This window comes from Rhinolophus hipposideros (assembly GCF_964194185.1).
Source record: "Rhinolophus hipposideros genome assembly, contig: HAP1_SCAFFOLD_175, whole genome shotgun sequence".
NCBI classification, from domain to species: Eukaryota; Metazoa; Chordata; class Mammalia; order Chiroptera; family Rhinolophidae; genus Rhinolophus; species Rhinolophus hipposideros.
In genome coordinates, this window is record NW_027669414.1 from 80833 (window position 1) to 142088 (window position 61256).

General features: G+C 43.9%; 2 protein-coding genes across 2 annotated transcripts; one reads left to right on the forward strand and one right to left on the reverse strand.

Moving 5' to 3' along the window:
- Positions 1-43608: 43608 nt before the first annotated feature.
- On the reverse strand, positions 43609-47767 carry LOC308495601 (ras-related protein Rap-2a-like; the record flags this gene model as incomplete). The annotated part of the gene is made up of 1 exon (XM_081080569.1): positions 43609-47767. The coding sequence occupies one exon, from the start codon at positions 47765-47767 to the stop codon at positions 47216-47218; it is 552 nt and encodes a 183-aa protein (XP_080936695.1). The 3' UTR covers positions 43609-47215.
- A 2722-nt stretch (positions 47768-50489) lies between these two features.
- Positions 50490-57355, forward strand: LOC308495602 (ankyrin repeat domain-containing protein 26-like). Its single transcript, XM_081080570.1, has 3 exons — positions 50490-50884; positions 54307-54421; positions 54584-57355. Exons 1-3 carry the CDS (start codon positions 50634-50636, stop codon positions 54761-54763), a joined length of 546 nt encoding a protein of 181 aa, XP_080936696.1. The 5' UTR covers positions 50490-50633; the 3' UTR covers positions 54764-57355.
- The last annotated feature ends 3901 nt before the right edge of the window (positions 57356-61256 follow it).

Consider the following 61256-nt stretch of genomic DNA (forward strand, 5'->3'; position numbering starts at 1 on the left):
AAGATTGGATTGGACTGGATCTTGAAACAGAAAGACAACACTTTAGGGGAAACTGGTGAAATCCAAATAAAGTCTCGAGTTTAGAAAACAGTATTGTACCAATGTTTATTTCTTTTTTTTAATTGAAGTTTGTTTGGGTGACAATTGTTAGTAAAGTTACATGGATTTCAGGTGTACAATTCTGTATTACATCATCTATAAATTCCATTGTGTGTTCACCTTCCATCACCATATATTTGATCCCTTTTACCCTTATCTACCACTCCCCTCCCCCCTTACCCTCTGGTAAAATGTTTACTTCTTAATTTTGATCATGCTAACATTAGGAAATTCTAGCTAATGGAAATAAGGGCACTGTGTACTATTTTTGTAGCTCTTCTCTAAATCTAAAATATTAAAATATTAGAAGCTATTTACATGTATAAATGTATGTCAAAATGTATGAATTTGAGGACACTAAGGAATCCAGGAAATACTGAAATGAGTTAGTATAAGTACCAAGAAAACCAGTAGAAGATCAGATTTTTGGAAAATGTGGTCCAGAGATAAAAATCAGATTCAATGGAATATATAATTATTGAGAGCTTAGAAAAATATTCCAGATGTAATAAATTCATGAAAGACAGATAATTCATTTAAATTTCATGACAGAACTTCCTTTTTGTGGGGCAGAGGAGTCACAGCAATGGACCTACAGAGTAGGGAATGGAATTCTAGCACCCTTCTTGGGTAGGGAGAGAACTCATGTACTTACCGACCGTCAGCCTCCTCCTGAGCCTTACAGGTGTCCTCATCTTAACGAAATGTGAAGTCAAGAGATTTTGGCTCTGGTTTGTGGGATAGGAAATGCAGGTGTACGTATCTTGTTTGAATTTGCATAGTTGACAAATCAGAATAGTGATTCAATAAATTACCCAAAAGAGTAGATAGGGGATGTAAGGGAGATCATCCTCATCTATCATATGGGGAAGGCAATAGTTAAAATATAACATCAATTGCAGAATAACGTTTAGATACAGAAGCAGTATTTGGAGAATAAACATTAATCACCCAAAGAACTCAAAAAGAAAAACTGATGGAGGGCATGTGTTGGACTTGTACAGGAAGGGCAAGATTGAGACAGACACGTATAGTTAGTTCTTTATTGTAAACCTATGATCTTTTACCACATATTTGGAGATATTTTGTTTGCAATATATAGCAAGTAATCTGTTAGAACCATAAAATGATGGGTAAGACAAATAAGTGTGAATATGTTTTTCTTTACATTCTTTTGTGTGTTTATGAGTATATACACATGCATGTGTGGGTATCTATTTAAATGTCAGATACACACACATAGATAGATACGTACGTACATAGATACGTAGATATAGATAGGAAAGAATCATATGCATTCCATATTATAGGTTACCAAATGTAATGCTAAATCACCAAGAAAGATTTTTAGCAATAGAGGCAGACAGTGAAATAGCTCATTTCATAAGCTCTTATATAAGAAAAGACTGCTTTTCTAAGTTGAAGACAAACATTGCGGGGCATATTCCTTTACACTGAAAAATCCTCAGCTCTCAAATCTAGAGCATATTTCAACCAAACTTTCCAAACCAATGTTATTACAACATGATTTATATAAAAGTCACTTGAGAATCACTTGTATTCTTTGATAGGTTGGCTGGAAATGGAATGCACACAGTCAGGCAACTTAAGAAAGCTTTATTGTAAGAGAGCAACAGTATATTGGCTGTGCAAAAGATGGCTACAATCCGGACTGCATGTCTAAAGGAGACTTCCAGTCCTGAAGAGGGGATGAGGAGGTTTTTATAGGGGCTGTGCAGACAGGATAGCATTGTTTGAACATGAAATGTTGAATGACAGCAAGCTAGTAGCTCTTTTGTGGTATTTTTTGTTGTTACAAGCATGGCTCTGTTTGTGTAGGTCAGCCAACATGGCTCTGTCTGTAAGTCAAGGTCTCTGAGACCTAACATTAAATGAAGGTCTCTAACATTCAGAGACCTACCCTTCCAGACTTGTTTGTTATTAAAATGTAGAAAGGCCACCGTGTCTCTATTCTGTAGTTTCTTCAGGCTGAATGAAGGTGGAGAGAGGAGGGAGACGTTGTGGAAGGGGCTGGTAATGTTGTTGTAGGTGAAGCATTTTATGGACAGCTCCATTTGTGCACACCTGGAGTAGGCTCTGCAGGAATTGGGTGAAAAGGTGGAAGAGGCAAAGACCAAAGGCTAGGACCATAAAAGATAATAGTTAAAGGCCCTATGAGGAGAACAAATCAAGAGCCACTCTTAGCTGTAAACTCGGATCGCCACTTGGTTCCTGAGGTGGTGTCTGTGATTCTGGGCCTGGCTGAGATCCTGTGGCAGGGTTTGAAATTCATGTAAGGAGACTCCTAGCCCTGCCGTTCCTTTCGTTACTCCCACAGAGATGTTCAGTGACACTAAAAGCGGATAAGGAGAACGACCATCTTTGGTGCATGAGAGTATATGTGGGGAGAGGTAGAAATTGACTATTGGGGGTGATCTCAATATCTGGAGAAAGGAAACCTAGGATGTAAGTCCCTGTACAATTGGTGAGCAGGCAAGCATATATGGAAGATGAAGAATTAGCTTGTGAGCTGGGTAGAGATAAGGGGTAATGGTAGGCAAAGTGTTATGAGAGGGAAGAGTCATATAATAAAGACAATAATGGGACTCAAGTCTTCTTGGGTTGAAAATCAGGTGATGGAATCAAAGAAAAGGAGCTCTAAAATGGACAAGTAGAGATAAGGAGAAAGGTAGAGATAACGGAGAGGATTTGGAGGGAGAGAGAAGGGGCTGGAGTGAGGTTGGAGTTGTGTGGTTCACGCAATGAGGAAAAGAGGAGAGGGTAGGGATCACAGTTCGTTAGTCTCTGAGTTTTTCCTGCAGGATGTTACAAAGTCAAAACGAGGTGGAGTGGAAATCAGGTGCCATATCACGGAGCCTGGGTGGAGTGGCAGGACAGGGGGTTCAGCTGTTTTTGCAGCTGAGACAAATGAAAGCAGGAGGGGTGATCCAGCAATTGCTGCTGTGGATGTGGTGAGAAGATGGTGGCAAGGCTCTTTCCCAGTTTGTCAACGTCTGACAGGTTCAGGTGTTTGAGATGGACCAAGTTTCCTGGAGCTTAGGGAATGTGAGAAAAACCGAGGAAGTGTCTTGGGGTCGGGGAAAAATGCAGTGTGCATGCTCCCCATGGATCTGCGGAATGAGGCTGATGGCTAGGAGGTAGTCGACCATTGGTGAGCTATTAGCTGTGAGGTTGTCTGGAAGGAAGGATCTGACATGAGGGAGCTTCTCCCCATCTTCCCTTCCTCTGAGGTCACAACTGACAAGAGCTTCCTGGCTGCTCAGAATGGAGTCTGGGGTGACACCTTCCCTATGGAGGGGTGCGTGAGCCTCAGACAGGTGCAGAGCTGGCTTCTGTCTCCTCCAAGCACTAGCTGTGTGACTTCAGACAAAGACATGGGAAGTCAGTGTCCTCACCTGTCAGGTGGGGATAACGGCTCCCTCTCAGGGTGGCTGTGATATCAGTGAGGTGATGCAGGTCAGCTCCTGCCCCACAGGAGATGGTCCCTCACTCCCCCTCCCTCTTCCCTTCTCAGTCCTTTCTCTACCTCCATGGGCTGGAAGGATCTATGAGCAAATAGAAGGACTATTAGCAGATAGTCTCCTGGTGGCAGAATGCGATCTCCTGTTGGTGTCCACACAGCCAGTCCCCTGAGTGCTGACTCTGGCATCTGTGCCAGCTTCGTCCACAGGGCAGCGCTCACCACAGCCCCTCCCTGGTCTTCAAACCCTGCTCATCTCCAAATTCAAGGCCCTTGTCTCAGCTCAGGCCAGAGCGCCTCTCACCGCTCTTCTCACGGGTCTCCCTGCTGCCGTCCTTCCCTCGTCCAGGGCAACCTGCACACTGGGACCAGCTCCATCTTTCTAACTAAGGTGGGGTCTAACCCCGTCACTTCCTGTGCCTACAACCACCAGCAGCTTCACTGGGGCTGGAGAGGAAAGTCTCTGTCATCAGCACAGTGTTGCGACTTTATCAGGCCTCATGTTCTTCTCCTGGTCTCATTTCCTATCATAACACCCCAGTTCACTCACCAGGTACCCCCAGCTGTCACCATTAACCTGTCTGGTGCGGGCTTTGACAGACAGAGGTGTCAGCACTGAGACTGGGCCTGAAAGCAGGAATCTGAATAAAATACAGACTTCAGTGAACAGTCATGCATCAACATGTGTACGTTGATTGTAACAATTCTGGAAAGAGAGGAGAAAGTAAAACTAAAGTTAAGATACACCTATTGCGTCGAAATGGGTGATTTCCATGAACAAAATGGACCCTAAAATAAGGAAAATACTAAGCAATGATCCATCCAGGACCTCATCTTCCCACTTATTCTCGTCACATTGCTCTGGAGTTCCCTCTCCTGGGACAGGGAAGGAAAGGGGACAAAGCAGTTTGGAAGTTCCCCTGAGATCGATCCCTACCCAGTGTCCTCATATCCTGCACCCAGGAAGTCTTGATTTTGATATGTCAGGTAGGACTGGAAGCCACTGAGTTCCCTGGAAGCTGAGGTGCTGGACTGGGGCCAGAGAACAGATGCTGGGTCAGGAAAGCAACAGATTGCACATCACTGAGCCCTAACCCTAACCCCAAACCAAACACCTAACCTGTAAAACCTAAACACTAAACCCTTAGCCCTAAGCCTAAATCTAAACCTTAACATAAACGTAAAACCTTACAACCATAAACCATAACCAACAGCATAAACCGTAACCTAAACCCTCAACGTAATACTAAACTATCTCCAGAAACCACAAACTATGAACCATATCCATAAACCGTGACTATAAACTATAACCAAAAACACATAGCCATAAACCATACATGTAATCCATAATCAATCTCATAAACCATATAACATACATGTAGCCATAAACACTACACATAAACCATAACCAAACTGTAACCCACAATCTTAACTTTAACCCCTGACTCAGCACCACACTGCCCCTCAGCCCCAACCCTAGCCCTGTGGGGACACTACTAGCCCCTAACCAGTCAAATCAGAAGTAGGTCCCAAAGACAGAAGACACAGATCTATGTCCCTTATAGAGTTGTAGTGATGTTCTCTATGTGAAAGGAAGAACTGAAACTGTCTATGCACAGATGACAAGTCGCATCTGAAATACATAACTTCCAAAAGAATCAACAAAAAAATTATTATTACTGTAAAGTAATTCAACGTTAAATGACAAAATATCAATACACAGGAATCTGTTATATTTGTATACGGTAGCAAGGAGTAATCTAAAAAAGAATTTAAGAACACAATTCCATTTTAAATAACATCAACGTTGATAAAATACTTAGGAATAGTGCAAGGCTTCTACACTGAAAATTACAAAACATAATGTCTTTGTTTGCTGAAAGAAATTAAAGGAAACTACCTACATAAACGTGAGGCCATCGCATGGTGATGGAAATTGTTAGGATGGCAACAGAACAGATGCGATGTAAGGATTCAGTGTCATTCCTGTGAAAAGGCCCCAAGGCCTTTGTGGAAAAACGTGCAAGCTGATCCTAATATTCACAGCAAATTTCCAGGGAAGAAAAGAGCCATAAGGATCTTCAAAAACAAAATCAGGTTGGAGGCTCACCCTTCCCAAACGTAATTCGTAATTAGTACAAAGCCACAGTAAGGAAAACATGGTGACACTGGCATAGAGATATACATAGAGAACAATGGAATTGTATTCAGGACCCAGAAATAAACCCGTCGGTCTAAATCAGTAGATTATTTACATACACATGAAATTTATCATTGTCATTTACAACTTTAATTTATAAAACACAGAAATACGCTTTTTTTCTATTTTTTCTGTTCCTTTTTTTTTTTGCTAAGGAGGGCGCAGCTCACAGTGGCCCATGTGGGGATTTAACCAGCAACCTCGGTGTTAGCAGCACCATGCTCTAACCAAGTGAGCTAACAGGCCACCCTCAGAAAGACATTTTTAAAAGTGCTCTATGACTGGAATTTAAACGCTACAAATATTAGTTTTGTGAGTGTAATTTGTATAAATTACAATCCGATAATTGGAGATTTCTTTTCAGTATGGTTACTATATAAATGAAATAAATGGCAAAAGGACTTAATAGCAATATTTTGTTATCTATGTATTATCAGATACTTTAGGACCTAAACCAAGATTCTGAGTATTCAGACTTCATTTACTGTGTTTCATCTTTAAATACTTCCCTACCTGTATTCTGAGTCAAGTCACTTGATGAAAGGGTGTGACTTGGGATAGCATTTTGTTTCATACCAAAACTTTTCCTATCTACAGTCACCACCTTCAAGGAATTAACATTACAAGGCCAAAGTAATCTGCTGGGTCCCTTTTTCGAACAGTTTGCAAAAAATTGTGGCAACACCCTCGAAAGCCAAACAGATACCCCCAAAATGGGACAATCACGCACGGTCCTGTAAAGTATGTTAAGTTTTCCCCCATCTAAAAGTTAAGCTATAAAATATATGAACTACAGTTGACTTGGTTTCAGGAGAAGCACATCTGAGGATTTACGTTAGTGTTCTCATCTTCAGGCATTACCAGGGAGTCTGTAGGCCACCATGCGATTTACTCTGGATAATGGCAGTGAGGCAGGAAGGTAGACGTGCTCACAATTGGTGATCAACTATAGTCCTGACTCTTCCCATTTTTCAGGCACAACCTAATATTTGTATAAATCAGTAGATCAAATGAACAAGAAACTTCCAATAGTGGCAGGAATGTCACTGTAGCTGTGATCTGTCTGAACACAGAACGAGTTTCATTTTGGAGACCTTTCTGAGCCTTTTCTCTGAGTGGACTGTCATTTTTGGCAGTCTTGTCACAATCAATATCAATTATCATCTTTTAAGGACCTCACCCCTTTCAATATTTGAGAGGACTGCCACCAGTTTCTGAACTAAAACTTTCTGTAATGAAATGTCCAGTTGTCCCACCACATGATTTAGGTATTTCATGCGTTCAGGATGAGTAGTTACAGGCGAGGTGAGGCCACGTTTCGGCGTTCGGCGTCGGAGTCAAGGTTTCAGGTGGATGTATGCACGCATGTTATATCCTACCATGCTGTTGGCGTCAAATAGAAACTCAGCCGCAGTTGTACTGCTCCCATGCAGGAAGGTGGTCGCAGGGCCATGTCCAGACCCACAAAGGCCAGACACCCTGACATTGGGGAAAGAAGGGTTTTCCAACAAATGGTACTGGGCAAATGACCATCCAAATGAAGAGAAATGAAATTGGACCCCAACCTCACACCACACACAAAACTTAAAATACATGAAGGGCTTAAATACAGGCAGTAAAAGTATAAACTCTCAAACAAAACGTGGAGATACATTTTCATGACCTTGGATTAGCGATGGTTTCTTAGATATGACAGCACATACAACAAAAAAAAGATAAATTAGACTTCCTCAAAATTAAAAACATACATGCATCAAAATAAGCAATCCAGAAAGCGAAAAGACACGCCATAAAATGGAACCAAATACGTACGCATTATATATCTGATAATAGTCTGCTATCCAGGAGACAAAGAACTTTTACAACTCAAGAACAAAAAAAGAAAATGACTAACATTTTAAAATAGAATTGAATAGAACCTTGTCCAGATGAGACCTGCAAAGTGTCAACAAGCACAGTAAGATGTTCCACATCCTCAGTCCTGATGCAAATGCAAATGAAAACCACATGTGATACCCCCTCACATAGTACCAGAAGGGCTATAATCCAGAAACTAAAACTAACAAACAGCAGCAACAATGTAGAAAAATTAGAACCCTTAAACATTGAACGTGAAAAATTACAATGGTGTGGCTTCTGCATACAACACTTGGAAATTTCCACCCCACAAAAAAATGCCCATGTGGCTCAACAGACCCACTTCTAGAAATATACCCCCCAAATTGAAAACAGTTGTTAAAGGTGGATACATGAATCCACAGAAGCGCTCTTCACAATAGCAGAGACTTAAACAATTCAAACGTCCATCTTAATCAGCAGTGGAAACTAAGTGACCAATCCTGCAGCTACACCAGGATTCTTTAGCTTGATGCAATTATGAACATATTTCATAACTTCTAGAAATATGTTTCCTCTTAGCACAAAAATTCTAACGTGGCAGAAGACATGTTTACTAATACACCCAAAAATATTTAGTTCATCTACAATAAATAGCAAAAAAGTTGATAAATCAATGTTCAGTACTTAGTGTGTCATTATTCTGCTACTTGGAAATGCTCTAGACATTCAATAATGATGCATCATGTAATTTATAGGACAAAACTTTATAATTTCCAATTACCAAAGACACCTGGAAAATCTTTTCCATGTATATATACAATGTAATTATCACTTAAAAGTTTACCTTTTATTTTAATTGTACCTATTTGATATAGTAGTTAAAACTTTGAGATTTCAAAGTCAGTAATGACCAAAGCTATTTTCTTGACATATTTTTAACAGATAACTAATTTTTATAAACCCAGTTAGAAAAAATTGTATTTTGTGCTGATAATTTTCAAACGCATGACTGTGTAATCAAACCAAACTAAAACCAGCTTTAACATCAACTATTTCACCAGATCATAAAGTATTTCTGTTTGTTTGTATTTTATTTCTTACTTTATATAATCATTTAACTTGTTCAAGCCAATCAAATATCACAAACTGGTAACACCGTACGGAGCTACAAAACGTCTTACCACACACAAACACAAACTGGTTTCACACAGAGATCACAAATTAACAGAGTTAGTAACAACTATAGAGAACACACACGATGTTTTACCAAGAAAACAGCTGGTTGTCACAAGAGTTCTATAACACAATGTAAATTTATAAGTGTTCCCCATTCCAAGGACCCATCGTCTTGATGTGGACAGTGAGGTCTAAATAGTGAGACACCAAGCAGCCTCTTTACTGCTCAGGCCAGGAAGCCAGAGGCCCCTCCACACCGAGTGCAGAGGAAGCAGCCCTCCCAGAGCCAAAGGGTCACCCCCAAAGACAGTCAGAGAAAGCACAGACCTTCATCACATAGGCAGTAGGGATGGTGGGGTGGACAGAGTGTCTCAGGTCTCCCACAAAATGTGAGGCACCTCCAGCCCCAAACCCACTAATCTGTGGCCCCGAGCAGGTGCTACTAGACCGGGATCTGACCAGCACTAAAGGGTAAGGAAGGCTGGGGGGGACAGATGCCCCTTATGGGCAGAGGCCCCTCAGAACACAGTCCCCTGGGAGCTGGCACAGCCAGGCAGAGGTGCACTGGGAACCCCAGCTTATCTCACTGGCCACCAGGTGCAATGGAGTAAGTGCACCTGGCCGAAGGTGGGGACCAAAGAGGATTAGCTTCCTTGGTCACAAAGCCAAGCTCCCAGGACTCAGAACAAGAAGGAAAGAAAAACCTAAAGAGACTTTTAGAGAGGGACCCACAGCAAAGTTTGTCTCTGCAGACACGGGTCTGGAGAGAAACACTTAACTCCCCAGCCAGTGGGGCCGGCTCCAATGACAGTCTTACTGGAGCCTGTGCCTGTGTTCTGTCCCCATGGTAGTTCCTTCTTAGGGCAAAGGATACGCAAGACACAGACACAAGAAACAAAGAACATCTCTGGGAGGAAAGAATAAAGAACATCTCAGGGAGGAAAGAATACAGAAAACCCTCGAGTCTCTAGGTGCAGGAAGTAGCTGCACAGATACTTTTTCTGCCTACCTAAATTCAGAAAGCAGACAAAGGCCTCGCACCCCTGCTATCTTCTGTCCAACTGCTGACAGAGACCAGGAATTGTAATCTATGAGCACCTAGAATTCACACACACACACAAAAATTCCAAAGACAGTGAGGAGAAATCAGGTAAATATGACATTTTAGACAAAGGTGGCAGTTGGCTCTTAGGCTTTAGACGTAAAAATGGGAGATTTACAGGTAATTCAGGAAAAGCTAAACACACATGGCAGGTAAAGTTTTGTGAGGCTCCTGCATGGAGTCTTCCTGTCTACTGCTAAGGGGATTGTGCTCAGGGTTTTATTTGTGCTTCATAGTCTTTAAGGAGGCTGGGAAAGGGGAGCCAGGCTGGAAAGGGGAGGCTTGTATTGTTAAAACTGCCCCTTTGAAATTTTTATTTTATTTACCTCAGCGGGCCTGGGACAGTTGTGGGCTCTGTTTCCGTTTCAGATCTACTCAGCAGAGGGTCCAGGGTGATGCTGAGACTTTCTCACGTCTATCGGACTGAAAAATCAGCTTCCATTTTTCTCAGGTTTCTGATTGGTTATTAAATCCTTTCAAGCCAGTTTCAACATACCAGTTCTCAAAATCTTAAATCTCCGTAAAGATTTTTAACACTTACACATCTCTTGATTTTCTCTTCTGCGTATTTTAAATCTAATGTTGACATTAGCATCTATTAAGACCCAAGAAGCTGAAGAACTAATTCAAAATCTTAAGAATAGTTAAATTTCCTTGTATCCGTTAGTATTAAACATGTGGTCTATCTCTAGGGTCCAAAAAAACAGCTTTGTTATGAGAGTTCTCTAACACATTTTCCAATTTAGAAGTTTTTCCAATTCAAAGGATCCATACTCTGGCCACTGATGGTAGGATTTTAATAGCTACTCAAACCAAAAAGCCTTTTGACAGCTTGACCAAGGAAGCCAAAGGCTTTCTGTCACTGTGGTATTTCCTTGTCAGGACCAACGACACAAGAGACACAGAGACACAAAAAATGACCATCTCTGGAAGGGAAGGCGGGAAGGGAGGGTCAGGGTTGGAGATTAGGGTCCAGGGTCCCTGGTAAGGTGTCCTACTCAGGCCCTGGTGTCTGGCTATGTGGGACAATGGTCCATTTAGAGGTCTGGATCTGGGGTCCATGGTCCAGCTCTGGTGTCTTCTCTTATCTGAACACACAGGTGAGTACACATGTGAGTACTTTCGCCAAACTGGTTTCCCACGCACATTTCCTCCAGGCCCTATTGAAGTGATCACTTCATTAAAGAAAACCTGTGGACATATCCCCTCATGAGAGGGAAGAAAAAAAATAAACATGTGGGATTACATCAAACTAAAGAGTGTTTTCACAGCAAAGGAAACCATCAATAAAACAAAAAGGGATCCCAATGAATGGGAAAAGGTATCTGCCAATGATATATCTGATAAGGGGTTAATGTCGCAAATTTATAAAAAACACACTCAACTCAACTCCAAAAAAACAAACTACCCAATTAAAAAATGGGCAGAGGACTTGAAGAGATATTTTTCTAAAAAGGGCATACAGATGGCAAACAGACATATGAAGAAATGCTCAACCTCACTAACCATCAGAGAAATGCAAATAAAAACCACAATGAGATACCACCTCACCCCAGTCAAAATGGCTTTCATCAATAAATCAACAAACAACAAGTGCTGGCGCGGATGTGGAGAAAAGGGAACGCTTGTGCACTGTTGGTGGGATTGCAGATTGGTGCAGCCACTATGGAAAACAGTATGGAGGTATCTCAAAAATCTGAAAATGGAACTACCCTATGATCCAGTAATTCCACTCTTAGGTATCTATCCGGAGAAATCCAAAACTCCAATTCAAAAATCTTTATGCACTCCTATGCTTATTGCAGCACTAAGCACAATAGCCAAGACATGGAAACATCTGAAATGCCCATCGGTAGATGACTGGATTAAGAAACTGTGGTACATTTATACAATGGAGTATTGCGCAGCCATAAAGAAGAAAGAAATCTTACCATTTGCAACAACAGGAATGGACCTAGAGAACATTATGTTAAGTGAAATAAGTCAGAAAGAGAAAGACAAATACCATATGATCTCACTTATATGCAGAATCTAAAGAAAAGAATGAGTGAATGAACTAATCAGAAACAGTTTTGGGGACAAAGAGGAAAAACTGAGGGTTGCTAGATGGGTGGGGGGGGATAAGGGGGAAGGTGAGGGGATTAGAAAACAGTCGGTAACCACAAGATGGCCACGGGGTTTTGAAAATTGATTTGGGGAACGTAATCAATAATGTTGTAAAGATTTTGTAGGGTATCCGATGGACACGTGTCCCATTTGGGAGACCACCTCAGGGATGATGTGGATGCCTGATCACTGCACTGTACACCTGAAGCTGAACAATAATGAATGCCAACTCTAATTTTATATATATAGATATGTGTATATATATGTATGTATATACTTACAAGTGGAGTACAGCATTAGGAATCGAGACAGTGGAAATGTAATGGCTGTGTGCGATGTCAGAGGGGTAGTGGATGGGGGGAGAAGGGTTCACACAGTGTGAGGGATATAAATGATAAATGTCTAAGTATTACTTTGTCTTGTGCACCTGAAACTAATAAAAATATATTTGATAACTAGGATACTTCACTAATTTTGGCAAACCTACATGACCTAGTTCTTCAAAATCAACAAGATTCTTCTCTCCTGAAAGAACTCTCCCTCACAGTCTCAAATAGATAGGCAGTCCTTAAGACAAATAACTAATTTATAACTGTTTCTAAAACCACATAGTGAGTCCATTTCCGTCACTATTCATTGCCATTGGTACAGCAAGAAGAGAGGGGCTCATATACACTATGTTTTCTTTGATAGTGAAAAGGGGAAAAAATTCCTGAGTCTTCAAGAGGGGAAAGATCAATTCTTAGCCTCCCAAATCCACAAAGATGATGGGAACTTTGGTGCCATTATAATTTTGATTGAGCAATGTTGAACGAGGTTTTAACTGTTTTTTGAAATAGGGAGATTTTCTAAACTAACCGAAAATGAACGTCTTGCACACTACATATTTTTATTTCTGAACTGTAAGCTGCAAGCCCGATGGAATCAATATACCCTAATTTCCTACATCCTCATACAAATTAATATTTTACTAATATTTATCAATAATAGAACCATATATTTTATTTTAGGTTTTAGTAAAAATAACTTGTATTTTCACAAGAGATATATTTTAATTTCATTTTAAAAAAAAAGAAAACCTGTGAGTCTCTACTCTCGAGAAGCTAGGTTCACAAATATATTTTCCTGCCAGTCTACTTGTAGAGGAGGGGAAAAGGACGTGCAGCACTTCTAAATTCTCTCAAACCCTGCATAAATACATACACCAGAAAGGCTCACAGCTTGAACAAAAACACCGCTTACCTCTGGCGGCAGACGTCCTTGCCAGCTGCGGTGGTTGCCAGGAGCCAGCAGTGCCATGGCCATTAATTCTCCTTGCAGGCTTCCCCAATACTGTGGGGGCTTCACAATTATTTGTTTTGCTCTGACCTAGTAAGTGTGTTATTGGAGAGCAGGTCACTCATCACAGGAAGGCATTCCAGGATGTAGGAACAACTCGTGAACAAAGGCAAGCAGGAGGAGGATTTGTTTTTAAAAAGAAAATATATCCCCAAAATGCAGGAGTGCACAGGCACAGGAGGAGAGCGACTGTGCTGAAACAAACAAAATTTAGGATTATATTTTAATGAGGGTGGGAAACAATCAGGAGTGGAGTCACAGGTGGAGCCTAGGGCGTTTCCAGGGCGTTCCCAGGGTGTGTCTCTGCTGATCACTCCCTCCCATCAGGAAGAGGGATTTCCTTGTGGGAACTGTCCTGAGGACACAGGGGTGGAGATTTTTCCCAGCCTGCAATGCTAATAGTGTTATAACCCTTTACAAGTAGCTGTAGCTGTAGCATTTCTGAGGAGTGATCTCATCTCCCTTTTCTTTGTTTCACAAATCATCTTCCTTCCTTTCCTTCTGTCTGTCCCTGAGGCACTGTTCTCTCTGTCCAGAAGAACAACTTCTTCTAGCTGAGCTAATCATCAAATTAAGAATCGGGTTAATAAGATAAAATTGAATTTTAACCTACGTGCATGGGGAATTCACATATGCCAGTCGTCTAAAAGTACAACAGCTGCAATTACGTACAGTTCATAATACTTGATAGTAATAAATGATCATGTCCATGGTTAGTGTATTGATTTCAACTTTATCCTTATTTTTATGCTAGTTGGGCCTTTATGCACCTTACTTTAGTAAACGTGTACTTGTTTGAAAGGTCTTATAAACTGAATGAACGCCCACTAATGTGAGATATAAGTCATTCCACTCAGCAAGGTAATTTTTTCAGGGGATATTGTTACGGAAATCTTTTTCATCGCACTGTAGTTACATGAATATCAGATGTAATGACACGTACAACCTAAATAAGACAGGATAACCGAGAATGTACACGTTGTAAAAATACACATATTTCTAAAGTTAGCCCTGTGGACAGATAGGTGTTGTGGCGTGGAATTTACAAAAGGTGAAAGCATTCACAGACTCTACAAAGGAAGCTTTTATGATAGTTAGGGCAGAGAGAGAATGCCCATGGCAGTGTCCAACAATGACGGCTGCCTCTGGTAAGAAAGAGAGAAACACGGGGGGTTAGGGGTGAGGGGGAGTCGCCGGCACAGAGTCCAGTGTCTGAGGGTGGACAGCTGCACCTAACTTTGGGTTAGCTTTTTCTTACGTAGGAAAGGAGGAGTCGGTCAGGCTGGTTTGAGGGCTGACATCCTTCCTGGGGTCTGGTCTGTTTGAAGACAAAGTTATGTCCGGACTCCAAACTAGGAGTTAGCCATAGCAGCCTGGGACTCGAATGCATCACCAGTAAAAAAGTGCAAGAAGTTGTAAATTGGATTCCAGTGTCCAGGTGCCTGGGGATTACGAAATTGCTCTTTCCCAGGTTAGGATGTTAGTTCACGAGGTATGGGTTTACTTGAGAAACGGAACAAACAGTTAATCATTGAGGGCAGAAACAAAGAGAAAATAACTGAATATCAGGGTGGATCAATAACTGGGTTTAATTACAGGTGGCTGGATAGCGAGCTCTGCGGTGAGTCACACTGCAAACTAGCTAAGTCTAAGTGTGTTATTCATTCCCCGAATCTCACCGATACAATAGAGGCATGCGGTGGGAGGAGTGGGCGATGCAATGTTTGCAGACCCAGGCCCCATATGCAGTAACACTGCCTCGTCCTCTCATTATAGTAAATAAGTTCCAGGCACTGCTGCCAGTGTCCCACACACAACTCAGTGCACAGGGGGCCGCTGCCACTTCCCTGGAGGTGGAATAAGACAGACAAACAAGGGTTGGGAGTTGGGGAGGAGGAAGGACGGACACACAGCATGGGACACCGACTGGTACAGACGCACTAGGTCTGAGTTGAAGTGGCAGCCTCCCCACCGGAGTGCGGTGGTGCCCGGTGCTGGCCTCCGTTATAAAGGCAGTGCCCCGGCGCTGGCAGTCACCCTGGGACCCTGGGGCAGGCCTACAGGGTCCGCGGATTGCTGCAGGGCTCCGAGCCCCGCCCGGGGTCCCGCATGTGGGAGGAGAGGGGCAGCCCCAGGCACCCTCCTAGTGTGGGTGGTGTGCATGCCCGCCTGCCTGCTTTTCCGCTGTGGTGGTCTTTCCTGAAGCCCGAGGGCACCTGCGCTCCATACTCCTGCCATTCGGTCCTGGCTCTTTTGGTGCTGGGGGTGGGGCCACCGAGGCGGACGGGAAAGGAGGGCGCCCTGCGCTCCTGGGAGATGAAAGGGGGGCGGGGAGGGGTCGCGGTGCCGGCCATCAGAGACGGAGCTATCCGGTGGGGTGGGGCGGGTGGCCTTCCCCTTGGTCCGGTGTCGCGCGACACCCCGAGTCTCTGTGTCGGGGCCCAGGTGCAGGCAGAGCGATGGTCGTCCCCAGGGCTCAGTCCCGACGTCCCAAGGACCAGCACGTCCTTGTCTGGAGAAAGCCGCCCAAGGCCTAGGCAGGCCTGCGCCTGCAGGCAGACCTGGGTTTGGGCGTTGGGGGCGGGGCGAACGGCTGCTGGCAGAAGGCTTGCGGGAGGGAAGGGGACTAAGAAGGGGGTTGCGTGAGGGGGAGCCCAGGCCGAAGGGCCTGGCGTTGGGCCGGGACAGCGAGATTGTAGTGCCCTGTGGCTCACGCAACCCTGTCCCCCTGCCCTCCAGCCCGCACAGCACCATCCCTGGCGTGGGTTTATTAGGCGGGCTGCGCCACTCCCGGAGGACGAGGGGCGGGGCGGCCGCAAAAGGAGTGGCGGGCCGAAGCCTAGGGCACCCGGTATTCCCGGGCGGTGCCCCATCCTAGTACTATCCAGGCCCGACCCTGCTTAACTTCCCAGATCAAAGGAGATAGGGCGAGTTCAAGCTGCTGTGGCCATACACGCTGGGAGCAGGCTCCCGGGGCCACAAGAGCAGCGGACCGCCCTGCATGGTGAGCGCGAACCACGCTGCCGGGCTGCTCCCATCCGGAGCATCACCCCGCTGGCCGGCTCCGCCAGGGCCCCGCCCCCCGCCTGCTCCCCGCCTCCTTAAAACGCCGCCTGGGTGGACTGCCTTTGGCTCCTTCCCGCAGCGAAGCCCCTTCGCGCCATCCGAGACTCCAGGGGGCCTCTACCACTTCCCTGGAGGTGGCAGAAGACAGACAGACAGGGGTTGGGAGTTGGGGAGGAGGGGGGACGGACGCACTGGATGGGACACCGACTGGGACAGACGCTCTGAGGCTGAGTTGAAGTGGCAGCCTCCACACAAGACTGCGGTGGTGCCCGGTGCTGGCCTCCGTTATATAGGCAGTGCCCCGGCGCTGGTAGTCACCGTGGGACCCCGGGGCAGGCCTCGAGGGTCCGCGGATTGCCGCCGGGCTCCGAGCCCCGCCCGGGGTCCCGCATGCGGGAGGAGAGGGGCAGTCCCAGGCACCCTCCTAGTGTGGGTGGTGTGCATGCCCGCCTGCCTGCTTTTCCCCTGTGCTGGTCTCTCCTGGAGCCCGAGGGCACGTGAGCTTTCTACTGCCATTTTGTCCTGGCTCATTTGGGTCTGGGGGCGGGGCCACCGAGCTCTGCGAGAAGGAAGGGCACCAGGCTATCCTAAGAGATGAAAGGGGGGCGGGGAGGGCTCGCGGTGCCGGCCAGCGAAGAGGCAGCTATTCGGTGGGGTGGGGCGGGTGGCGTTCCCCTTGGTCCGGTGTCGGGCGACACCCGGAGTCTCTCTCTCAGGGCCCAGGTGCAGGCAGAGCGATGGTCGTCCCCTGGGCTGGGTCCCGAGGTGTCAAGCACCAGCACGTCCCTGGCTGGAGAAAGCCGCCCAAGGCCGAGGCAGGCCTGCGCCTGCAGGCAGATGGGGGCTTGGGCCTTGGGGGCGGGGCGAACGGCTGCTGGCAGACGGCTTGCGGGAGGGAAGGGGACTAAGAAGGTGGTGGGGGGGAGGGGGGAGCCCGGGCCGAAGGGCCTGGCGTGGGGCCGGGGCAGCGAGATTGTAGTGCTGTGTGGCGCCACCCATTCCTCTCCCCCTGCCCACCAGCCCCCCCAGCGCCACCCCTGGCCTGGGTTTATTAGGCGGGCTGGGCCACTCCCGAAAGACGAGGGCCGGGGCGGCCGCAAAAGGAGTGGCGGGCGGAAGCAGAGGGCACCCGGTATTCCCGGGCGGTCCTCCATACAAGTACTGACCAGGCCCGACCCTGCTTAGCTTCCCAGATCAGAGGACATCGGGCGCGTTCAAGGTGCTGTGGCCACAGACGCTGGGAGCAGGCCCCCGCGCCACAACCATAAAATATCTAGAAGAAAATATGGGAAGAAACTTCATGGACATTACCCGGAGTAAGAGTTTTACTGATATATCCCCTCGCGCGAGCGAAGTAAGAGAAAAAATAAACATGTGTGATGACATCAAACTGAAAAGTTTTTTCACAGCAAAGGAAACCATCAATAAAACAAAAAGGGATCCTACTGTATGGGAAAAGATATTTGCCAATGATATATCTGATAAGGGATTAATATCACAAATGTATAAAAAACTTACTCAACTCAACTCCAAAAAAACAAACCACCCAATTAAAAAATGGGCAGAGGACTTGGGGAGACATTTCTCTAAAAAGGACATACAGAAGGCAAGAAGACATATGAAGAAATGCTCAACCTCACTAACCAGCAGAGAAATGCAAATAAAAACCACAATGAGATACCACCTCACTCCAGTCAAAATGGCTATTATCAATAAATCAACAAACAACAAATGCTGGCGCGGAAGTGGAGAAAAGGGAACGCTAGTGCACTGTTGGTGGGACTGCAGATTAGTGCAGCCACTATGGAAAACAGTATGGAGGTATCTCAGGAATCTGAAAATGGAACTCCCCTATGATCCAGTAATTCCACTCCTAGGCATCTACCCGGAGAAATCCAAAACTCCAATTCAAAAATCTGTATGCACTCCTATGTTTATTGCAGCACTTTACACAATAGCCAAGATATGGAAACAACCAAAATGCCCATCGGTAGATGACTGCATTAAGAAGCTGTGCTACATTTATACAATGGAGTATTACGCAGCCATGAAGAAGAAAGAAATCTTATCATTTGCAGCAACATGGATGGATCTAGAGAGCATTATGTTAAGTGAAATAAGTCAGAAAGAGAAAGACAAGTACCATATGATCTCACTTATATATGGAATCTAAAGAAAAGACTATGTGAATGAACTAATCAGAGACAGTTTTGGGGACGCAGACAAAAAACCGAGAGTGGTTAGATGGGTGTGTGGGAGGGGGTTGGCCATAAGGGGAAAGGTGAAGGGATTTGGAAGCAGCTGGTAACCACAAGATGGCCTCAGGGTTTTTTTGAAAATTAATTTGGGGAAGGTATTCTATAATGTTGTAAAGATTTTCTTGAGTATCCGATGGACATGCGTGCTATTTGGGAGACCACCTCAGGGATACAGTGGATACCTGATCATGGCATTGTACAACAGAAGCTCAACATTAATGAATGCCAACAATAATTTTATATATATAATGTGATGGTTCAGTATGAGGTCGGAGGGATAGTGGATGGGGGTGGGGGGTTCACAGTATGAGGGATATAAATGATGAACGTCTAAGTATTACCTTGTTTTGTACACCTGAAACTAATAAATAAATTAATTAATAAAAAAATAAATAAATAAATAAAATAAAATAAAAATGAGCAGCGGACCGGCCTGCGTGGTGAGCGCGAACCAGGCTGCCGGGCTTCTCCCGTCCGGAGCATCTCCCCGCTGGCCGGCTCCGCCAGGGCCCCGCCTCCCGCCTGCTCCCCGCCTCCTCAAAACGCCGCCTGGGTGGACTGCCTTTTCCTCCTTGCCCGCAGCGAGGCCCCTTCGCGCCATCCGAGACTCCACGGGGCCTCTACCACTTCCCTGGAGGTGGCAGAAGACAGACAGACAGGGGTTGGGAGTTGGGGAGGAGGGGGGACGGACGCACAGCGCACTAGGTCTGGGACAGACGCACTAGGTCTGAGTTGAAGTGGCAGCCTCCCCACCAGACTGCGGTGGTGCCCGGGGCTGGGCTCCGTTACGGAGGCAGTGCCCGGGCGCTGGCAGTCACCGTGGGACCCCGGGGCAGGCCTCCAGGGTCCGCGGATCGCCGCCGGGCTCCGAGCCCCGCCCGGGGTCCCGCATGCGGGAGGAGAGGAGCGGCCCCAGGCACCCTTCTTGTGTGGGCTGTGTGCATGCCCGCCTGCCTGCTTTTCCCTGTGGTGGTCTCTCCTGGAGCCGGAGGGCACGTGTGCTCCCAACTCCTGCCGTTTTGTCCCTGCTCTTTTGGTGCTGTGGGCGGGGCCACCGAGTTCTGCGGGAACGGAGGGTGCCTGGTGCTCCGGGGAGATGAAAGGGGGGCGGGGAGGGGTCGCGGTGCCGGCCATCAGAGACGGAGCTATCCGGTGGGGTGGGGCGGGTGGCGTTCCCCTTGGTCCGGTGTCGGGTGACACCCGGAGTCTCTGTCTAGGGGCCCAGGGGCAGGCAGAGCGATGGTCCTGCCCTGGGCTCGGTCCCGAGGTGTCAAGCACCAGCACGTCCCTGGCTGGAGAAAGCCGCCCAAGGCCGAGGCAGGCCTGCGCCTGCAGGCAGATGGGGGCTTGGGCCTTGGGGGCGGGGCGATCGGCTGCTGGCAGAAGGCTTGCGGGAGGGAAGGGGACTAAGAAGGTGGTGGGGGGGGAGGGGGGAGCCCGGGCCGAAGGGCCTGGCGTGGGGCCAGGGCAGCGAGATTGTAGTTCCCTGTGGCGCCACCCATTCCTCTCCCCCTGCCCACCAGCCCCCCCAGCGCCACCCCTGGCCTGGGTTTATTAGGCGGGCTGGGCCACTCCCGAAAGACGAGGGCCGGGGCGGCCGCAAAAGGAGTGGCGGGCTGAAGCAGAGGGCACCCGGTATTCCCGGGCGGTCCCCCATCCAATTACTGACCAGGCCCGACCCTGCTTAGCTTCCCAGATCAGAGGACATCGGGCGCGTTCAAGGTGCTGTGGCCACAGACGCTGGGAGCAGGACCCCGCGCCACAACCATAAAATATCTAGAAGAAAATATGGGAAGAAACTTCATGGACATTACCCGGAGTAAGATTTTTACTGATATATCCCCTCGCGCGAGCGAAGTAAGAGAAAAAATAAACATGTGTGATGACATCAAACTGAAAAGTTTTTTCACAGCAAAGGAAACCATCAATAAAACAAAAAGGGATCCTACTGTATGGGAAAAGATATTTGCCAATGATATATCTGATAAGGGATTAATATCACAAATCTATAAAAAACTTACTCAACTCAACTCCAAAAAAACAAACCACCCAATTAAAAAATGGGCAGAGGACTTGGGGAGACATTTCTCTAAAAAGGACATACAGAAGGCAAGAAGACATATGAAGAAATGCTCAACCTCACTAACCAGCAGAGAAATGCAAATAAAAACCACAATGAGATACCACCTCACTCCAGTCAAAATGGCTATTATCAATAAATCAACAAACAACAAATGCTGGCGCGGATGTGGAGAAAAGGGAACGCTAGTGCACTGTTGGTGGGACTGCAGATTAGTGCAGCCACTATGGAAAACAGTATGGAGGTATCTCAGGAATCTGAAAATGGAACTCCCCTATGATCCAGTAATTCCACTCCTAGGCATCTACCCGGAGAAATCCAAAACTCCAATTCAAAAATCTGTATGCACTCCTATGTTTATTGCAGCACTTTACACAATAGCCAAGATATGGAAACAACCAAAATGCCCATCGGTAGATGACTGCATTAAGAAGCTGTGGTACATTTATACAATGGAGTATTACGCAGCCATGAAGAAGAAAGAAATCTTATCATTTGCAGCAACATGGATGGATCTAGAGAGCATTATGTTAAGTGAAATAAGTCAGAAAGAGAAAGACAAGTACCATATGATCTCACTTATATATGGAATCTAAAGAAAAGACTATGTGAATGAACTAATCAGAGACAGTTTTGGGGACCCAGACAAAAAACCGAGAGTGGTTAGATGGGTGTGTGGGAGGGGATTGGGCATAAGGGGAAAGGTGAAGGGATTTGGAAGCAGCTGGTAACCACAAGATGGCCTCAGGGTTTTTTTGAAAATTAATTTGGGGAAGGTATTCTATAATGTTGTAAAGATTTTGTTGGGTATCCGATGGACATGCGTGCTATTTGGGAGACCACCTCAGGGATACAGTGGATACCTGATCATGGCATTGTACACCAGAAGCTCAACATTAATGAATGCCAACAATAATTTTATATATATAATGTGATGGTTCAGTATGAGGTCGGAGGGATAGTGGATGGGGGTGGGGGGTTCACAGTATGAGGGATATAAATGATGAACGTCTAAGTATTACCTTGTTTTGTACACCTGAAACTAATAAATAAATTAATTAATAAAAAAATAAATAAATAAATAAAATAAAAAAAAAATGAGCAGCGGACCGGCCTGCGTGGTGAGCGCGAACCAGGCTGCCGGGCTTCTCCCGTCCGGAGCATCTCCCCGCTGGCCGCCTCCGCCAGGGCCCCGCCTCCCGCCTGCTCCCCGCCTCCTGCAAACGTCGCCTGGGTGGACTGCCTTTTCCTCCTTGCCCGCAGCGAGGCCCCTTCGCGCCATCCGAGACTCCACGGGGCCTCTACCACTTCCCTGGAGGTGGCAGAAGACAGACAGACAGGGGTTGGGAGTTGGGGAGGAGGGGGGACGGACGCACAGCGCACTAGGTCTGGGACAGACGCACTAGGTCTGAGTTGAAGTGGCAGCCTCCCCACCAGACTGCGGTGGTGCCCGGGGTTGGGCTCCGTTACGGAGGCAGTGCCCGGGCGCTGGCAGTCACCGTGGGACCCCGGGGCAGGCCTCCAGGGTCCGCGGATCGCCGCCGGGCTCCAAGCCCCGCCTGGGGTCCCGCATGCGGGAGGAGAGGAGCGGCCCCAGGCACCCTTCTTGTGTGGGTTGTGTGCATGCCCGCCTGCCTGCTTTTCCCCTGTGCTGGTCTCTCCTGGAGCCAGAGGGCACGTGTGCTCCCAACTCCTGCCGTTTTGTCCCTGCTCTTTTGGTGCTGTGGGCGGGGCCACCGAGTTCTGCGGGAACGGAGGGTGCCTGGTGCTCCGGGGAGATGAAAGGGGGGCGGGGAGGGGTCGCGGTGCCGGCCATCAGAGACGGAGCTATCCGGTGGGGTGGGGCGGGTGGCGTTCCCCTTGGTCCGGTGTCGGGCGACACCCGGAGTCTCTGTCTACGGGCCCAGGGGCAGGCAGAGCGATGGTCGTCCCCTGGGCTGGGTCCCGAGGTGACAAACACCAGCACGTCCCTGGCTGGAGAAAGCCGCCCAAGGCCGAGGCAGGCCTGCGCCTGCAGGCAGATCGGGGCTTGGGCCTTGGGGGCGGGGCGAATGGCTGCTGGCAGAAGGCTTGCGGGAGGGAAGGGGACTAAGAAGGGGGTGCGTGGGGGGGAAGCCCGGGCGAAGGGCCTGGCGTGGGGCCGGGGCAGCGAGATTGTAGTGCCGTGTGGCGCCACCCATTCCTCTCCGCCTGCTCACCAGCCCCCCCAGCGCCACCCCTGGCCTGGGTTTATTAGGCGGGCTGGGCCACTCCCGAAAGACGAGGCCCGGGGCGGCCGCAAAAGCAGTGGCGGGCGGAAGCAGAGGGCACCCGGTATTCCCGGGCGGTCCCCCATCCAAGTACTGACCAGGCCCGACCCTGCTTAGCTTCCCAGATCAGAGGACATCGGGCGCGTTCAAGGTGCTGTGGCCACAGACGCTGGGAGCAGGCCCCCGCGCCACAACCATAAAATATCTAGAAGAAAATATGGGAAGAAACTTCATGGACATTACCCGGAGTAAGATTTTTACTGATATATCCCCTCGCGCGAGCGAAGTAAGAGAAAAAATAAACATGTGTGATGACATCAAACTGAAAAGTTTTTTCACAGCAAAGGAAACCATCAATAAAACAGAAAGGGATCCTACTGTATGGGAAAAGATATTTGCCAATGATATATCTGATAAGGGATTAATATCACAAATCTATAAAAAACTTACTCAACTCAACTCCAAAAAAACAAACAACCCAATTAAAAAATGGGCAGAGGACTTGGGGAGACATTTCTCTAAAAAGGACATACAGAAGGCAAGAAGACATATGAAGAAATGCTCAACCTCACTAACCATCAGAGAAATGCAAATAAAAACCACAATGAGATACCACCTCACTCCAGTCAAAATGGCTATTATCAATAAATCAACAAACAACAAATGCTGGCGCGGAAGTGGAGAAAAGGGAACGCTAGTGCACTGTTGGTGGGACTGCAGATTAGTGCAGCCACTATGGAAAACAGTATGGAGGTATCTCAGGAATCTGAAAATGGAACTCCCCTATGATCCAGTAATTCCACTCCTAGGCATCTACCCGGAGAAATCCAAAACTCCAATTCAAAAATCTGTATGCACTCCTATGTTTATTGCAGCACTTTACACAATAGCCAAAATATGGAAACAACCAAAATGCCCATCGGTAGATGACTGCATTAAGAAGCTGTGGTACATTTATACAATGGAGTATTACGCAGCCATGAAGAAGAAAGAAATCTTATCATTTGCAGCAACATGGATGGATCTAGAGAACATTATGTTAAGTGAAATAAGTCAGAAAGAGAAAGACAAGTACCATATGATCTCACTTATATATGGAATCTAAAGAAAAGACTATGTGAATGAACTAATCAGAGTCAGTTTTGGGGACGCAGAGAAAAAACCGAGAGTGGTTAGATGGGTGTGTGGGAGGGGGTTGGGGATAAGGGGAAAGGTGAAGGGATTTGGAAGCAGCTGGTAACCACAAGATGGCCTCAGGGTTTTTCTTTTGAAAATTAATTTGGGGAAGGTATTCTATAATGTTGTAAAGATTTTGTTGGGTATCCGATGGACATGCGTCCTATTTTGGAGACCATCTCAGGGATACTGTGGATACCTGATCATGGCATTGTACATCAGAAGCTAAACATTAATGAATGCCAACTATAATTTTATATATATAATGTGATGGTTCAGTGTGAGGTCGGAGGGATAGTGGATGGGGGGAGGGGGGTTCACAGTATGAGGGATATAAATGATGAACGTCTAAGTATTACCTTGTTTTGTACACCTGAAACTAATAAATAAATTAATTAATAAAAAAATAAAAAAATAAAAAAAAAAAAAGAAGCTGTGGTACATTTATACAATGGAGTATTACGCAGCCATGAAGAAGAAAGAAATCTTATCATTTGCAGCAACATGGATGGATCTAGAGAGCATTATGTTAAGTGAAATAAGTCAGAAAGAGAAAGACAAGTACCATATGATCTCACTTATATATGGAATCTAAAGAAAAGACTATGTGAATGAACTAATCAGAGACAGTTTTGGGGACGCAGACAAAAAACCGAGAGTGGTTAGATGGGTGTGTGGGAGGGGGTTGGGCATAAGGGGAAAGGTGAAGGGATTTGGAAGCAGCTGGTAACCACAAGATGGCCTCAGGGTTTTTTTGAAAATTAATTTGGGGAAGGTATTCTATAATGTTGTAAAGATTTTCTTGGGTATCCGATGGACATGCGTCCTATTTGGGAGACCACCTCAGGGATACAGTGGATACCTGATCATGGCATTGTACACCAGAAGCTAAACATTAATGAATGCCAACAATAATTTTATATATATAATGTGATGGTTCAGTATGAGGTCGGAGGGATAGTGGATGGGGGTGGGTGTGGGGAGCCATGATTCCACTTGTCGGAGCCTGCCGACTAGACGAACAGTCCCTGGAAGGGGCAGCGGGAATGAAAAAAGAGACACACACATATGATGATGCTGCAGGTCTCCAGTGATGCTGGAGCAATGATTTAATCACCTTCACCAATATATATACCCTAGGGGTACGTGCAGTTTAACAATAACATGGGTGCATTACCTCAAGCAAAATAAATTTTTAACTTTTACACAGAAACTACAAAATCATCACAAAGTTTCCTAGTCATAATTATTATAGAAAAGAGACTACTAAAATGTCATGATAGCCACCAGTTATCTGTGTCTGGGAAACTGGCCAGTTCCATCTCATTCCTTAGCAACTTGTAAACATTCTCAAGGTCCTTTACCTTAGAAGCTGAGACAAGTTAACTATATATTAGCCAGTTCACAAGGTTTCTGAGAAACAAGAAATCATGGCTCCCCACATATCCCCCTTTTTTTTATTTTAAAGCTGCAAAAATTTTCATACAGCAAAAAAGCAGGGTGACGGCGCCTGGCTTGGGCGTCTCAGGATAACCTTATCAACTTGCCCGTCATCGGTGCTCGTACTGTGCAATACAAGCCCTGTCTTAGGTGTTGAAAGGCTCCTTAAGACTTACCCGTCTTTGGCTAACCCGTCCCATTAGGCACAGGGGGGAGAGGGAATCAAGGTCTTGTTTTAAGTTTCAGTTGATAAATGTCAGCTCGCAACTCCAGTATTTGATTAATGAAATGCTTAATGAGGATGGGAAGTAGGCACAGAATCATACAGACACAGATGCTTAATGTTAGAAAAATCAAGATAGAATAAGTGAGATTTGGCATAGAAGGCATAGCATTCTTAAGAACATCAATAAATTTTGAAGCAGCCTGGGCAGCATCAAATTTCAATGGCTCAGCTTCTTTTATAATTTTAATTTCATTATGAAGCTGAAGCATATCTAGAGACACATTAGCATCATGCCAAATTCCTTGGAGATGTAAACGAACCCGATTCCAATTATTTTGACTTTGATTATACTTTTTAGAAGTGACACATATCCAATGATATTCTGAATGACACTCCAAATGAGATCTAACTTTTAAACTCTGGATCACATCTCCCATATATTGAACTGTATCATAAAGGGCATTTACCTTTTGTTCTATTTTTATATCAACATTTTCTTGAATCCCTAGAGCCAAAGTAACATTTTTTGTAAGAGTATTAACATAATGAGCATTTTGAATAGTTTGAGAAAGAGCTACAGCTGCTGAAGCAGCAGTTGCAATAATAGTAACCAAAGCCGTAATTCCTGCAATCAAAAGTCCAACAAACCGTTTTTGTCTACTTAAGGCATACTCAATTTCTTTAAAAACTTGCAAACTTCTTTCTGCATACCAAGGTCCAGAAATATTAACAGGAAGCATAACAAATGAAGGTTGTTTAAGAACCATAACTTGAGTTCCCTGAGGTACCCAAGAAATACAATTTGCAAGAGAACAATTATTGCAAGATACATGAAACTGATTTTCCATAAAATTTACATTAACATGTCCAATTAATAATGCATAAGGAGAAGGAACACAAGCAGATACATTAACAGTTTTAGTGATATTAGACCAGTCTCTAGTTTTATCTTTTAAAACAGTCACAGGAGTACAAGGAGTACCTGATTTACAAAACTCAACCATTTGAATAACTTCATCCATTACTCCCATCAGTTTTTACAAAGCGCTTTGTTGATACTGTGCATCAGAAATCCAAAGTCCAGCAATCAAGTCCCGAGCCCATCCTGGCTGATTGTTCCTTGACCAGTCAATAATATATCTGTCCATTCCAGGAATGTCATAACGAAAAGAAGCATTGCCTGGACAGTCTTTCCATGGAACAGTCTCTATGTTCAATCTCAGTCTCTTATTACAAGATGGACGCGACGGGGGGATAGGCAGATCGACCTTGCGTCCTCCAGACCAATCTCCTAATACATTGAGACGAACAGTCCATCCCACTAAAGAATTATTAAGGTGCATATTAACCGGAGAACTACGCAGGCACCCAGATGTTGATTTATTTTTGGCAATACAAATAGGCAAACCTATTCCTTTACCAATATAAGTGAAATTCTTTTCCATATGAAATTTCATGTGTCCATCAGAAGGCAGCCCTAAGGCATTAGTATCATTAACATAAACTGGAATTTCAGGACCATCCCACACAGCAGGGTGGAGGAGAGGTGGATCAGGTATATAGGCCCAATACGTCTGGTCATCTGTTGCATTGCTGAGGGTCATCAGCATCATCAGTAGGTAGAGGGTCCACATGTCGCACCAATCTTTTTGGCAGCCACCGAGGGCTGTCTGCATCCTGTGGAAAAACACAAACATACCCTCGGCCCCATATGAGGACCGGGTCTGGGTCTTGCCACGAACCCGTAAGTGGGTCCTTCCATTTAACCAAGGTCTGAGGGCTGGCAGAAGGATGCCAAAAGCGATCTGTTGCACTCTTGAGAAGCATTAACAATTTGGCAGGTTGGGCAACTTTGAACTATATGTCTGGCCTGTTTGTAAATAATAGGAAAACGAGCTTGAAGGCCAGCAGCATTTGTATGGGTTAAAGAATGAAACTCAGTTGCCTCAGTAATTAGAACATTAGCAATCAATGAATCAGCAACAGCATTGCCACGCATCAGTTGTCCCGGTAGGGAGGTGTGGGCACGTATATGAGTAATGAAAAATGGATGTTGTCGGTTTTTGATCACCTGTTGAAGCTGATTAAAAAGAAACTGGAGAGACGGGCTTGAGTTATTAGACAGTAATGCCATCTCAATGTTTTTTACTGTGTGAACTACATAAGCTGAATCAGAGACAATATTTAAAGGTTTAGTATAATCCTATAAGGCAGTTAATACAGCAAGTAACTGCTCTCTGTGCAGAGGTGCAATTAGTTTGAATGACTTGTTGATTTATTTTACTTATTATCGCTGTCCTGTCGTTACTAGACCCATCAGTAAAAACTGTTACAGCTTTTGAAATTGGAGCTGGACTTAATCTCTTAGGGTGAATCCAACTGGTCTTTAGAAGGAATTGAAACAATTTATTTTTTGGATAGTGATTATCAATAATTTCAAAATATCCATAAATAGCAACTTGTCAGATTTTAGAATGGGTATTTAAGTGTATAATTTGTTGTTTTTTAAACGGGACTACTATTTTATCAGCTTAGATTCCGTTTAAATAAAGAACTTAAGTGTGAGCTCATAAAACAAGCTTTGAAATTAATTCCAAATAAGTTGGGAGTGATTTAATAAAATTATTAGGTAGAAACAGCCACTCTACCAAGTCAGTTTGTTGAATTATCACCGCTGTAGGTAAATGGGGGATCTCATATGCGAGATTCCTCAAGAGGCAGAGCAGTGGAATTATTCACAGGGGGATCCCCACCCCCGGGATTCCATGGACCGGTGTAAGCAATCAGGGGAGGTCTGGAAACGCTTTTCTCAGTATAAGGCACTTGGGGGGGTCCGAGACGACCTTCTCCCTCTCTAGCAACCTTAAGCCTCACAAGCTGTCCCTGAAGAATCTTTATTTGTTGAGAAAGTGTATAAATTGGATCTGAAGGCTGTCTGCTTTCTTGAGCTGCAGCCACTACTGGGGGACATTTTCCCCTATCAACCTTAGCTGCAGCCTCTTCCAAACCTTCCTGATCTTGCAGATCTAATTCTTCCCATAGCTCATCCGGCACTTCCTGATAAGCAGGTTCATTATTGTATATCGGAGCTCCCTCCCCCTCCTCTCCTTCCTCCGGAGCAGAGGCAGAAACGGGAAGCTCCACATTCCCTGCCTGCTTTACCTTCTCTAGCCTACAGCCCTCATGTCTAAGATCTAAGCAGTCTCTAATTAAAGTCCATAGCCCAAATGTCTCTACTGGGACCCGTTGAGGTCCATGGGCAGTATAATATTCCTGCACTCTTTCTCCAACCTTTTCCCAAGTTTCCAGGCTGACGGTACCTTTATCTGGAAACCAAGGGCAAACTTTTTTTACAAATTCTAAAAATTTATCTAACTGTTCTCTGCTCACCCTGCTGCCACGGGCGGCGAGTAATTTCTTAAGTCCTCTAACATAAAGGTCCTTGCTGCTAGCGTGACCCATCTCTTTTCCCTAACCTCGGCCCTTCTTTCACACACTGAAAACAATCATTCACACACTCATTCGACCGAGGGGGACCGTGTCTCACTCACCGTGCATCCAATGAAATAAGCTCCGCTTTGTGAGCCGGGCCCTGACCACACGGTGTTCCTCGCTGTTACCCCCGTGTCCAGGTCCCTGTTCGGGCGCCACTTGTCGGAGCCTGCCGACTAGACGAACAGTCCCTGGAAGGGGGAGCGGGAATGAAAAAAGAGACACACACATATGATGATGCTGCAGGTCTCCAGTGATGCTGGAGCAATGATTTAATCACCTTCACCAATATATATACCCTAGGGGTACGTGCAGTTTAACAATAACATGGGTGCATTACCTCAAGCAAAATAAATTTTTAACTTTTACACAGAAACTACAAAATCATCACAAAGTTTCCTAGTCATAATTATTATAGAAAAGAGACTACTAAAATGTCATGATAGCCACCAGTTATCTGTGTCTGGGAAACTGGCCAGTTCCATCTCATTCCTTAGCAACTTGTAAACATTCTCAAGGTCCTTTACCTTAGAAGCTGAGACAAGTTAACTATATATTAGCCAGTTCACAAGGTTTCTGAGAAACAAGAAATCATGGCTCCCCACAGGTGGGGGGTTCACAGTATGAGGGATATAAATGATGAACGTCTAAGTATTACCTTGTTTTGTACACCTGAAACTAATAAATGAATTAATTAATAAAAAAAAATAAATAAAATTTTAAAAAAATGAGCAGCGGACCAGCCTGCGTGGTGAGTGCGAACCAGGCTGCCGGGCTGCTCCAGTCCGGAGCATCTCCCCGCTGGCGGGCTCCACCAGGGCCCCGCCTCCCGCCTGCTCCCCGCCTCCTCAAAACGCTGCCTGGGTGGACTGCCTTTTACTCCTTGCCCGAAGCGAGGCCCCTTCGCGCCATCCGAGACTCCACGGGGCCTCTACCACTTCCCTGGAGGTGGCAGAAGACAGACAGACAGGGGTTGGGAGTTGGGGAGGAGGGGGGACGGACGCACAGCGTGGGACAGCGACTGGGACAGACGTACTAGGTCTGAGTTGAAGTGGCAGCCTCCCCACCAGACTGTGGTTGTGCCCGGGGCTGGGCTCCGTTACGGAGGCAGTGCCCGGGCGCTGGCAGTCACCTTGGGACCCCGGGGCAGGCCTCCAGGGTCTGCGGATTGCCGCCGGGCTCCGAGCCCCGCCCGGGGTCCCGCATGCGGGAGGAGAGGACCGGCCTCAAGCATCCTTCTTGTGTGGGTTGTGTGCATGCCCGCCTGCCTGCTTTTCCCCTGTGCTGGTCTCTCCTGGAGCCGGAGGGCACGTGTGCTCCCAACTCCTGCCGTTTTGTCCCTGCTCTTTTGGTGCTGTGGGCGGGGCCACCGAGGTCTGCGGGAACGGAGGGCGCCTGGCGCTCCTGGGAGATGAAAGGGGGGCGGGGAGGGGTCGTGGTGCCAGCCATCAGAGACGGAGCTATCCGGTGGGGTGGGGCGGGTGGCGTCCCCCTTGGTCCGGTGTCGGGCGACACCCGGAGTCTCTGTCTCGGGGCCCAGGTGCAGGCAGAGCGATGGTCGTGCCCTGGGCTCGGTACGAGGTGTCAAGCACCAGCATGTCCTTGGCTGGAGAAAGCCGCCCAAGGCCGAGGCAGGCCTGCGCCTGCAGGCAGATCGGGGCTTGGGCCTTGGGGGCGGGGCGAACGGCTGCTGGCAGAAGGCTTGCGGGAGGGAAGGGGACTAAGAAGGGGGTGCGTGGGGGGGAAGCCCGGGCCGAAGGGCCTGGCGTGGGGCCGGGGCAGCGAGATTGTAGTGCCGTGTGGCGCCACCCATTCCTCTCCCCCTGCTCACCAGCCCCCCCAGCGCCACCCCTGGCCTGGGTTTATTAGGCGGGCTGGGCCACTCCCGAAAGACTAGGGCCGGGGCAGCCGCAAAAGGAGTGGCGGGCCGAAGCCGAGGGCACCCGGTATTCCCGGGCGGTCCCCCATCCAAGTACTGACCAGGCCCGACCCTGCTTAGCTTCCCAGATCAGAGGACATCGGGCGCGTTCAAGGTGCTGTGGCCACAGACGCTGGGAGCAGGCCCCCGCGCCACAACCATAAAATATCTAGAAGAAAATATGGGAAGAAACTTCATGGACATTACCCGGAGTAAGATTTTTACTGATATATCCCCTCGCGCGAGCGAAGTAAGAGAAAAAATAAACATGTGTGATGACATCAAACTGAAAAGTTTTTTCACAGCAAAGGAAACCATCAATAAAACAAAAAGGGATCCTACTGTATGGGAAAAGATATTTGCCAATGATATATCTGATAAGGGATTAATATCACAAATGTATAAAAAACTTACTCAACTCAACTCCAAAAAAACAAACAACCCAATTAAAAAATGGGCAGAGGACTTGGGGAGACATTTCTCTAAAAAGGACATACAGAAGGCAAGAAGACATATGAAGAAATGCTCAACCTCACTAACCATCAGAGAAATGCAAATAAAAACCACAATGAGATACCACCTCACTCCAGTCAAAATGGCTATTATCAATAAATCAACAAACAACAAATGCTGGCGCGGATGTGGATAAAAGGGAACGCTAGTGCACTGTTGGTGGGACTGCAGATTAGTGCAGCCACTATGGAAAACAGTATGGAGGTATCTCAGGAATCTGAAAATGGAACTACCCTATGATCCAGTAATTCCACTCCTAGGCATCTACCCGGAGAAATTCAAAACTCCAATTCAAAAATCTGTATGCACTCCTATGTTTATTGCAGCACTTTACACAATAGCCAAGATATGGAAACGACCAAAATGCCCATCGGTAGATGACCTAAATTTTCATGAACATTAGAAGCAAAAAATAAAAATAAAAAGAAGAGAGAGAGAGAGAGAGAGAGAGAGAGAGAGAGAGAGAGAGAGAGAGAGAGAGAGAGAGAAATTTAAAAATATTTTTAAAATCCTAACCTTTTCCTGGCTTTGCAAATTCAACCTAGGCTGGGGCACTCCTTCAGCGCTTAGCCAGGCCATTCACAAGTGCTTCTTACCCTTTCCTTCCTGCTACACTGAGCCCAGAGATCAGCCAATGGTGAAAGCTTAGAGTTTTCTTGTGTCTTTCCTGAGCAGGCATCCTGCCTTGAGGATGTGTGTGTCTAAATTTCCAGCATACAGGAGTGCCTTTGAATACCTCAATTTTACAAAGAAACTCCATCTCTAGCTCTTCACCCATGGCTTTCACTGGTCTATTGTGTGCCTCAATCTATAATGTTTTGTCCTTACTGGCTGTGGGTTGACAGTTTGCCTTACATTGCTTTTGCAGACCGCCTGCCTCTTTTCACCAGGAGTGAGTTCTGAAGTAGTCAAAAGGGGGCAGTGCTTTGTGTGTCTTTTAGCTTTCAGACAGGTTTGAACATACAAATACCTCTTTGTTAACAAGCTCTGTTCTGCGCCCTCTGAAACACAGCCAAGGGTCCCATATCAGGAATACAGGCCCCCTTCTTGAAGACCACCACCAGCACTGTCCTTACCAGGCAGTGGGTTGGAACAAAGGCTAATTAAAATGCCACAAAACATTCTATCATTTTAAGTTGTTTTTTTCTCTCCCAGATTTAGTGTTCACTTTGTTGATATAAAGATTGGCTTGTTTTCTAGAGTTCTGTCAGAGTTGATTTTGACAATTTTATGTAATTTTTTAAAGTTTCTGTGGTGAAACAGGCTCTACGATTAGCCTCTTCTCTTTTGTGCACTTATGTCAACCCAGATATATTTTGCAGTGTGTTGTGAGTTCAATCCAGGGCCCCAAACCAACAAATTTCATAACCAAAGTAAATTGCTTTGTTACGACAAATCTTGATTATGATGAAGACTTTCTTAAATTAGAGTATCAGTTTATAAAAGTTTAAGATAAAAGTACCTAAGGTAAATTTTGAAATCTGAAAGATTAATGAGGACAACAGTTGTATATGACGTTAATTCTCATTCTATCTTTCAAATTTCTGTATTTTGTGATGTAATTTTTTCAGAGAATGGAGAGACTAAAGTATATTATTGGGTATTGTGACATGACTTGACTAGTTGAGGTGTTGACTTTCTCTACATGACCTATATTTTAATGTTCAGTAGACAATGGGAGAAAAGATTTGAAGGTGGAACACCATAGGAGTTCAGTGAATAGACTTGAAGATATTCCAGTTACCAAGAAGGCAATCATTTAAGCAGTTTATCAGAATGAACGAGAAGAGTGTAAAAACCTTAGATTCCCTGGAACCCAGCGGTCTAGATTCTGATTTAATAGGTTTGTAGTGAAGCTTCAGAATCTTGTGTCTAAAAATTTACTGATATAATTCCAGTGCTCAAGCTGATTTGGACATCACTGGCAGCAAAATAGCCAATTTCTTGAATTTTCAATTCACATAGTATGGAAGGCCTCAATTAGAAAACCATCTATATGTTTGGTGAGGAATTCACATCTCCTTTGAAAAGGATCATGAGCAAGGAGTAGTTTACTGTATATTTGAGAGGCACAGATTTTTCCAGATTTTATCGTCAACTGACCTATTTAGTATAAGTTTTGTCATTTCCAAAATGTCAGACAATTTTGAAATAGTTTACAAGCTCAATATACCACTACATGCCATAGAATGAAATTCCTTTTGGAGCATAACCTTTTAAAAACGTCTCACTGTTGTTCAAATGCATCTCTACAAAACAATAAGTATGGAACCCTAGGTTGTATTTGCATTAGGGTCTGTCTGAGGTGAATGCAGGTAGGCAAAGAATAACCATCACATATGAGTGTGTGTGAGACAAACAGGATGGGGATATCTTAGGGATGGTCGAGGAGGTGCTGTCCAGAAAAGAGTTGAAATTCTCAGGATAACAGAGAAGTAACAGTGAGAGATGTCCAAAGAACTTTCAAAAGCACTCACGTGAGGATGAGTTTTATATTCAAGCCCAGAGAAGGCATGTATTAGACCATCATGGCCGCATGTGTGACTTAAGAATTTTCCTGCTCCCTATCCTTTTCTCATTGGGCATATTCCCACCCAGGAACCAACTTGACAAGATGGAAAGGAGAAGAATCTATGGTTGTGAGGCCTGGCAAAAAAAAAAACAAACAAAAAAGTTTATTCTACTAATTACACAACAGAGTGTTTTCATTCTGCCTACCCCCATGCTTTTTTGGTTTGTTTTCTAAGAGATGTTGTTTCCTCTCCAGAATAAGGAATTTATGAGGCAATTTATTAGTGGTACTCACAGTGGCCACGTCCCTATACCTACTGGGGCCATGTTTCTCCTCCTTAAAACTAGGCCAGAAACCAGTATTCACAAGGAATGGAGTTGGCTCCTTGCTTGGCTTGGGCTCAGCTTGTGCTCTGACAACCAGAATATCTCTGGGCCCTGCCCCAATGCTGGTCTCAGTTTAGGGCCCTGGATCTCAGGCTTACAAAACCTGTGACTTAGGGCCAGTTGTGTGGCTTGGATATGGCCCCTGCTCCCATACTTATCTTTTTTCTAGATCTCCCATCTTTCCTTTGAGGACCCCAGTGTCTCTGACCCCTGTTCTGACTGACGACTGCTAAGAAACCCTCTGGGGTTGCCAAAGAGCTCCCTGCCCTGACTCCATTTCTGGTTCCAGACTTGCTTCTGGTTCTAGCCTTGCTTCTGGTTTTAGGCTCCCTTCAAGCTAGGATCAGACTGGGCTTGGGATCTGCCTCTTACACAACCTTAGAGGGACTGAGGATCATGTCCTGGAAAGAGAGGCAATGTTCTCAAACAACAAAGTGTCAACTGATTGTCATTGGTGCTAATTCAATGTCAAGAGGATTTACAATTTGTGGTGTGGTGAAAGAGGGAAGTTTATTCAATGTAAACTGCTCAAGTGTGATACAGCAAAGCTATGGTGGAGCTCAATAGTGCTACAGTTCAATTAAGAGACAGCACGACTGTGCGTCTGCATGGATTTGAGATGGCCCTGGGGCACGGCCCCTCTCTGGCTTGATAGTTCTGCTCTGCTACAGTCTTGTCTGGCCCACTCCACCTGCTCTCCTCCACTCAGCTCTGGTCTGCCCTGCTTTGGTGAGATGTCTTCGGTATTTCAACTCCAACTAGGTCAACTCAGCCTTCAATAACAAGGGAGAGTGTGGTCTCGAATGGGGTTGGAGGGGGTGATTTATACAGAGAGAAGTCCCCACCCCAGGTCCCTGATTGGTCTTTATGCCCATGAGAATGTCAAATCTCAATTTAATTGGTCCAAAAATCACGGTCTTATTTGGTCAGAATGGAGCCACTCTGTTTGGTCGGTGTAAATGCTAATGGGGTTATAGCTGTGCAGTTCCAGCTCTTATTGAAAGAAGAAACAGCTCAATCCTTTTGGTTGAAATACAATTCCAGGATCTCCTCTGTACAGGTTAGCTCCAATGGTAGGAACACAGTGCAGGCAGAATGTTCTGTTCAGTGTGGGAGGCACGCAGCTTAGAGCAGGTTTCTCCCTGAAGGGCAGTTTGCCTGAGAGGCCCTTGTTTAGAAATGGCTGCTAGGCTCTGTTATCATAATTGAGCTCAGTTAGCCATCAGGAGCCCTTCTTGGTGGGTATCTTCTCAAGATCACCAAAAGTAGCTGCTGGATATGTTGCCCATCTCCACCCTACCCAACAGTTTCCGGGAGAATTTCCAAGGAAGTCAGTTTGAGCTCTGATTACTTGCATGCAGATGCTGGAGCTCTGTTGGGCAGCACGTTATTTGCCCTGTAGCCTGACCACCCCCATATGTGTCTGTGGCCTGTCCTCTCAGGAGTCCAGTTAATACAAGGAACATTTTAAAGGCAAATAATGTGTGTGCCTGTCTTACATGATCCACGTTATTGGAAGACTTTAGCTTGTTCACAGGCAAACACATACATATCACACAGATATTACATGTGTTGTGATTGACATTTTTTTTCCTTCATGAGACTCATCCGGTGGCATATTTCTCAGTGAAGGCTTTAATGAACCTGGTTTCACCTAATTTATTTTTTCTAACTACAATTATTTTTCCTAACTACACATGTAATATATACACATATGTTAGAAATAATTATATACAATGAAAGTTGAAAATAAAAAATCCAAAATCTATCCCTAAACCATCTTTCTATCCCATTCCTCTCTTTGAAGAACATGGAAGAAAGTGGGTGTTTGTCCTCACAAACTCTATGCATTTATAGGAATATCAAAATATATGTAAATATATATTTTCATAAATATTATTGAATTATTTGTACATGCAAATTACATTTTTGACCTAAGATGTACAAAGAGCTCACCATAACATATAAGTGCATATAAATTTATCTTCTTCTTTTAAATTGCTCCATAATTTTTCCAGTGTATGGGTGAAACATAAATTAATGAGTCATAACCTTATTGATAGACCTGTGAGTGGTTTAGAGTCTTTTACTGATACAAGCAGTGTCGAATGAATGAATGTCTCTTATTTAGAGAATAAGAACTGTGTGTATGAGATAATTTTAGAAGTAGGTTTACTAGGGCAAAGGGTATCCCCCTTTTAAATTTCTACAAATATTGATTAAGATATGTAGAAGTTGTATCAATTGACACCTTCATAAACAGTGTATGAGGTTTTGTTTTTCTATAGCCTATCTCAGAATGTCAGTCAAGTGTTTGATTTGTTCCATTGGCATATTATTTTGGTTTTATTTTTAATTTATTGCTTAGAATCACCATATTTCCTCTTTGGGTGAACTATCTTCTATCTTTTGCCAGTTTTCCTTTTGGATTGTGGGGATTTTCTTCTGGATGTATAGGAACCATTTATATATTGAAATGATTATGTTTTACTGTCTTTTGAGTCATGAGCCTCCACCCTGCCTCACCCATATTGCTGCTTGTCAAGGCTGTGTTTTCAGTTGAATTAACTAATTCTTTTCTTCTATGAGCTCTGGATTTTGTGTCATAATTGACAGACTTTTCTTTTTTTCTGTTATTATAATTACCTACTTTTTTTCATTTAAGTATTGATCCATCTGGGGAATTCATTTTACTGAAATACATGAAAGTAAGAATCAATGACATTGAGTGCTTGCTGTCAATCAAAAATTGTGTTACCTTTCCATAATATAAAACTGAAATGGAAACATGACAGCCACATCAAGGACGGATTTTCTAGTCCTTTTGACTCGAATGTGTGACCAGTAAACAATTATAAAATATGCAAAGAAGTGGTATGTGTCACCTACAGGCCAAGACTTTTAAGAAGTTCTCTGTCCGGTTTACCATCTAGACATAGGCAACAGAGGAGCCTATTTGAAATATGGTAACATAAGTTACCAGGAACTTGGGTCTCTGAATCACCAGGGGCAAGATAACTGTTCAGTGACCAGTCACATCTTCAGTGACTATTACATGAAGGAGAAATACACTTCCATTGTAATAAGCCACTAAAATCTTGGGGCTTATTTATTAAAGTGGCTGGCATGGCTTTACCAATAAAGAGTCCAATGAAGAGATAGGTATCTCTAACCACTCGTATCTGAGCACACTTCATTTTATTTAGTGAGTGTTCTGCCCACTGCCGATGAAAGGGAATTGCTAGTAACCTAGCATCTGTAAAGGACCTGGAATGGAGCTGATAAATCAGCTGGTGATGTTTAGAGTTAACCACATATTCAAGTGAGAATTCTGTTCAGTGCACCTGTGTCATCCACATGAGTAGACCAGAACTTGGCAGAATCTGAAAGTAAAAAACAGAGGTATATCAAACCAGTCAAAGCTTCTTATAATTCACCTATTAATCATCATAATGCATTTCAAAGAAGACATCTAGGACAAATTTAAATTAGAGTTGTATACCAGGACAACAGTAGAATACTAATTCTGGCTGAAGGCAACAGAGTTACCTATTGCATAGGAAATTTATTAATGACCTATACCATCCAAAATAGGCATCATTTGTCAACACGAATGGAGAACCAAAGATTTTATCTGTGGAATACATGAAGAAGGAACTTGATGAACAAATAAAAAACAAATATTTGGTGCTTAAGCTGAGGTTGATTGAAAAGCGTGACTGTATGAACTTTTCCTCTTGGCTGTCTGGCATGAGCCAGATTTTACAAGTAGTTCTTTGAAGAACTACTTGGAAAACCAATCTAGTGCTTTACAGTAGTATTGAAGTAGTTTGTGAGTGCATCTTCTATTCATTTTTGCTGCAATCTCTTCAAAACCATTTGTGAATCTTTAATCAAAGCGTTCAATGAAGGGAACACCTTGGAAACTGAAAGTTTTGAAGCCTTTAGCAAATTGGAATTATTAAAAACGGAGTGTGTAAATAGGAAGCCATTGAATTTGTCACTACCAAAGCGAGGAAGGATGTGAATTAAACACAGAGAGCTCGGTGTATCTGGTTTAAGTTTGAAATGTTATAACTGTGTTTTGTAATTTCCTCCCTTTTGAGAAGAATTTTTTGATGAGCTTCCTGGGGATGAATTTGCATTTGTATTGAATGGAATGAAATAGAAAAGGCCTGTTATTTTGCAACATCTCCATTTGGTTTGGCAAAACATTCAAGATAATCAGAAATGGAAACAACTTATTTGCTGAGTTTTATGGCATAAAATATTTATCTAAGAATGGCAGTGTCAATGAAATAATGAAGACAATGATGACGAAAATATTTGGACTAAAATATTTAAACATTTTCACATATAAAAGCATAAATCATAAGCTCTACATAGTAGAATTTCCTTGAACTTTCCAGGAATCTCACCATAGGTAGAAACAGCATTTTTTTTCCAATAAAATATGGGCTACAGAGAAGTGTCAATTAAAGGCATCAATAAATTCAAATTCATTAATGATAAAATGCAAACTTGAAGAATATTGCCATTTTATAAACCGACTAAAAATAACAAGTTGGAGCACCAGAAAAGGAGGAGAAATATTTGAAGAAATAAAGGTTAAAATATTTTCAAGTATGATGGAAAATATCAAACAGGTTCAACAGCTCAAAGAGAACCTTAGAGGCCTGAATAGAAAACACATCATACACAACCATATCATCGTCAAATTCCTGAAAACCAATCATGAAGAAAAAATGTCTCAAAAAGTAGCGAGAGAAATAAAAAAGGCAGATTTTATAGAGAAGAACTATGTAACAGGGAAGGCTGACTTCTAATCCAAGCATTACATCAAGAAGACAATGGAATTACATTTTCAAAGTGCTGAAAGAAAATAACCATGCCAACATAGAATTCTATGCCCAGTTAAAGAATTCTTTAAAAAGAAAGAGGAAATAAAGGCATTGATTGATCCCTAGTCAAAGAAGAAATCACAAGGGAAATAGGAACTTATTTTGAAATGAATGGTAATGAAAATTTCTGGGTATAGTTAAAACTGCATTTAAAACAAAATGTGTAACATTAAAGGCTTTCAGAGAAAAGAATAAATGTTTAAATCCATGGCTTGAACTACCACATTAAAAAGCTTGAAAATAGAAAGAAAATTAAAGTAAAAGTAGAAAACAAGAAGCAATAAAGAAAAGAAATCAATGAATTAGTGAATGGAGAAATCATAAAGAAAATTCAGAAAGCCAAAATTTGGTTCTTGGAAAAACATGATGTCATCAGTAATCCCTTGATCAAGACATAAAAGGATGTAATACACATGGTCAATATCAAGAATTGCACAGGAGACATCACTGGGAGCTTTAAAATGATGCTAAGAAAATAATTAATGGCCACTTATGAATATGGGTCCTTGTAAGATAAGACATACCTAAACTGACCCAGTAAGAAACACGACATCTGAATGGTATTTCATTTGTTAAAGAAAATGAATTTGAAATGCAAAGCCTTCCCAGAAAAACTGAAGGCCCCAATGATTTCACTGGTGAATTCTTCAAATATTTAAGGGAAAAATAAAGAAATGATATTAATTATACATCATAAATTTCAAAAAATAGAAGAGGAGGATTATTGACCAGCTCATTTCCTGAAGGCAACATAACCCTGATATCAAAACTTGAGAAAGATGGTACAAGTAAATGGAAGTACAGACCCATATGTCTCATCATCACAGGAACAAATATTGACAAAGTAGTCACAAAACAGAGCAATATTGAAAATCATCATATGACATGATCAAATGTGAGTCATCCTAGGAATGCAATGTTGGTATCATATTTTTTTAAATTTATGTATTGGGGTGACAATTGTTAATGAAATTACATAATTTCAGGTGTACAATTCTGTATTACATCATCTATAAATCCCAGTATGTGTTCACCACCCAGAGTCAGTTCTCCTTCCATCACCATATATTTGATACCCCTTACCCTCATCTCCCTCCCCCCACACCCCTTACCCTCTGGTAACCACTAAACTATTGTCTGTGTCTATGAGTTTTTGTTTCTCATTTGTTTGTCTTGTTCTTTTGTTGGTTTTGGTTTATATACCACATATCAGTGAAATCATAGGGTTCTCTGCTTTTTCTGTCTGACTTATTTTACTTAGCAATATACTCTCAAGATCCATCCATGTTGTCACAAATGTTCTTATATCATCTTTCCTTAACGCTGAATAGTATTCCATTGTGTATATATACCACAACTTCTTTATCCATTCATCTATCGAAGGACATTTTGGTTGTTTCCATGTCTTGGCCACCGTAAACTAAGCTGCAATGAACATTGGAGCACACGTGTCTTTATGTATAAATGATTTCAAATTCTTTGGGTAGATACCCCGGAGAGGGATTGCTGGGTCATATGGTAATTCTATTTGTAATTTTTTGAGGAACCTCCACACTGCCTTCCATAGCGGCTGCACCAGTCTGGATTCCCATGTTGGTGTCATATTAAGAAGTCATTCAACATAAAGAGAATTAGATTAAAGTAAGAAATGACATGATAATCTTAAAAGATGGATGAAAATTGTATGATAAATTTCAGTATCTATTCGTGATAAAGCATTTCAGCTTACTCAGAGTAGAGAGGATCTTTCGCAACCTGATAGAAACCACTATGAAATACCTCCAGGTAATTATTATACTTGATGTTTCCCATAGAGATGGGAACAAGGCAGTGATCCTGCACTTAGTATGTTTTCCCACGTTTTTCTGGATGTTTTAAACCAATATAATAAGACAAGTAAGAAATAAAGATTATATCAGAAGAAATAAAATGGCTTTTATGTGCCCTTCCCATAGTTGTATAGATATACTACTAAAATCTGCAAGAACTAATAAATGGACATAATCAAGTTACACTATATAAGGTAAGTTTACAAAATCAATTGTATTTTTATGTACTAGAATAACATGGGAAAGGAACTTAAAATTAGTGTTATTCAAAATGCCATAAAAATAAACAATACTTGGAAGTAAATATGCCTAAATCTATAAGATGTTCTTGAGACAAATTAAGGACATAAGTCAATACACACATAGACTATTTTCACAGATGGAAGAATCCACATTGCTAAAATGGCTATTTTCCAAATTGATCTGTAGATTCACCATAAACTCGTCATGATCCCAGAAGGCTTTCTCTCTCTCTGTCTCTCTCTTTTTTTTTTTTTGGATAAATTGACAGGTGATTCTAAAATGAATATTTAAATCTAAAGAAACTAGAATAGCAAAAACAATTTGGAAAAGAAGAAAAATGTTGGACAACTTACACAACCTAATTTCAAGAATTACTGTACAGCTTTAATAATCAAGGCAGGGTGATATTGGCTTTAGTACAGATAATAAGATCAATGATTAGAAAAAAGCCACACATAAATTGTCAACTGATTCTTTGACAGAGGTGCCAAGTTAATCCAAATTAATTAGGGAAAGGTTAGTCTTTTTACTAATGATGCTGAAAAAACCAGAAAACTATTATGGAAATAAATGAATCTCTTTGCATACTTCCTGACAAACACAAGTTTATGGATCAAATGTAAAATCAAAACTACCGTGTTTCGCCCAAAATTAGACCTAGCCGGACAATCAGCTCTATCGCATGTTTCGGAGCAAAAAATAATATAAGACTGGGTATTATATTATATCACATTATATTATATAAGACCCGGTCTTGTATTACAGTAAAATAAGACCGGGTCTTATATTAATTTTTGCTCCAAGAGATGCATTGCAACTGATTGTCCAGCTAGGTCTTATTTTCAGGGAAAGACGGTGTCTGTCTTGAGAACAACACAGGGATGAATTTTTTTTGTAATCTTGGAATAGGCAACATTTTCTTAGAGAAGACACAGAGAGCTCTAACCAAAAATGGAGAACGAAGGGGAAGAGGAGGAGAAGATGGAGAAGGAGGAGAAAGAGAAGAAAAATGGGATTTCAAAACTTTAAAAACTTTAGTTCATCAAAATACACCTCTAAAAGAATGCATAGCAGAGCCCCAGATTGAAAGAAAATGTAAGTTGAACTTTTACATAATAATGCATATTGGAAATATAATGAAAATAATACTCTATGCAAGCATAACATAAAAATCTGAAAAATACTCTTCATCTAGAGTAAAATATTGTGTCATGTAGAATCGTAACTTGCTAAATTTCAAAGATCGAAAATTTTTGCACTTGGAAACAGCTACGTCCACTACTTAGGAGGTGCATAATGTATAGAAGCACTGCCAAAAACTTGCACTCAGTGCTTGTGACAAAAAGGCCAAAATACTCTCCAGAGCATCAGAAATAGTCTTTCTCTGCTGGAATCCATTTCTGAAAACTCAGAAAAACGCAACAGCTAAAATTGGACTCTTTCCTCTGAAATGGTAGATTAGAAAAATAGTAGATACTTTTTCCACTAGCTGCCAAACTTACGTAGTGATTAAGGAGAAGTGATTATTAGTGCATAGCATTTTAGGTTCAAATGTATATGCAACTTAAAAGCACAAAAACCTAATAGTAGCCTTAACGTGTTATAATGTAAGGGTTTCATCCCAAGAAAGTTGTCAGAGCTATTACTGGTTTTACCTCGATTACCTCGATTTTTACCTCGATTTTTAGCTATAATCTTCCATGATTTATTTCTAATGATTTATATATTTAATTTGTTTCACTTGACGTAAGGATGTTTCTCAGAATGCCTAATGATGTCTTAGTTTAATAATTGTATTATGTCTGTATGATCTGTGCTTCTGGGTGTTGGTAAATTCATTTTTATATTTCCCACTCAGTTTTATAAGGACAAAAAGATGATTAAATACTCAAATATTGGCAAAATAATTGTACAGACAAGTGTGGTGACACTGCCAAAAATGAACAGTCAGTAGTGTGGTTAGTTATGAACTGATTAACTTAATGCAAACTCACCTTTGGAAAGACAACTGAAGGATTTAAGTGACAAATTTAAGGTGGGTTTTTATTTTTTTTTATTTTTTTTATTTATTTATTTTTTTTTCATTAAATAAATTTATTTGTTAAAATAATTTAACTCCAAATACAACTGTTGAATTTGCATTGAGTTATAACTACAATTCATGTTTTAATTGAAACGTCAAAGTTTAACAACTGACATTGTTACAAAACAATAAACTGTTGTTCAATTTTAAATGGTCAGTTGTATTAGAGCTCAACAATTAACTGTGAACTATGTTTTTCTCTGGGAAACCCCAAATCAATAATGATAAGTCTGTTTCCAAAACCCACTGCAGTCATTCTTGAAACCCTGATCAAGATTTAATAGATGCACAATGACACATTAAAAAAAAAATAGACCCTCCCCCATAGTCTTTAACATTTGATTGGCTAAGGAGACAATTAAAGCTTACCCAGAGCTAACACAAGACTACAAAAAACTAAAAAACAAAACAAACAAAAACTCAACACAATAAACAAAATAGCACTTTCATATTCATACACGCACAGACAATATTCCCACTGGACAACTCTTGAAAACAAAGAGCAGACATCCTTAGGCAACATTTCTTTACATAGAAAAGCAGATATCAGTAGTTTTACCACAGAAAAGTGATGGCAACTATAGCGATTAGTCAAGTTCAGTCTTAATTCTATAAACCAAAGGAGAAAATCATCAAAGCACCTTTCAATAGTTTAAGATATTATGTAATACTTTTGATCAGATGCTGGCTTGTTTTGTGTAAGTGGAACAAAATGAAAGGCATCAGTTACCATCACTACCACAGCGTAAAAGAACCAAAATAAAAGCTGCAATATAAAAGAAAAAAAATTTAACAAATGCTGCCTTTGTATAAAAAATAAGACAAAACAAAAACAAAAAAATCCTTAGCATAATAGCTAAAAAAAAGAAGTGGGTCTTTGGATCAAACCATAATATTTTTAAGGCATGTTAGAAAAACTTTCACTTATCTAGTTGCTAGTCTGATCAGGGCATAAAATAAATAGTGACACAAGGTCACAAACTTTTCTCTGTAGCCACTATTTTACTTCATGTGCCAACAAATTTAATCTTGTTCTTAAGCTTTTTATTAACATCTCAACAAACACATTCATTCAAGCTGAGTTATAGTCATACCAGATGAAATACCAACAGTAAGAGCGCACGAGGGTTTCCCCGTTTCTGGATCTTTGATGCTTTGTCACTAAATATGTAGGCTGTGTGGAAACACTGTGATCAGGCAGCCACTAAGTCAGTTATTAGTAACATCTTTACAGTAAAAGCCCACCTTATTGTCTGACACAATCACTTCTAAGTAAAACCCCAATTTGAAGATAATCTTTTCCACCTTACATTTTGCCATACTGTTCATATTATTTTTCTTATCTGCATAGCAATCCATAATGTGAATGTTATTAGATGTTTCTAATAAGTAATTTTAGTTGTGATAAATTGCTATTAAATATGGAATTCTAAAAATCAATCATTCTGAGAAGTGAGAGGCTTTAAAACTCAACCAATTCACTAACAAAATATTTGTTTCAGTAGATAAATCGTATTTCTCGAATCTTTGATTTCTCTACATGCTGAGTCGAATTTTACACAATGAAATTTGTTTCAATAGAACTGGTTAGGGCTTTTGTTCTATAAATGAGGTGCTTATAATTGGGGTATAAGAAAACCTATACTGAAGAATGCAAACATTCACAATTCAAAGACGCTGATCACCATGGCCTGGTTTCCCCCACATAGTCTGTTTTCTTATCTATGAAAAGTCCACCTTTTTCTATCCTCTAAGCTTAATGCCAATTTACTAAACACTTGGGGAGGGGGGGTGTGGGCACCAATGATTTCAATTATGTATAATAAACATTTAAATAATTTATATTCTGCAGTACGGATTTTCAGTATAGGCAATTATCTCCAACTTGTGCCAAATTCTTAGGAACAATAAACACACATGCACACATACAGTCTTCTCTCAGTTACACACATAAGACCAGAGGTTACTTGCACAAGAGTGTGAAACCAACAAAACATGGGGCAGTATGTAGATCACAGGCTCAGTGATATTGCAGTTCAAGGCCAAATTTATCTCCAGAGAATCAGCTCAAGATACTCTCTTTAGCATTTGTAACTCTGAAGTTAGTTAAAAACCCTTCTACACTTGATTGTAAAATGTATGAATAGATTTTTCCTGTGCCATTACTCATGCAAATGATAAATACTTCACGGCTATGAAAACCAAGAGTATCAGAGCTTGAGCACCTTTTCACAACAAAATATTCTCTAGCTTTATTTGCCACTTCAGTAATCAGAGCAAAATTGTTATAAGAAAATCTTAATATAATTCTCCAGGAAAATGAAAGATAAAAGGTTTTTCTGTCCCTTACCTTCCACTCTATAATTTACGTTCTACTTTTAAGCCCAAATTATTTCACATGGTTATTCAATTTTTTTAAATGCCTGCAATAAAGCTCTGCTAGAGCAAACTCGATTTTGAAAGCAGGTTAACCAAGAATCACACCACAACCATAGCCCTTAAAGGCAAGAAGGAATTTGCTGCTTAAACAAACGTAAAAATGCAAGATATTTGTAGTGTCCTGTGAGGTTCTACAAATGGGAACATGTGGATGCAGCATGGCTTCATTTTCCTTACATGATGGTACTAGTCAGTCTATCAGAACGCTTCTCGTTAGTAAGGCGAGGCAATCTCTTTGCATCCCAGTTGCTCTTCCTTCTTGTTCAGTAAAGTAATCAAGACCATACCTGCTTGGTTAACAGAGGGTGGGTTTGGGGTTGTAATTCGGATCAAACCCTTGTGAGAGCCTCCATTTTCTGTGGCAAAGCAGGTGATTTAACACATTTAAAACCAGATTGTATTTTTACACAACCTGTTCTGACTTATGCTCTACTAAGGATTGATGCATGAATTAGTTCCGTGTCACAAATTAGGATAACATCTACAATTAAGCATCAATTTTGAAAAACAGAAATGTGTCGGCTGAGCAAAGAATCTCTCCCTGTAATGCTGCTGGCAGGTCAGCTGTTATTATGTTACTTGACAGAATACATTGGTTAGAAGCACTATCTCAATGCCTGAAAATTCAGTACTCTCGTAGGAAAATATTTCTCCTTTACTTATTTCTTTTTTAAAGAAGACAAAATATTTTAATTGTAAGTGGTCACAGGAATTCTTCTGGGTTCTCTCTTGTGATTATTTTTAATTTATACAATAGTTGCTTCTGTCAACTCAGGGACCATGCCATCATAGCTTTCAAAGGAGATCACCCTGAAGATCGATTGGCTATGCCTTAAAGTTGCAGGTGCATACAGGAGACTGAGGACAATGGTGAAAACTGTAGTTACTGAACCCAAATGTTACTCAGAGACGTCAACTGACAATCACGGCTGAATTCTGAATAAGGGCAGCTATTTCACTGTAGATCACACCACATGTCCTGCAAACTCCGCAGTCGAGTAGACGGCGTTTGTATCGCCTAGGATATGGGGCAAATCCTGTCCAGGAGAGCCATTTTTGAATGCTATTGTATGTTACATGCGGAACAGCATGGGTCGTCTTTGTCAGGCTGCGCGGCATAGTTCATTTGCCTCACAATTTCTGCAAAGAGTTCATCCACCATTGTTTTACTTTTAGCAGAAGTCTCCATACAGGGGCAGCCCCACTCTTCAGCAAGGGCTCGGCCTTCATTGGATGACACTTCTCTCTCACTTTCCAGGTCCACTTTGTTCCCAACCAAGATGACTGGCACTTTCTCATACCGCTTCACGCGGATGATCCGGTCCCGCATGGGCTTGATGTCCTGGAAGCTCTGCTGGTTGACGAGGCTGTAGACGAGGATGAAGCCCTGGCCGTTCTTGATGTACAGGTCCCGCATGGACGCGAACTGCTCCGTGCCCGCCGTGTCCAGGATCTCCAGCACCGACGACGACGAGTCCACCTCGATCTCCTTGCGGTAGAAGTCCTCGATGGTGGGGTCGTATTTCTCGATGAAGGTGCCGGTCACGAACTGCACGGTCAGGGCGGATTGGCCGACCCCGCCCGAGCCCAGCACCACCACTTTGTACTCGCGCATCGTCCCTCCGCGGCCGCCCGCGACATAGACCTACGCCCGCCGCGCCGAGCTCCCGGACCCTGCCCCGGCGGCCGGCACCGCTGCCTGCCGCGGCCGCCCCCACCTCACAGCTGTCGCGGCCCCCCGGGCGCCGGCGGAAGGAGCGGCGGCCCAAGACATGGACCGATCCCGGCGGCAATGCGCCCCGCGGGGGCCGGCAGGAACTAAGGGCGAGCAGCGAACGCGAGCCGCCCGAGCCGCCCGAGCCCCCCGAGCCGCCCGAGCCGCCCGAGCCCCCCGAGCCGCCCGAGCCCCCCGAGCCGCCCGAGCCGCCCGAGCCCCCCGAGCCCCCCGAGCCGCCCGAGCCCCCCGAGCCGCCCGAGCCGCCCGAGCCCCCCGAGCCGCCCGAGCCCCCCGAGCCGCCCGAGCCGCCCGAGCCCCCCGAGCCGCCCGAGCCGCCCGAGCCCCCCGAGCCCCCCGAGCCGCCCGAGCCCCCCGAGCCGCCCGAGCCGCCCGAGCCCCCCGAGCCGCCCGAGCCCCCCGAGCCCCCCGAGCCCCCCGAGCCGCCCGAGCCCCCCGAGCCGCCCGAGCCGGCCGAGCCCCCCGAGACCCCCGAGCCGCCCGAGCCCCCCGAGCCCCCCGAGCCGCCCGAGCCCCCCGAGCCGCCCGAGCCCCCCGAGCCGCCCGAGCCGGCCGAGCCGCCCGAGACCCCCGAGCCGCCCGAGCCCCCCGAGCCGCCCGAGCCCCCCGAGCCGCCCGAGACCCCCGAGCCGCCCGAGCCGGCCGAGCCCCCCGAGCCCCCCGAGCCGCCCGAGACCCCCGAGCCGCCCGAGCCGGCCGAGCCGGCCGAGCCCCCCGAGCCCCCCGAGCCGCCCGAGCCCCCCGAGCCGCCCGAGCCCCCCGAGCCCCCCGACCCGCCCGAGCCGCCCGAGCCCCCCGAGCCGCCCGAGCCGGCCGAGCCGCCCGAGCCCCCCGAGCCCCCGGAGCCGCCCGAGCCCCCCGAGCCCCCCGAGCCGCCCGAGCCCCCCGAGCCGCCCGAGCCCCCCGAGCCCCCCGAGCCGCCCGAGCCCCCCGAGCCGGCCGAGCCGGCCGAGCCGCCCGAGCCCCCCGAGCCCCCCGAGCCGCCCGAGACCCCCGAGCCGCCCGAGCCGGCCGAGCCCCCCGAGCCCCCCGAGACCCCCGAGCCCCCCGAGCCCCCCGAGCCGCCCGAGCCCCCCGAGCCCCCCGAGCCGCCCGAGACCCCCGAGCCGCCCGAGCCGCCCGAGCCCCCCGAGCCGCCCGAGACCCCCGAGCCGCCCGAGCCGCCCGAGCCGCCCGAGCCGCCCGAGCCCCCCGAGCCGCCCGAGACCCCCGAGCCGGCCGAGCCGGCCGAGCCCCCCGAGCCGGCCGAGCCGCCCGAGACCCCCGAGCCGCCCGAGCCGCCCGAGCCCCCCGAGCCGGCCGAGCCGCCCGAGACCCCCGAGCCGCCCGAGCCGGCCGAGCCCCCCGAGCCGCCCGAGCCCCCCGAGCCGCCCGAGCCGCCCGAGCCCCCCGAGCCGCCCGAGCCCCCCGAGCCGCCCGAGCCGCCCGAGCCCCCCGAGCCGCCCGAGCCCCCCGAGCCCCCCGAGCCGCCCGAGCCCCCCGAGCCCCCCGAGCCGCCCGAGCCCCCCGAGCCGCCCGAGCCCCCCGAGCCGCCCGAGCCGCCCGAGCCCGCCCGAGCCCCCCCGAGCCCCCCCGAGCCCCCCCGAGCCGCCCGAGCCCCCCGAGCCGCCCGAGCCGCCCGAGCCGCCCGAGCCCCCCGATCCCCCCGAGCCGCCCGAGCCCCCCGAGCCGCCCGAGCCCCCCGAACGGCCCGACCCCCCCGAGCCCCCCGAGCCCCCCGAGCCGGCCGAGCCGCCCGAGCCCCCCGAGCCCCCCGAGCCGGCCGAGCCCCCCGAGCCGCCCGAGCCCCCCGAGCCGCCCGAGCCCCCCGAGCCGGCCGAGCCCCCCGAGCCGCGGGCCCGCAGTGCTGCCCGCCAGCCTCCTAAGGTGGCTTTTTAAAAAGGTGTCTGAAAATCAAACCGGCTATAATAATACTGGTCCAGTTGTCACAAATTGACAAGTGAATATAATACCAACTAAAGAAAGGATTGGAAATGTGGATCTTTTCTGGCCATTCTAGACTGAATAAATCGGTGAAATCCTGAGGCAAAACAGCAAATTTCCTTTCTTTCTTAACATATATACTGAAAAGAGAAAGAGATTTCTAGTTTCACAGGCCTTATTCAAAAAGCAGATAAGTACAAAGTATACTCCAATTTTTAAAGAAGATTTTTGGGTCTAAGGTGATAGATATTGAGGTTGAAAATAAAACGTTTCAAAATACAAGAGTTTTCTCTGGGAAATCAAGCTTTTAAATGCTTTTGTGTTTTATACATCGAAATTAATACATTTCAGTTTTAGGGTACATAAAGTTTTTTTTTTCTTCTCTCATTTATGGTTTTTGCTTCCCCCAAGTTCTCTGCCTGTTACATACCTGTTTTCTTAATTCAGGAAATGAAATTTCCTATTTCATTTTGCTCAGACGACCCAGCAGAAGCCTGGGCCAGCGCCCACCGAGGTCCGAATGGAACTCAGCGCTGCCCACAGGCCACCTCTGAAGCTTGAGGCGCCTGGGCCTTGCACGTGGGCTCCGGGTGCCCTTGACCTTGGCCCCGGGGCTCTGTGCGCATGCGCAGCCCTCGGCCTCTGCCCCGTGCACCGTTGCTTGGTGACGGCCGTTCCGGGCGGAGAGATTCCAAACCGCCTTGCTGTCCTGCGGGGATACTGTGGCGACTGGAGTTGGCTGCTCTAGAGGCTACTGTTGGCTGGGCGCGGAGAAAACAGGCGTGAGAAGTGCGGAGGAGGTTCTGAAGCCCGTGGCTTGGCCATGAAGAAGTGTTTTGGCTCTGGGCTTCAGAAGGTCAGGTCCCGCTTGGGTTTCCGAAGGAGACCCCAGAGCGATGGTGGTGGCTGGCAGCCTGAGGCCGGAGGTGGGGTCACCTCGGAGTCCGGGTACTGCAACCAAGGCAGAGATCGCATACAAATCTACAGAGCTGCCGCCAGGGGCAACGTATCAGAAGTGCAGAGGCTGCTCTCGCTCCATCCAGAGAGACTGGATGACAGAGACCTGCAGAAGAGGTGAGCGGGCCTGGGGGGCCGCAGGGCACGGGCCGGAGGCGGCGGGGGCCTGGGAGAGGGGCCTGGGAGGGGCGGTACGCTGGTGGGGCCCTTACCCCGGGGGCAGGGCCCAGGCCGCCGTGGTGAGCACCAGGACAAACTCTCAAGGTCCCGTCACTCATAATTCCCCTTACAAAGCACTTTACTGACAATTTTAAACAAATTCAACTAAATATCAGTAATAGAAATGAAAAGAAGTATAGCATTTGAAAAAGAAGCATTTTACTTTTGATGTGCACAGTTTTAGACCATGTTGTTAAACACTACAGAAAAGTGCGTAATGAGAAAACTGATTCCCATAATAGAGCGACTTGTGGGCTAAAAAAATCAGCTAAAACCCAGTATCCGTTTTACATCAGTGTCCACCCATGTATGTATGGTGTTTATTGAGGGGCCTTAGAAGGGAAGCTTCCAGTGGAAGATGGCTGTGGTCTGTCTAGGAAGACTCGTTTTCTCACCGCGTGTGCTCTTCCTCTAGTTATCAGTTTTCCACAAGCCAACTAAACTCTCAGGGTTTTAAAAGTTTTGGGTTGCACATGGTGTCTCTTTGATTGTAGTGATAAAATTAAGAATCATTCTGCATAGTAGACGAAGATTTGCCCTTCTAGGTGTCAACGGGTGCTCTATTGCCACCATTTCTTTACTAAGAGCTGAAAAGAGAGATAAATGATTGGAATATAGCAGAAAATGCCCAAACACCCTAATATATGCAGGATGTTAGAGCTTCATAGTGATGACATTTCGCGTTAGTAGAAAATATGAATTACTCATGAATGATGGAGAAATACCTGTTAAGTATTTGGAGAAAATTTGTTAGATTTTCATGTCACAAAAATAAGTTCCAGATGTACTGTAGATTAAAAATTATAAATATACAAAATGAGGAAGGTACCAGAAGAAAACAGAAATGCCTATTTATACAATTTTTTATGTTGGCGAAGACTTCAAAAAAACCAAGAGTTCAGAAGGTTGGTTGAGCAATATAAGAAATCAATAGTCTCTGTATATCAGAAAATAATACTAACAAAATAAAAGAAAAGGTACTTGCAAATTATGTACAGCATACACATATCAGGGAAAAGTGTATCTTTGTTTTATAGAGAAGTGTCTGAAATCAACAGAAAAAAGCGCTCGAATTTTGAATTGGACCAAGTTCTTTCTGTGTATCTATAAGTGACCAATATTTAGTGCCCCAGGTAAAAAAAAAAAAAGGAATTAAAGTTGAAAGAGAAATGAAAACTTCTTTTCCATCCTCAAAGGTTGAGAAGATGAGGAGTCATGGTACTTGTACTTCTGCTTCAAATTAAAGTTGCTTCAGACTTTTCAAAGTTTGGTGACTTTTCATTTTGGTGATAAGTACCACATTTAAAAATGTATATTCCCTTTACTCATCAATTCCAAGTGCTAAAATGTTTTTATGAAATAATTATATAAATCACATACAATTTGCTTTTCTCAGCACTGCTTACAATATCAATGTATTGTGAAAAACTCACATCAACACATTTCGTAAATAAATTGCAGTGCATCTGTAGGATGGAATTACCTGAGACCGCTGAAGGTGGTATGGATAATACATACATGTTTACATGCAAAGATGTACTTTGGTAGATTGGAAAAGGAGAAAGAATTCCTTTGATTATACACACACACAGACTACGATGTTATTTTAGCCAAAAATATGTGCAAACTTGATTACTGAGTATTTGTACAGTGACATTTTCTTTTTTAAAAAGTCTGATCTCTACACTGAACATATACAGAAATTCTAGTAACAGTTTATTATTAATAAAGTAGTCCCAGGTAATATTTCATTATTCCCAGGAATATGAATCTTGTACAGATTAAAACAATTTCTCACTTCTATTTTCAATTTTTTTTTTTTAAAGATTGGTATTTTCTGGCAACTTTTAGCCTCTTCAGAAGTAAAGGCAGTCTTTTTATCTGTGCCGGTAGAAGTTCATGTATCTATATTTCTGTACACACTTATTTTTTTATTATATAGAGCTTCATTACCTATAACATTAAGTGATTTTTGATTCATCATTTTGGTTCTGTCTTTATGGAAATCAAAAATAGCACATATAAGTGATTATTACTATTGCAGAAGTACTGCTTTACTATAAACATTTTGTTTAAAAACATTGAACTCTCCAGCTGTAGTTATCCCTTCTTTCAATCCATTTATTCATCAAATATACACTGAATAACTGTTACGGAGCAGACACAGTCTACTCGGGACTCTCAGAATCTATCTCTCAGGCCCTCTTCATCCTTAAAAACTTTATGTTGCCCAGTAGGAGCGAAATGAAAAATTGTAAATGGACGTAATAGTACCTAATCTCCATTGAAGCTTTTCCTCCCTCGTTTCAAATAAAAGGATTTCTACAGTTAGGACATTGTGAACAGTAACCAAACTTGCTGTTTACCTAGTGTACAATAGTATTAAATATGAGTATCGATCACTGGAAATCGTCCGATTTTCATATAATCTATGACTCGAAACAGACAATGAAAGGAGCCATCCTTAGTCACTTGAATGCTGAGTCTCCTTTGGCTTCAAGTTTCTTGAAAATCAAAACAAGAATTACTTTGTGATTTTAGTCCTCTTTCCCCATGATGCCCTTAAGAATGAACATTTATTTAGATGCCAATTTATGACGAGAACTGCGGAAGGTCTGGTGTGTTTCCATTATTTCACTTCACGTCAGGGTGGTAAGATGCCGGTTCTTGTAAATACCAGTAAGAAATTATTTAAATGCTGCCAACTATACTTTCAAGGCACTCTGAATTGTACATTGCCTTCCAGAGTCAGAGGTGTTAAAATATGAGAAAAGAAGCATCTTAGAACCACTGAAATACAGTGTTCTTTCTTAATCCTTAAAACATAGCTGCAAAGTAGGTGGAATGATATCATTTTACTTAATTGAAATGTTGTCTTGTAAAGTAGTAGTGATGGTAATAATTCTGATAATATTACCAGTTACTGAGCTGTGTGTTTTGTGCTAGGAACCTAAGTAAACACTTTACATAGATTCCCATGTGAGCCCACAACAGTGTTAACTACTGTTTTTATCCCCACTTTGTTGATGAGGAAATGGAGGCACACAAAGGCTAAGGGACAGCTAATAAGTGGTCGAATTAAATTAGGATCAAACCGAGTTGAGCTGATTCCCCAGGGCATGCTCTCTGTAGTCACATAGGCTGCTCTTTCCTTAGTGTGGCGAGTAAGCAGAGCTCGTGAATATTGTACTTTGTGCAGAAGAAAACTCCATGTTGGTTCTGAAGGCATTGGAGTGGCGTGTCATGTTTACAATTGCGTGCAGAGCTGCATGTTTGAGACAGTGCCCTGTAATGTCCTAAATGTCCTCTCACCCTCATAGGACTGCTCTCCATTTGGCCTGCACCTTTGGCCATTCGGAAGTGGTGACTCTTCTAGCAGAGAAAAAATGCCAGATGAATTTCGGTGACAACAGAAACAAGACAGCTCTAATAAAGGTATGTGGTAGCCAGCTCTGTCAACAGGAGATGGATTTTATTTTAGTATTTAGAATAAAAATGAATTTATCTCAATTAACTATAACTAATTGTGGAAACTTGTGGAATGCTTACTTTGAATTCCCATAATTTACCGTTTATTTAATGACGTAATCCTGACAGGCCGTGGAGAGCCAGGAAGAGGAGTGTGCAACAATCCTACTACAACATGGAGCGGATCCACATGTGAAGGACGATTGTGACAACACGGCTCTCCACTACGCGGCCATAGGGCAAAACACCGCGATAGTTGAACAGCTGCTGCAACATCAGGCAGATATGGAAGCAACCAATGAGGTATAGATCCACAGACTGTATTTACACAATATTTGTTATACGTGTGTTTCAGTCACAAGCATTTTATTTCTAGTCGACATATACTGCATGCTGTACATCGCTCCCTGTCGCCATAGAAACAAGTCCAAAGCCAAGTCAGGAAGGGGAAATGAGGTGGCCACAGAAAGGGCCCAGCTCTGTCCTGTAACAGTCCTGTTACTGCGTGGGAGTGGGTGGCAGGCTCAGAGCCCACCAAGGACTGACGACCCGGGGGGAGGGAAGTATGTGGGGGTGGCTGCTGCAGGGCAGGGCCTAGGAGATGGGTGAGCCTGGGTCCCGCCAGGGAGCTGGGGGGTGCAGGTAGGGAGGGGAAGCAGCAGGACACAGGCCCTGAGCACCCCAGGCCTCGGGGATTCTGAAGATCGGGGCAGGAGGGCCAGCACGTTTGGACATCCAGCAAGGGCATCGGCCTGTGCTCCTAGCCACTCTGCCAGCCACGGCCCCCCTTGGGGTCTCCACCTCGGAGTGGGGCTCCTGCTCAGGCTGGCGGAGGTGCTGGGCGGGTTTTAGGTGTACAGAGGGAGCAGGTGATGGGGACGCGTTCACCCCTTTTTGTTCTTGGACATACATCACCGCTCGCCACTGCAACCCCAGCAGGAATGCCCTTGGTTGACAGAGGAAGGGTCAATTTTACACCTTTGGAAGCTCAAGTGTTCCCTGAATGCAAACAGTTGGAACTTAATTTTCTAAAATTTTACTTTACGTGATGATACCTCTAAAGTAGCAGTAGAGGGCACAGCTCTCTTTTATGCACTTATGATAAATTACTTGTGAAAACAACACTTGTAACAGGCAACACTTCCTTTTTTAAGTGTTTTTTCACGTCCGAGTTGTTTTCCAATTAATGCAAAACAATGCAGGAAAGCAAAATTTGCCTTTGAAATCGGCTTTACCTTAAAACTCAAACAAACAAAAGCATTTTACAATATCATAGTAATCTTCCCGCTGTTGACAAATTGCTATTTATAAACAAATGATTTATATAAAGCTATTTAGTTTTCATTGGCTAAAGCCTAAGAGGTAAAAAGGAAAGGGAAAGGAAATAACTATCAGAAATATGCAGGGCAATTTGGAAATTTGGCTATTGAGGGGAAATAACAAGAAGAGGTTTTTCAAAACCTCATGGACACAGACAGCAGTTCAATATTTGCCAGAGGGTAAAGGCGGGAGGGGTGATAGATGAGGAAAAAGGGGTCAAACATAATGGTGGTGGAAGGAGAACTGACTCTGGTGGTGAGCACACAATGCGATATACAGATGCTGTATCATAGAAATGACACTTGCAACCAACGTGATTTTACTAATCAATGTCACCCCAATAAGTTTAATTAATAAACAGAGGTTTTTTTATTTTTGTTTTCCTTCAGTTTATATGCTTAGTCAAGGTCCTCTTCAGTTTTGGGGGATAATAATCCTTAGTTTGGGAGAGAGAGTTAGTGAGTTTTAAATTCCCCTAAGACCACATCTAGGAAGGCTCCGAATCCACCAGATTACAGTGAACAGGTGGCAATTAAGTGGGAAAGGAAGGAAAGACAGATAATTAAGTGACATATCATCTGTTCTGGCAGAAAGAGCCACCTAGGTAAGAGTCTAAACTCTGCTGTGAAATGTAGACTGTCCCATGAGAAGTAAGGAGTTTAGCAGTAATGAAATCAAGTTGCATTTTAATTGTTAATCCCGTTTCCACTCCTACCCAGGAAATTAAGTGTGGTTTTCATAAGTGACATGTCTCTTCCACTTTTATTTGGCCTAATCCTCAATATCAGAGGAAATTGGTGACATAGGCGAGAGAAGAGGAGACTGAAGTGATCGTCTACTGGACTAGTTCTTGGCTAGAATTATGCTGGCGAATCACAGTCACCCTAGGAACTTTAAAAACATTCACAACCATTTACAAGCTAGGCTCTTCCTGAAGGTTTTGACTATGTAAAGCTAATAAGGCCTGGACATGTGTTGTTTAGAAATATTTCCCTGAGATTCTGATACAACTCTTGGTTAAGAACTACTAGTGCAATATATCAATTCGCAGATCTCAAATACTTAAGAAATCTCTAGAAGAGGTGGAGTTTGAGAGGTGATTTTCCTTCAGCTCTCTCCTTCCCAACACTCTTTGCCTGACTTTTGAACTGTCTGTACCTCTGGGCTCGAGAAGTGGAAGGAAATATCATTGGCAGTATCTACTGGCTTAAAGAAGAACACCTTTTTCCTTTCAGCCATCAGTCATTCACTGGTGCTCTGAGAATCTTTAGAAACTTGCTGATGGGTGGTCTCCTAATGCATAGAATCGGGCCCTTTAAGAGTTTTGCCGATGGACATGCGTCCTATTTGGGAGACCACCTCAGGGATACTGTGGATACCTGATCATGGCATTGTACATCAGAAGCTAAACATTAATGAATGCCAACTATAATTTTATATATATAATGTGATGGTTCAGTGTGAGGTCGGAGGGATAGTGGATGGGGGCAGGGGGGTTCACAGTATGAGGGATATAAATGATGAACGTCTAAGTATTACCTTGTTTTGTACACCTGAAACTAATAAATAAATTAATTAATTAAAAAAAAAAAGAGTTTTGCATGTTTGTTTGTGCTCAGGTTGTTAGATCAACAAATGCTTACTGCATGCGGGGTTTTCCTGCAGTAATAGGAAATTGTGAACCTGCTTTTTTTGCCTGTTGTTCTGTAAATCTCCAGTTTTCTTTTCTTTGTTTTTAATTAAATTTATTAGGATGACAATGGTTATTGTATTTAAATAGGTTTCAAGTGTACATTTCTATAATGCATCATCTATATGTCATAGTATGTGCTCACCACCCAGAGTCAGTTCTGCCTTCACCGTATATTTGACCCCCCTTACCCTCTTCTACTATCCACCGTCCCCCCTTATGTTCTGGTAACCACTGAACTGTTGTCTGTGTCTGTGAGTTTTTGTTTCCTTGTCTTGTTCGTCTGTTGCTTTCAGTTTCATATCCCTCATATGAGTGAAGTCGTATGGTCCTCGACTTTTTCTGTCCGATTTGTGTTGCATAGCATAATACTGTCATGATCCATCCATGTTGTCCCAAATGGCAGCATTTCATTTTTTTCTATGGCAGAGTAGTATGCCATTGTGTTTGCATACAACATCTTTTTTATCCAGTCATCTATTGAAGGACAGTTTTGTTGTTTCCATTTCTGGGCCACCGTAAATGTTGCTGCAATGATCGAAGGTGTGTGATAAACTCTCTCAGTATGTCTGTGAAATTCATAGAGCCGTGGCATAATCACGATGGTAGGTTTAAACATGAAATCCCGTGAAGTTAGTAGCAATACAGATGGGAAGTGTCAATAATTTAGTGTCAGCAGTTCTATAATGTAATTATCCATTGGGTTAACAATCTGAAAAATGAATACAAATAGATTATGGTTTGAATAAGAATGGGAAAAATTCTTGAAGTGGGTGTAATGAGTCTAAATGACAGTTTTATTGCATGTTGGGGCCCAGTTTTTTAATGAAGCATATGATACTAAAAAACAGAAAGATTTTACATACAAATATTCACATTATACACAAACATTTGGAAACAGCAGATAAAAAATTCCAAGTGGGCCACGGACTAATTATGGCTCCTCAATATGTTTCGTTTGCCTCCATATGTTGAGTCAACATCGAAAGTTTTGGAGACTCATGAAGAAGTAAGGATGTCAAGCTTCTCTGAAAGAATCAAGCCTGGTCCCCTTGAGCCCTGACTACAGTTGGGTGTCCTGTGGCGAGGCTGCACCTCTTATATGAGACATGTGTTCCCTAGTGTGCCACTGTCCCCACCTGGGTTCTTCACTTACTTGGGTCACCTTCTTTGCCTCCGTAAGCACTGGAGTGTGCGATTCCTGTTTTATAGAATATTTTGATAAACGCTTCAAGATTTTCAAGACAGTCTATATTGATTTATTATATGTATTCTATATTAATCTCCTTAGAATGAGAGTGAGTTTTTCAAGCTAGAATTCTAAGTTTTTCTTTTTAAAAAACAAAAACCAAAAAACTTCCTTTTTCATTATATGTCCTATAAAGAATCATACCCATTGAAATGTCTTTAAGTCTTATGAGGTCAATGATGGTTATAGTTGTAGATGTTATGCATATTGCAGGCAGTATTCTATCATCCTCCTCAACGTGGTTCCTTAAAAATGCAAGTGATTTAGTCGCTTTCATGATGCTAAAAATCATCCATATAGATCAGCATTAAAACGTGAACTGATAAGCCATGATATTTTATTTCGGAGTTACATTTTGCCTGAGCTATAAAATAATTTTAAGTAGCAATTAAAATAGAACCAGAATAAAAAAGAGATTTTTTCAGAAAGTAGATAGGCATTGGGGTCCCAAGGTTATCATTGTAACTGAGAATAAAATTTCACATTGAGCTTACCAACAGCTAAGATAAAAACCCATCGTCTTATAATGGGAGAAAACCAATGGACCATTTAGTGATAAGCAATCAAAGGTCATTTGAAGCCTAACTCTTTTTAATTTAGAGTCCACTTCCTTAGTGACCCTTTTGGAGCAGGAGAGCCTGAAGTTGACATCTGGGATCCTGAGAACATGGATAGAAGAGAAGCAAGCAAGTTTGTATAAGCTGCAGAAAACCTCACCTCTGTTGGAAAGCTCTCCGAACTGTATCCCTGAAATTCTGTGATATTTCAAACGTTAATGTTTGCCACAGAAAAGTATTGTCAAATCGGGATTAAGCAACCTGAAACACTTCTTTAGTAATAACCATATAAAGCACAGTTTTATAATACTTCTCAAACACAGGTGATCTTTCTGGAATCTTCCTACTGGGGCACAGTAATTAATTTCTGCTAAAGTACATATTCTTTGGAATATAATGTAACAAACACTACCCCAGAAATAATTATTTAGGTTATCAATTCAATGAAACGACTTAAAGCATTTACGTCTATGTTTTCGAGCTTGGAGATACAGGGATGGAGAATAGCCCCTGCCCTCAGAAGGCTCTGGGTTCAGGTGGGGAACGATAAAATAACTGCAGTATAGTGCGATAGAGATTGTGATGGGAGCAAAGTTCTTGGCACCAGGACTGTCAGTGTTTGAAGGGAGTTCTGGAGAATGAGGTGGAAGTCCATCTGTTGGAGAGGAAGGGGGAGGATATTTTAAAGGGAAGGAGCAGCAGACGACAACACAGAGGGCTACTTTTTATTTACTTTCTCTAGTGTATGTTCAAGTTTAGAGGATCTTTTATGAGTTTTCAAATTCAATTTAGAACTACGTAGTTTTTTAAGCTATAAATTGTTTTCTCTGTTTTACAGTTTGGTTTTACACCACTTTTATTTGCTGTGAATGAGAACTGCCCGAAAATGGTGGAATATTTACTCGAGAGACATGCAAACATACATGCAGTTGATAAGTGGAAAAGGTACTTGTTTGTTTGTTTTTTAACTTAGAACTGTTTTAGAGCGGTAACAGTTACTCAAGTCAGAAAGATTAAATTAAGAAGAAGAGGATTAACCTATAATTACAAAGTGAAAAATATCAGCACATCGTCAGTTAGGTAGAATAGCAATTATTCTGACTGGTGAACAGGAAGAACCGTATCCTGCAGGATTCATATTCATTTATGATATCGACTGATGTCATTTGTCATTGCAGTTTTTGGTCACATGGTATTATATTAGCTAAAGGGTTTTCACGGTAATTTTACTAGTTTTGTATAGTATGGACTCTAACTTAGTTTATGATACAATATTGGGTTTAGTCTCTCTGACAGTTTTTTTAACCTCTACTGTGTATTCAGGTTTCCTTAAAAGATGCACGTTAAACATAAATAGGAGTTGATTTTGTTGTTTGGATGACTCTGCTTTAAATTGTTTTCCTGAAGGAATACTGATGTTATAGGGTTTTCCCTAAATGACTGTGAATTACTACTACCAGATATTCCTCAGTTTTTATTCTTTTTTCATTTCTAGTCTATTTTGATGTTTTTTTAAATCATTTTTAATTGGTATGGGTAGAAGGGAGAAAGACAACATTAACTGAATAAACTTCTTCTTTAATGAAACAAGTCATAGATGGGTGATTAAAAAAGAGATGGGCTTTCAGTTCACTCAGGACTGGGTTAAAAGCTCAGCTTTCCTACGTGTCACGTGTGTGACCGTGGGAACATTACTGTCATCACCAAACATGTTTCCCGATGTGGAAACGAGGGAAATAATATCTCCTTCAAGTACGGTCGTGTGTCATGACCTGGCATGTGATTCAGTGCCCAGCACATGCTTATGAGCACCGTTAACTCAACGATGACAATGTTTACTAGAATTATCACTAATATTATTGTTTTGAGCCTGCCAAGTAGCTTTAACTTACTTGAATTCTAGCTGACTTTGGATGCACCATATATAAGACTAAGGAAGAAACGGGAAATTCTTCATTGAAATCTTCACCTACTTCAGTTAAGTGA

What these genes read in the sequence shown, in the direction of transcription:
- LOC308495602 (XM_081080570.1), top strand. Translation starts at nt 50,634, where the DNA reads ATGAAGAAGTGTTTTGGCTCTGGGCTTCAGAAGGTCAGGTCCCGCTTG. An exon ending in GACAGAGACCTGCAGAAGAG is followed by an intron (nt 50,885 to 54,306) that starts GTGAGCGGGCCT and finishes TCACCCTCATAG; the next exon opens with GACTGCTCTCCATTTGGCCT. An exon ending in ACAAGACAGCTCTAATAAAG is followed by an intron (nt 54,422 to 54,583) that starts GTATGTGGTAGC and finishes TAATCCTGACAG; the next exon opens with GCCGTGGAGAGCCAGGAAGA.